The sequence below is a fragment of the Triticum urartu genome, chromosome 7 (genome assembly GCF_003073215.2).
Source record: "Triticum urartu cultivar G1812 chromosome 7, Tu2.1, whole genome shotgun sequence".
Taxonomy (NCBI): domain Eukaryota; kingdom Viridiplantae; phylum Streptophyta; class Magnoliopsida; order Poales; family Poaceae; genus Triticum; species Triticum urartu.
This window is the reverse complement of record NC_053028.1, coordinates 459,581,174-459,652,733: the sequence shown is the minus strand read 5'-3', so window position 1 is coordinate 459,652,733 and position 71,560 is coordinate 459,581,174. Positions and strand designations below refer to the sequence as shown.

General features: G+C 49.4%; 2 protein-coding genes across 5 annotated transcripts; one reads left to right on the top strand and one right to left on the bottom strand.

The window, feature by feature from the left end:
- The first annotated feature begins 23,049 nt into the window (after positions 1–23,049).
- LOC125519006 (putative 1-phosphatidylinositol-3-phosphate 5-kinase FAB1D) lies at positions 23,050–31,431 on the top strand. Of its 4 annotated transcripts, none has more exons than XM_048683892.1 (12): positions 23,050–23,257; positions 24,038–24,207; positions 24,729–25,436; positions 25,532–25,676; positions 25,774–26,121; positions 26,952–27,902; positions 28,028–28,350; positions 28,498–28,624; positions 28,708–28,872; positions 28,975–30,381; positions 30,465–30,725; positions 30,810–31,431. In XM_048683892.1, exons 2-12 carry the CDS (start codon positions 24,182–24,184, stop codon positions 31,164–31,166), a joined length of 4,818 nt encoding a protein of 1,605 aa, XP_048539849.1. In that variant the 5' UTR covers positions 23,050–23,257; positions 24,038–24,181; the 3' UTR covers positions 31,167–31,431. The 4 variants fall into 4 exon arrangements, with proteins under 4 accessions (XP_048539849.1, XP_048539847.1, XP_048539850.1 ...); XM_048683890.1 differs by lacking the exon at positions 23,050–23,257 and adding an exon at positions 23,469–23,949 and having other exon boundaries at positions 24,042–24,207; XM_048683893.1 differs by lacking the exon at positions 23,050–23,257 and adding an exon at positions 23,485–23,949.
- A 2,232-nt stretch (positions 31,432–33,663) lies between these two features.
- On the bottom strand, positions 33,664–36,838 carry LOC125519007. The gene is made up of 2 exons (XM_048683894.1): positions 35,147–36,838; positions 33,664–35,051 (listed from the first exon to the last, which is right to left on the bottom strand). Exons 1-2 carry the CDS (start codon positions 35,489–35,491, stop codon positions 34,452–34,454), a joined length of 945 nt encoding a protein of 314 aa, XP_048539851.1. The 5' UTR covers positions 35,492–36,838; the 3' UTR covers positions 33,664–34,451.
- Positions 36,839–71,560: the final 34,722 nt, after the last annotated feature.

Here is a 71,560-nt window from a genome sequence, read left to right as displayed (position 1 = left end):
GGTACGTTACTTGCCCGAGACTCGATCGTCGGTATCGCAATACCTCATTCAATCTCGTTACCGACAAGTCACTTTACTCGTACCATAATGCATGATCCCGTGATCAACCACTTGGTCACATTGAGCTCATTATGATGATGCATTACCGAGTGGGCCCATAGATACCTCTCCATCATAGGAAGTGACAAATCCCAGTCTCGATTCGTGCCAACCCAACAGACACTTTCGGAGATACCCGTAGTGTACCTTTATAGTCACCTAGTTACGTTGTGACGTTTGGCACACCCAAAGCACTCCTACGGTATCCGGGAGTTGCACAATCTCATGGTCTAAGGAAATGATACTTGACATTCGGAAAAGCTATAGCAAACGAACTACATGATCTTTGAGCTATCCTTAGGATTGGGTCTTGTCCATCACATCACTCTCCTAATGATGTGATCCTGTTATCAATGACATCTAATGTCCATAGTCAGGAAACCATGACTATCTTTTGATCAATGAGCTAGTCAACTAGAGGCTCACTAGGGACGTGTTGTGGTCTATGTATTCACACATGTATTACAATTTCCGAATAACACAATTATAGCATGAATAATAGACAATTATCATGAACAAAGAAATATAATAATAACCATGTTATTATTGCCTCTAGGGCATATTTCCAACAGTCTCCCACTTGCACTAGAGTCAATAGTCTAGTTACATTGTGATGAATCGAACACCCATGCAGTTCTGGTGTTGATCATGTTTTGCTCTAGGGAGAGGTTTAGTCAACGGATCTGCCACATTCAGGTCCGTATGTACTTTACAAATATCTATGTCTCCATTTTGAACACTTTCACGAATGGAGTTGAAGCGACGCTTGATATGCCTGGTCTTCCTGTGAAACCTGGGCTCCTTGGCAAGGGCAATAGCTCCAGTGTTGTCACAGAAGAGAGTCATCGGGCCCGACGCATTGGGTATGACTCCTAGGTCGGTAATGAACTCCTTCACCCAGATTGCCTCTTGTGCTGCCTCCGAGGCTGCCATGTACTCCGCTTCACATGTAGATCCCGCCACAACGCTTTGCTTGCAACTGCACCAGCTTACTACCCCACCATTCAAAATATACACGTATCCGGTTTGTGACTTAGAGTCATCTAGATCTGTGTCGAAGCTAGCATCGACGTGACCCTTTACGACGAGCTCTTCGACACCTCCATAAATGAGAAACATATCCTTAGTCCTCTTCAGGTACTTCAGGATATTCTTGACCGATGTCCAGTGTTCCATGCCGGGATTACTTTGGTACCTTCCTACCAAACTTACGGCAAGGTTTACATCAGGTCTGGTACACAACACAGCATACATGATAGACCCTATGGCCGAGGCATAGGGGACGACACTCATCTTTTCTCTATCTTCTGCCGTGGTCGGGCATTGAGCCGTGCTCAATCTCATACCTTGCAATACAGGCAAGAACCCCTTCTTTGACTGATCCATATTGAACTTCTTTAATATCTTGTCAAGGTACGTACTCTGTGAAAGACCAATGAGGCGTCTCGATCTATCTCTATAGATCTTGGTGCCTAATATGTAAGCAGCTTCTCCAAGATCCTTCATTGAAAAACACTTGTTCAAATAGGCCTTTATGCTTTCCAAGAATTCTATATCATTTCCCATCAACAATATGTCATCCTACAATATGAGAATTGCTACAGAGCTCCCACTCACTTTCTTGTAAATGCAGGCTTCTCCATAAGTCTGCGTAAACCCAAACGCTTTGATCATCTCATCAAAACGAATGTTCCAACTCCGAGATGCTTGCACCAGCCCATAAATCGAGCGTTGGAGCCTGCACACCTTGCCAGCATTCTTAGGATCGACAAAACCTTCCGGCTGCATCATATACAATTCTTCCTTAAGGAAACCATTAAGGAATGCCGTTTTGACGTCCATTTGCCATATCTCATAATCATAGAATGCGGCAATTGCTAACATGATTCGGACGGACTTCAGCTTCACTACGGGTGAGAAAGTCTCATCATAGTCAACCCCTTGAACTTGTCGATAACCCTTAGCGACAAGCCGAGCTTTATAGATGGTTACATTACCATCCGTGTCTGTCTTCTTCTTAAAGATCCATTTATTTTCTATGGCTCGCCGATCATCGGGCAAGTCAGTCAAAGTCCATACTTCGTTTTCATACATGGATCCTATCTCAGATTTCATGGCTTCCAGCCATTTGTCAGAATCTGGGCCCGCCATTGCTTCTTCATAGTTTGAAGGTTCACCGTTGTCTAACAACATGATTTCCAGGACAGGGTTGTCGTACCACTCTAGTGCGGAACGTGTCCTTGTGGACCTACGAAGTTCAGTAGCAACTTGATCTGAAGTTTCATGATCATCATCATTAACTTCCTCTCTAGTCGGTGCAGGCACCTCAGGAACATTTTCTTGAGCTGCGCCACTTACCGGTTCAAGAGGTAATACTTCATCGAGTTCTACTTTCCTCCCACTTATTTCTTTCAAGAGAAACTCTTTCTCTAGAAAGGATCCATTCTTGGCAACAAAGACCTTGCCTTCGGATTTGAGGTAGAAGGTATACCCAATAGTTTCTTTAGGGTATCCTATGAAGACGCATTTTTCCGACCTGGGTTCGAGCTTTTCAGGTTGAAGTTTCTTGACATAAGCATCGCATCCCCAAACTTTTAGAAACGACAGCTTAGGTTTCTTCCCAAACCATAATTCATACGGTGTCGTCTCAACGCATTTCGACGGAGCCCTATTTAAAGTGAATGCGGCAGTCTCTAAAGCATAGCCCCAAAATGACAGTGGTAAATCGGTAAGAGACATCATAGATCGCACCATATCCAATAGAGTGCGATTACGACGTTTGGACACACCATTACGCTGAGGTGTTCCAGGCGGTGTGAGTTGTGAAACTATTCCACATTTCCTTAAGTGTGTGCCAAATTCGTGACTCAAGTATTCTCCCCCACGATCTAATCGCAAGGACTTGATTTTCCTGTCACGTTGATTCTCGACCTCACTCTGAAATTCCTTGAACTTTTCAAAGGTCTCAGACTTGTGTTTCATTAAGTAGACATATCCATATCTACTCAAGTCATCAGTGAGGGTGAGAACATAACAATAGCCACCGCGAGCCTCAACACTCATTGGACCGCACACATCAGTATGTATGATTTCCAATAAGTTGGTTGCTCGCTGCATTGTTCCTGAGAACGGAGTCTTGGTCATTTTACCCATGAGGCATGGTTCGCATGTGTCAAATGATTCGTAATCAAGAGACTCCAAAAGTCCATCTGCATGGAGCTTCTTCATGCGTTTGACACCTATGTGACCAAGGCGGCAGTGCCACAAGTATGTGGGACTATCATTATCAACCTTACATCTTTTGGTATTCACACTATGAATATGTGTAACATTACGCTCGAGATTCATTAAGAATAAACCATTCACCAGCGGAGCATGACCATAAAACATATCTCTCATATAAATAGAACAACCATTATTCTCAGATTTAAATGAGTAGCCATCTCGAATTAAACGAGATCCTGATACAATGTTCATGCTCAAAGCTGGCACTAAATAACAATTATTGAGGTTTAAAACTAATCCCGTAGGTAAATGTAGAGGCAGCGTGCCGACGGCGATCACATCGACCTTGGAACCATTCCCGACGCGCATCGTCACCTCGTCCTTCGCCAGTCTCCGCTTATTCCGCAGCTCCTGCTTTGAGTTACAAATGTGAGCAACCGCACCGGTATCAAATACCCAGGAGCTACTACGAGTACTGGTAAGGTACACATCAATTACATGTATATGACATATACCTTTAGTGTTGTCGGCCTTCTTGTCCGCTAAGTATTTGGGGCAGTTCCGCTTCCAGTGACCACTTCCCTTGCAATAAAAACACTTAGTCTCAGGCTTGGGTCCATTCTTTGACTTCTTCCCGGCAGCTTGCTTACCGGGCGTGGCAACTCCCTTGCCGTCCTTCTTGAAGTTCTTTTTACCCTTACCTTTCTTGAACTTAGTGGTTTTATTCACCATCAACACTTGATGTTCCTTTTTGACTTCCACCTCCGCTGATTTCATCATTGAATATACCTTAGGAATGGTCTTTTCCATCCCCTGCATATTGAAGTTCATCACAAAGCTCTTGTAGCTCGGTGGAAGCGACTGAAGGATTCTGTCAATGACCACGTCATCTGGGAGATTAACTCCCAGCTGAGTCAAGCGGTTATGCAACCCAGACATTTTGAGTATGTGCTCACTGACAGAACTATTTTCCTCCATCTTACAACTGAATAACTTGTCGAAGACTTCATATCTCTCGACCCGGGCATGAGCTTGGAAAACCATTTTCAGCTCTTCGAACATCTCATATGCTCCATGTCTCTCAAAACGCTTTTGGAGCCCCGGTTCTAAGCTGTAAAGCATGCCGCACTGAACGAGGGAGTAATCATCGGCACGTGAATGCCAAGCGTTCATAACGTCTTGGTTCTCTGGGATGGGTGCGTCACCTAGCGGTGCTTCTAGGACATAATCTTTCTTAGCAGCTATGAGGATGATCCTTAGGTTCCGGACCCAGTCCATATAGTTGTTGTCATCATCTTTCAGCTTGGTTTTCTCTAGGAACGCGTTGAAGTTCAGGGCAACATTAGCGTGGGCCATTTGATCTACAAGACATAGTGTAAAGATTTTAGACTAAGTTCATGATAATTAAGTTCATCTAATCAAATTATTCAATGAACTCCCACTCAGATAGACATCCCTCTAGTCATCTAAGTGAAACATGATCCGAGTCAACTAGGCCGTGTCCGATCATCACGTGAGACGGACTAGTCAACATCGGTGAACATCTTCATGTTGATCGTATCTTCTATACGACTCATGCTCGACCTTTCGGTCTTCCGTGTTCCGAGTCCATGTATGTACATGCCAGGCTCGTCAAGTCAACCTAAGTGTATTGCGTGTGTAAATCTGGCTTACACCCGTTGTATTCGAATGTTAGAATCCATCACACCCGATCATCACATGGTGCTTTAAAACAACGAACCTTCGCAACGGTGCACGGTTAGGGGGAACACTTTCTTGAAATTATTACAAGGGATCATCTTATTTAAGCTACCGTCGTTCTAAGCAAATAAGATGCAAAACATGATAAACATCACATGCAATCAAATAGTGACATGATATGGCCAATATCATTTGCTCCTTTTGATCTCCATCTTCGGGGCTTCATGATCATCGTTGTCACCGGCATGACACCATGATCTCCATCATCGTGTCTTCTTGAAGTTGTCTCGTCATCTATTACTTCTACTACTATGGCTAACGCTTTAGCAATAAAGTAAAGTAATTACATGACGTTTATGTTGACACGCAGGTCATAAATAAATTAAGACAACTCCTATGGCTCCTGCCGGTTGTCATACTCATCGACATGCAAGTCGTGATTCCTATTACAAGCACATGATCAATCTCATACATCACATATATCATTCATCACATCCTTTTAGCCATATCACATCACATGACACATGCTGCAAAAACAAGTTCGACGTCCTCTGATTGTTGTTGCAAGTTTTTACGTGGCTGCTATAGGTTTCTAGAAAGAACGTTTCTTACCTATGCCAAAACCACAACATGATATGCCAATTTCTATTTACCCTTCATAAGGACCTTTTCGTCGAATCCGATCCGACTAAAGTGGGAGAGACAGACACTCGCTAGCCACCTTATGCAACTAGTGCATGTCAATCGGTGGAACCAGTCTCACGTAAGTGTATGTGTAAGGTCGGTCTGGGCCGCTTCATCCCACGATGCCTCCGAATCAAGATAAGACTAGTAACGGCAAGCAAATTGACAATATCCACGCCCACAACTGCTTTGTGTTCTACTCGTGCATAGAAACTACGCATAGACCTAGCTCATGATGCCACTTTTGGGGAACGTAGCAGAATTTTAAAATTTTCTACGCATCACCAAGATCAATCTATGGAGTCATCTAGCAACGAGGGAGAGGGGAGTGCATCTACATACCCTTGTAGATCGCGCGCGGAAGCGTTCAAGAGAACGAGGTTGATGGAGTCGTACTCGTCGTGATCCAAATCACCGATGACCTAGCACCGAACGGACGGCACCTCCGCGTTCAACACACGTACGGTTGGGAAGACGTCTCCTCCAACTTGATCCGGCAAGGGGGAAGGAGAGGTTGATGGAGATCCAGCAGCACGACGACGTGGTGGTGGAAGCAACGGTGATCTTGGCAGGGCTTCGCCAAGCTCAGGGAGAGGGAGGAGTGTCACGGGAGGGAGAGGGAGGCGCCAGGGGCTAGGGTGCGGCTGCCCTCCCTCCCCCCACTATATATAGGACCCCTAGGGGGGGCGCCGGCCCTAGGAGATGCAATCTCCAAGGGGGCGGCGGCCAAGGGGGGTGGAGTGCCCCCCAAGCCAAGTGGGGCGCCCCCACCCCTAGGGTTTCCAACCCTAGGCGCAGGGGAGGCCCATGGGGGGCGCACCAGCCCACTAGGGGCTGGTTCCCCTCCCACTTCAGCCCATGGGGCCCTCCGGGATAGGTGGCCCCACCCGGTGGACCCCGGGACCCTTCCGGTGGTCCCGATACAATACCGATTACCCCCGAAACTTTCCCGATGGCCGAAACTTAACTTCCTATATATAAATCTTCACCTCCGGACCATTCCGAAACTCCTCGTGACATCCGTGATCTCATCCGGGACTCCGAACAACTTTCGGGTTACCGTATACTAATATCTCAACAACCCTAGCATCACCGAACCTTAAGTGTGTAGACCCTATGGGTTCGGGAGACACGCAGACATGACCGAGACGACTCTTCGGTCAATAACCAACAGTGGGATCTGGGTACCCATGTTGGCTCCCACATGCTCCTCGATGATCTCATTGGATGAACCACGATATCGAGGATTCAATCAATCCCGTATACAATTCCCTTTGTCAATCGGTACGTTACTTGCCCGAGACTCGATCGTCGGTATCCCAATACCTCGTTCAATCTCGTTACCGGCAAGTCACTTTACTCGTACCGTAATGCATGATCCCGTGATCAACCACTTGGTCACATTGAGCTCATTATGATGATGCATTACCGAGTGGGCCCAGAGATACCTCTCCGTCATACGGAGTGACAAATCCCAGTCTCAATTCGTGCCAACCCAACAGACACTTTCGGAGATACCCGTAGTGTACCTTTATAGTCACCCAGTTACGTTGTGACGTTTGGCACACCCAAAGCACTCCTACGGTATCAGGGAGTTGCACAATCTCATGGTCTAAGGAAATGATACTTGACATTCGGAAAAGCTATAGCAAACGAACTACATGATCTTTGAGCTATGCTTAGGATTGGGTCTTGTCCATCACATCATTCTCCTAATGATGTGACCTCATTATCAATGACATCTAATGTCCATAGTCAGGAAACCATGACTATCTTTTGATCAATGAGCTAGTCAACTAGAGGCTCACTAGGGACATGTTCTGGTCTATGTATTCACACATGTATTACGATTGTCGGGTGGTAGGTGCGACATATGCCAACAGGTGGCTTATCATTGTGGGAGCCAGTAAGATGTCGCCGGTGCCTGGAAACGGGATGAGGCGAAGACATGCATGCCGGCGAATCTTACCCAGCTTCGGGGCTCTCCGTGGAGATAACACCCCTACTGCTGCTCTGCGGGGTCTCCGCATGGTCACTAGATGAACAAATAGCTACACGGTGCTCCTTGAGCTGTTTGGCGAGAGGAGGAAGAAGGGCACGACTTGCTCTCTTCTCCTCCCTATGTGGTGTCTGAAACTAGCAGGGATTCATCTCTTTTGCATGGATGCCCCGGGGGGTTTATATAGGCCTACCCCCCGGGGGTACAACGGTAATCCGGCTGGGCGCGGGGCCCAGCCGCCTGTGTCTATGCTCTCCGGCTTCTGCACCGGCTGCTGGGGCCCGCCGGCTAGTGGGTCCCACCGGCTGCCGGCTCCTTGGTTGACAGGCAGGCCCCACTGTCAGGGCCTTGTCGGCGGCTGGTTACTGTTGCTCAATCTTGGTGACGAGGGCTTCGCCGAGGTGGGCGTGGCTACAGTGCCGCCGTCCGGCGGGTGATCGCTGTAGCCTCACCGCGTCTTATCTCCTTAATGGGGCGTCTTCTTCGAGGGAGGTGGCAAGCCGGCTGTGGGGAGCTGGCTCTATCTTGGGCCGACTGGGGGAGGTCTGGCCGCCTTCGGGTGTCTCTCTGCCTGAAGGGGCCCACCGCCTGTGGGCCGTACTGGTAGCCCGTCGTGGATGACATCAGGGTCAACGTGGCAACAGTGCTGTGCCGGACGGGTCATGGCCACCCGCACGGCGCACTATGCCAGGCGTGCTCTGGGATTCGGGGGTGGCAGGCTTCACTGTAGCCACGCCCCGTCACATCGTCGTTATGTGGATGCAGACTTCGAGGGTATGATCTTGACCGCTTTATGGGAGCCGGCTTCTTGGAGTCGGCCTTCTCGCGGCCGGCTTCTCAGAGCTGGCCCTCCCGCGGCTTCTCTTCATGAGGGCTGAAGTTGGGCCGCCTTCCGATAGCCGTCCTGGAGACAGCCGGCAAGGAGGAGGCGGCCCTGTGTCTTGGATTCTTGAGGGCCGAATCGGCTCGTAATTTTTCAGAAGGGCCAGGGGGAGCCGGCTAGGCTACCCATGGTTATTTACTCCGACAGTAGTCCCCGAAGCTGATCGAGCTTTAAGGCTGGCAAAGGGACGAGAAGCTAGGTCAGCTTCCTATCCCGAGGGGCCGGCTTTGCTCGTGTGCGCCGTCTTCGGAAAAGCTCCGCTTCTCGTAGGCGCGAACGCGGGCCACGTGGCGAGGAAATCCTGCCAATGCACGCGCGCGACGGGATGCCGTCGCAGGCCTGGGACCGCCATTCGCAGGCCTCGGTCCGAGCACGGATCTTCTGCGGCCCATATGGACTGCTCGCCTTCCCGCGGCGGTTTTATTCTGCCATCAAGGCACAATAATCGCGGGACGTGGGGGAGTGGGCGCAGTTGATCCCCACGTTCCCCCACGCCGCGCCTCCTCGGCTCCGCCGTGCGTTCTATAAGTAGGAGGAGGAGGGGGAGCGGCAGAGGCTCGCGCGCTCTCCCTCACTCTGCCCCTTCTCGCCTTCCTTCTTCTTCTCTTCGCCGCAGCAACTCTTTGCCGCGCCGTTCCGCCGTCGCTTCGTCTTGCTCCCCGCCGCATCGCTCCCATGGCGCTGTCAAGCTCGTGGGACGGCTCCAACGTCCACGAGGACCACGTCGAGTTCCCCCGCCGAACGCGGCGTCTGCCCGGCGAGAACCTTGTGCAGGTTCGTCAAGCGCCGGCGAGGGAGATTTCGCCGGCACCGGAGGAGGGCGAGCGGGTGATCTTCCGCTCGCACTGCCTACGCGGCTTCGGCCTCCCGGCGAGCGGATTCCTTCGAGCCTTCCTCGAGTTCTACCACCTCCAGCCGCATCACCTCACGCCCAACGCGGTGATGCTGTTGTCGGCCTTCGTCACCCTGTGCGAGGGCTTTCTTGGAGTTCTCTCCACGCTCGAGCTCTGGGGGGAGTTCTTCCAAAGCAAGCTCGGCACCGTCGTCGCGGGCGTGCCCGCCCCCTGCGGAGCCTACATTGCCATGAGGCGGGCGAGCGAGAACAATCCATTCCCGCCCATTCCGTTGATCTAGTCGGTGAAGCTTTGGCAGAAGTCTTATTTCTACGTGAAGAACGTCGCCCAGCAAGGCGACTACGTCAACCTGCCGGATTACGTAGCCGGTCCGCCGGCTGGGAGGCAGCCTTCGTGGAGATACCGGGCCAGGTCGCTGTCTCAGGCCGGGAACGCAGCCGTCTCCCGGCTTCGGGTGATGATCCAGTCGGAGGGCCTGACCGGAGCCGACTTGGTGGCCGCCTTCATGGAGCGCCGGGTTCTTCCGCTCCAAGGCCGGCCTCACATGATCTGCCAAATGAGCAGCCGCTTCGACCCGTGCCGGCTGAGCACCAGGGAGATGCCTCACGCAGAGGTGTCTTACATGGTGAATTATGTCTCCAACTGCAAGCTCGCCGAGGATTGGCGATACGGCAAGGAGTCGTATTCCCGCGCCAACCCTCCGCCTGCCGTAAGTTCTTTCTTCTTTTCTTCCTTTTTTGTAGCCGGCCTCATGATAGCCGACTATTGATCAATTGGTTTGCCTTTTGCAGAACCCTCTTCTCCCGCCGACAGCCAGGGCCGCGGGGGTAGAGCGCCAACTCCTCCCCGACCGCAGTGGACGACGCCGACGATCCGGACCTGGGAGCGGCCGCCATGGAAGACGCCATCGTGGGGGAAGGCGACAAGGCCGGAGGCGCGGGACTCGGGGCCAGCTTCGAGGACTGGCCGGATGACGACAAGGTCGAAGTCGCCCCGCACCGCCAGCCGGCGCCCGATCATCAAGGCGCGGGCTCGTCTGCCGTGCCGGCTGCCCGTGGCGGCGCGCAAAAGCGCCGGGCCGCGTCGACCTTCTTCGGTAGCCGGCCGAAAAAATCCAAGGCCTCCATGGCGGCGACCAAGCGGGATGAGGTGGCCGCGAAGGCGGCCCGCTTCCGCAAGGCGGTGAAGCAGCCGCAGGCAATCTCTGCGTAAGTCGTCGAATGTCTTGCGTATATATTTTTTGTCTTCTTCATCTGAAACTCTTCCAAACCTTTCTTTTCTTGCCGGATAGGGCGCCGCTTTCTCTCGAGCGAGGTCCAGGCGGCTCCGTAGTCGGGCCGACTGGAGGGTCCTCAAGCTCCCGCCGCGTGGATCCCCGCGCCGACCTTAAGGAGGCCACGGAGCGGAACGCGCGGGAGGCGCGGGAGGCGGCGGAGCAAAGGACTACCCAGGCGACGAAGGAGCAGGACGACGCGGCGGCCAAGGCCCGGGCGAAGGCGGCAGCCGCGGAGACGGAGGCGGAGGCCTCGCACAACCGGCCTCCGCTGCTCGTTGTTCCCCTCCGCGTCGTGGCCCCCGACGTTCTCGTGCCCCCGTCGGAGGAGGTCGACCAAGGCCCGCCGGTGATGAGAGGTAGGAGGACCCCGTGATCTTCCTGGAGGGGGCGTCGCAGACGGCGCCGACTGGAGCGGGCCAAAGCGGCCAATCAGCTGCGGCGCCAAAGCAGCTGTCCAGGGGCGAGCCGGCGGCAGGGGCCGGCCTCGAGGTGCAGCCGGCATCGCGCCGACACGCAGGGGGTGGCGCCTCCGTGCCGGAACCACACCGAGCAGCGGGCGCCAGCCAGACGGCGGAGGCCCTGGAGGCGGCCCGCGCCAGTACGTCCGAGTGGACTCCCAGCGGGGGGACGGGCGAGCTGAACGCGGCGGCCCAGGAGGTCCGGAACCAGCTTCAAGCTCAGGCCGCCTCGCTGCAGCGATACACTCAAGAGTTTCTCTCGACGCGGGCCATCATCCGGGTGAGTCTTCTGGCCTTGGTTATTTTGTTCTTTCGATTTCTTCCGTGGGGGTGCGTCAGCGCACCCACTGGGTGTAGTCCCCGAGTTCCGAGCCGGCTGCTGCGCAGGCGGCCTGGAACTTACTAGGTTCTGACAACTTAACTTATCCTTGCTTACTGTATAATCTTCCAGGAGTATCATAACCTTCGCGCAGCCGCCTTCCACTCCCAGGCTCAGGAGCTGGGCCGGAGAACTAAGGACCTGACCAGCAGCCGGAGTGCGTGTTTTTCTCGTTCATCTCCTGTGGGGGCGCGTCAGCGCACCCACTGGGTGTAGTCCCCGAGATTCGGGCCGACTGCTGAGCAGCCGGGTCGGATCTTCCTTGACGACTTCACCTTATTTATTTCCTTTGTCTTCATGCTTGCAAGAGCCAATGCCGACTTGAGGGGGCAGCTCAGCGAGGCGCAGGCCGCCCTTCGCGCCAAGGAAACTGAGTACGACGCCTTGGTCCTGGAGCGTGACCGCCTGGCCAAGAAGCTGGCTGACCAGGAGGAGAGCCACAAGGCGGCCCTGAAGAAGGCGCAGGATAACGAAGCCGCCCTGAAGACCGAGTTCGAGACCGAAGCGGCGGGCTGGGCTGAGACCAGGCAAGCGCTGAATGAAGGCTTCGGCCGTATTGAGGATTTGATCGACGGTAAGCCGCCTTCCTCGCTCCTTGCATGCCCCTTGCCGCCTGATTTGTGTTCTGACTTGTGCTGCTTTTTATTCTCTGTGCAGACTACTTTCCCGGCTACTCCGTCTTCGCTGCCCAAACCATCGAGGCTCATCGCGAAGCGCGCCGTCAGGCGGGGGCCGACATCGCGCCAGACGCGAGTCGGACGCTTGAGGAGCAACTCTTGGCGGTCCAAGTGCGGCTGCAGCCGGCTCATCGTATGCTCCGCCGCCTCCAGCGCGCCGGGGCGCAGGTGTTGGCCGCCCTCTGGCCAAGCGAGACGATTCCCCGCACCCCGAGTCGGACCGCCGACTGGCTGGAAGTTGCGGTCGGCCGCTTCGAGGCTTGGAAAGCATCAGCGGCCCGGCTTGGAGCTGGGCGGGTGTTGGAGTTCGTCCGAGCTTGGTATCCGGGGCTGAACCTGGACCAGCTGCGCACCTGGCGGCTGGAGGCCGACGAAGAGCTGGAGGAGGTGCGGCCGGCTATCGCTCAGCGCGCTTCGACGATCGCCGAGTGTACTGACATCAGCTTCTTCGTTCCTGAAATCAATGACGACGGCGTTGCCCAGCCGGAGGAGTGGTTCGGGATGGACCCGGCAGCGGGTGAAGACTCGGCGGAGGAGATCGCCTCCAGCGGTGAAGGCGAAGACGACGAAGGAGAGGAAGGCGAAGACGTTGAGCCGACCGGTGAAGCGGCCAGCCAGCCTCAGCCTGATCGTGCCTCCAGCAACGAGGCGCGTGCTAGCGCGCCCTCTGCGGGAGGCGGTGATCATGCCGAGGTTCGCCAGCCGGCCACTCCTCCAGCCGGCACTGCCATCTCCACCGACCTGCCCGACTCGCTAGTCGCTCCCTTGGCTTAGTCTGCCGTCCTTGTTTTTTCCTGCTTGTTGCCTTTTGAACAACTTTATCAAACTTGCGCAGTTCCACCCACTGGGGGTGTATTCAAACTATATTGAATGCTGGCCTTTTGAAGGTCTTTTATGTAAATATTATTCTGTGTTTGATTTCCATTCATGTATGCTTTTTATCCTTAGGCTGTTTCCTTTGCCGCCTTCCCCTTCTGGGAAGGCAAGTACTCGAGGTTTCTTAGATTGTAGCGAGGTGAATGGAAGCCGGCCGGCTGGCTACTCTGGTAGCCGGTCGGCGATGGGAGAAAAACCGGCTTTTGTTATATTAGTCCGTTAGTCCCTAGCCGTTTTTCGTGTGGGCACCCGTTCCTGCCCCTAACTCTTGTCAGCCGGACAGCCAGTTCTTCGAACTGCGACTTTTGGCAAGAGAAGGCTTGGGAGCCGGCACACTACTTGTCTGACTGCGGGTAGGACTTCTAATATAACTCCAGGCGGCCAGTCCCCGGGCCGACTAGTCGAACCCGGTGCCGGACGGAAAAAAAGTGAATGTAATGACAAGGCCATAAGCATGATACTTTTCATTCATAGACAAAAGATGGCAGTCCCCGAGCTCTCCTCGGGGGGCCTATTGTCTCGAACTTAGTACAAAAGTTAGCGTGATACATACTGCATTTCAACTGTAAAACCTTCGGAGGAGGTTGGCGTTCCATGGTCGTTCCGACTCCTTGCCGGAGTCGTCTCTCTTTCGTGCCTTCGGCTTCTGCGCGTCGATCAGGTAGTAGGAGTCATTGCCTAAGGCTCTGCTGATGACGAAGGGGCCCTCCCAAGGGGCCGAGAGCTTGTGCTGGCCGGCTGTTCGCTGGATCAGTCGGAGCACAAGATCGCCCTCTTGGAAGGATCTTGGCTTGACCTTTCGGCTGTGGTAGCGGCGCAGGCCCTGCTGATAGATGGCGGACCGGCTGAGGGCTAACAGCCGGCCTTCTTCCAGCAGGTCAATGCCGTCTTCTCGTGCTTCCTTGGCCTTGGCTTCCGTGTACATGGTTACCCGAGGCGAGTCGAACTCGGTGTCAGTTGGGATGACCGCCTCGGCACCATATACGAGGAAGAAAGGAGTGAAGCCGGTTGACTTGTTTGGTGTAGTGCGCAGACTCCAGAGGACAGCCGGCAGCTCATCGAGCCAACAGCCGGCTGAACGCTCCAGTGGTACGATCAGTCGGGGCTTGATGCCGGAGAGGATGAGGCCGTTGGCTCGCTCGACCTGGCCGTTTGACTGCGGGTGGGCAACGGATGCTAGGTCCAACCGGATGCCTTGCGTCGCGCAGAAACGTGCCAAGGCTCCCTTGGCGAAATTCGTGCCATTGTCGGTGATGATGCTGTGTGGCACGCCATACCGAGTTGTTATATCTGCGATAAATGTCACGACAGTCGGCCCATTCAGCTTCTTGATCGGCTTTGCCTCAATCCATTTGGTGAATTTGTCCACGGCGACAAGCAGATGTGTCATGCCGCCGCGCGCCGTCTTGAATGGGCCCACCATGTCCAGTCCCCAAACGGCGAAGGGCCAAGTGAGGGGAATGGTCTTGAGTGCTGAAGCCGGCATGTGTTGCTTGGAGCTAAAGAGTTGGCACCCTTTGCAATGTTTAACTAACTTCTTGGCGTCATCCAAAGCAGTCGGCCAAAAGAAACCATGGCGGAAGGCTTTGGCGACGAGTGATCTTGAGGCGGCATGGTGGCCGCATTCTCCTTGGTGGATGTCTCTGAGGATTGCAATGCCCTTCTCTTGCTCAACGCATCGCTGGAGGACTCCAGTGACACTGCGCTTGACGAGTTCTCTGTTGACGATTGTGTATGCTCCGGCTCGGCGTTGGGCTTGTCTTGCCTCTACTTCGTCAGCCGGCAGATCTTGGTTTATTAGGAAGTTGAGGATGGATTGAGCCCATGACGGAGCTGCGACTTCTTCTATTGTCAAAACGGCTACCGCGACCAGGGCGGGCGGCCTGGGCGGTGAAATGCTGGAGTCGGCCGCCGCCTGTTGTGTTGGTGTAGTCTCCGGGCCGACTACCGCAGTCCCCGAGCCGGGTGAGGCAGTCCCCGGGTCGGGCGTAACTACAGAAGTCCCCGAGCCGCCTGCTGATACCCCCTAGCCAACTATCGAAGTCCCCAGGTCACCTGCTTGGTTCTTCGAGCCGGCTGCGTCGGGGTCAGGCGACACGAAGATGGAATCGGACTCTGGAGACAGCTTGATAGACGGCTTGAGGAGGCATTGTAGAGAGACACCGGTTGGTATTGCTTGCCGAGTGGAGCCTATTCGAGCCAGGGCATCAGCTGGCTCGTTGTCGGCTCGTGGTACGTGGAGGAACTCGCATCCTTCAAAATACCCACTGATCTGCTGAATGAGGAAGCGGTAGCTTGCCATATTTGCATCCTTGGCATCCCAGTCGCCGGATGATTGCTGGACCACCAAGTCCGAGTCGCCATAACATAGGATCCGGCGAATGCCGAGCTCTTTGGCAAGCCGGAGCCCGTGTATGAGCGCCTCGTACTCGGCCACGTTGTTGGAGGCGGCAAAGTGAATTTGCAGCATGTATCTGAGCTTGTCGCCTTTGGGAGAGGTGAGGATGACGCCGGCTCCCAAGCCGGTGCGCATCTTGGACCCATCGAAGTGCATACGCCAATGAGTGGAGTCGGGAGCCGGCGGTAGGTACTGGGTCTCGGCCCAGTCGACTAGGAAGTCGGCCAATGCTTGGGACTTGATGGCGGTGCGAGGCTGGTAGAAGATCGTATAGGGGGCCAGCTCGATGGCCCATTTCACCACCCGGCTGGATGCATCCCGGCTGCCTATGATCTCGGCCAGTGGGGCGGTGCATACAACCGTGATGGGATGCTCTTGGAAGTAGGGCTTCAGCTTCTTGGCGGCGAAGTACACGCCGTAGCACATCTTCTGGTAGTGCGGGTAGTTCTGCTTCGAGGTAGACAGCACCTCGCTCAAATAGTACACCGGCCTCTGGACCGGCTGGGCTCGGCCTTCTTCTGGGTGTTGGACTACGATGACGGTGCTGACCACCCGGCTGGTTGCGGCAATGTAGAGGAGCATGGGCTCTTTCTCAGTCGGTGCCGCCAGGACAGGCGGCGTGGCCAGCATCTTCTTCAACTCGTGAAAAGCTTGATCGGCTTGGTCATTCCACTCGAAGTGGTTGGTCTTCTTCATGAGGCGGTAGAGGGGAAGAGCTTTCTCTCCGAGCCGGCTGATGAAGCGGTTCAGGGAGGCCAAGCATCCGGTAAACTTCTGGACGTCTCGAAGTTTGGTGGGAATCGCCATTCTCTCAATGGCCTTGATCTTTACTGGGTTGCATTCGATGCCGCGTTCGAAGACCAGGAAGCCTAGGAGCTGGCCGGCTGGCACTCCGAACATGCATTTCTCGGGGTTAAGCTTGATTTGGAACCGGCGTAGGTTCTCAAATGTTTCCTTGAGGTCTTCCAGCAAGGTGCCGCGCTTCTCCGTCTTCACCACAATGTCGTCTACGTAGACGTGGGCATTTCTGCCGAGTTGCTTGAGGAGGCACTTCTGCATGCAACGCTGAAAAGTGGCACCGGCATTTCTCAAGCCGAATGTCATAGTCAGGTAGCAGAAGGCTCCGAATGGCGTGATGAAGGCGGTCTTCAGGCGGTCTGTCGGATCTAACTTTATCTGGTGATACCCTGAGTAAGCATCCAAGAAACTCAACAGCTCGCATCCGGCCGTGGAGTCTATCACTTGGTCAATCCTTAGCAGGGCAAAGGGATCTTTGGGGCAGGCCTTGTTGAGGCTCGTGTAGTCTATACACATGCGCCACTTGTTGTTCTTCTTTAGCACGAGGACCGGGTTGGCGAGCCACTCTGGAAAGAAAACTTCCATAATGAAGCCGGCTGCCAGAAGCCGGGCTATCTCCTCTCCCACAATCCTGCGTTTCTCCTCCGATAGTCGGCGGAGGGGTTGTTTGACTGGCTTTGCGTCTTCTCGGACGTATAGTTTGTGCTCGGCGAATTCCTTCGGAACGTCCGGCATGTCCTTGGGGGACCATGCAAAGATGTCCCGATTCTCACGGAGGAAATCGGCGAGCTCGCCTTCCTATTTGCCGTGTAGGTTTGCCCCGATGACAACAAACCTCTCTGGGTGCTCGGGGTCAAGAGGTATCTTCTTCGTCTCCTTGGCCGGCTGGAAAGATCCTTGAGCATCATGCTCCTTGGGATCAGGGGACAAGGCCGACTGCTTGCCGGCCATGGCCACGACTCGGTCCAACATCTTTCTTTCTTCGGCAATCACAAGGGACTCGGCCAGCCGGCTGCTAGCTGCTGCGCACTCAGAGGACTTCTTGTAATCGCCGGCTATGGTGATGACGCCTTTGGTGCTCGGAATCTTCATCTTGAGGTATGCATAGTGGGGAACTGCCATGAACTTGGCCAAGGCAGGTCGGCCAAGCAATGCATGGTAAGGGCTCTCCAGGTCCACCACTTCAAACCAGATCGCTTCCCGGCGGAAATGCTCCTTGTCCCCAAAAAGTACATCAATCTTGATCTTGCCAATGGGGGCGCAGGACAGGCCGGGTACGATGCCATGGAACACAGTCCGGGTAGGCATGAGTTGCTTCTCTTGACATTCAGCTTCTCCATGGTGTCACGGTACAGGATGTTGATGCTACTCCCGCTGTCTATCAGCACGTGGGAGAATCGGGCAGCGCGTCTATCCGTTGCAAGGGTGGTATCCAAAACCAACGCATAAGAGCCGGGAGATGGCATCACCTCTGGGTGGTCGGTCCGGCTCCAGCTGATAGGTTTTTCTGACCAATGCATGTGCTCGGCGGGGTTGGCAGCAACCATGCTGACTTCTTGGTGCTCTCGGTGCTTGCTGCGCCGGTCTTCGGGCTGACTTGTAAAGATGACATAGGCGGCATGCTCGTCGGGGAACTCGTCATGCACGGCTCCGACTGCGGGCCGAGCGGCCGGCGGCTGCGGAGCCGGAGGCGGCGGACCGGCAGGCGGAGGCGGTGAGAGCCCTTCGCCTTTAGAGATTCGGGTGAGCCAATGGCACTTCTGGGTCGTGTGGTTGGACGGCTTCGCGCCGCTGTGGAACTTGCACGGGGCGTCGAGAGTCTGCTTGTAGGAGAAGGCCGGCTGCCAAGCCGGCTTGCCGCCCCTCTGCCTCTTGGGTGCGGGCCGCGCTTCGGGCTGCTCGTCTTCGACTGTGGCCACCTGCCGACTGGTGGAGGGCGGCACCGGGCCCTTGCACTTGTGGTCGTTCTGGTGTGGGCGTCGGCCGGAGTCCCCAGCCGGCGTCTTGAGCGCCGGGTTGAGTATCTTTCCGGACATGTCTACCCGAAGTTCGGTCTTCATCGAGGAGTCGGCGGTGGCGTACTTGTCCGCTATGATCAGAAGCTCGTCGAGGGTAGTCGGCTCGTCGCAGAGGAGCTTGTGCTTGAGGAGGGTGCCTTCTCGGCACCCGGCAGTGAAGTATTCTATGGCTTGCACCTCGTGCATCCCTTCGCAAGAGTTGCGGAGCTCGGCCCAACGCGTGAGGTAGTCGCGAGTGGACTCGGCGGGGCCTTGTGCGCACAAGGAGAGCTGTCTGGGCTTGGGAGCCCGCTTGTAGGTGCTGGTGAAGTTGCGGACGAAGGCTTCTGTGAAGTCTAGCCAGCTGTTGATGCTGTATGGCTTGAGGCTGTTGAGCCAGGTCCGCGCCGTGCCCTGCAGCATGAGGGGCACGTACTTCACGGCAACGCGCCTGTTGCCGTTGGCTATGTTAACCGCCGTGGAGTAGTCGATCAACCAATCTTCCGGCTTCACGGAGCCGTTGTACTTAGGTGTGTCTCTTGGGAGCGAGAACTCTTTGGGGAAAGGCTCGTCGCGGATGCGGGGGCCGAAGCAAGGCGGGCTGACATTGCCTTCTTCTTCTAGCGCCAGGGATCGCGCCAGGCGGTCGATCCGATGGCGGGCGTCGTTCTCGCCGACTCCTTCACGGCGACCTAGCCGGCCGCTGAGAGTCGGATGTGCAACAGGCGGCGGGGTGGGATATCTCTCTCCACAGGGCCAGGGCGGAGGCGGGTTGCCCCGCCACTCCACGGCCCGGGGGTGGCCTTCTGCGTCTCGCTCGATGGAGATTCAGGTTCGGCTTCGGCTGGCAGCCGGTTCTTTCTCGCGTCGCGCGCGGGTTTTACCCGTAGTCGGCGTCCGGGACGTCGCGTCGTGATCTCGGCGCGGGGGAGGGCTTTCCACGCGGGCGTCGGCTTCGTGCCGCTGCGCGGCTGCGTCGATCAGCTACTGGATGCGTCGGGTCATGTGGGGGAGTTCTTCGGCCCCCGGTCCATCTAGCTCGTCTACGGCCGCCTGGGCGGCGCGCAGGTTCTCGAGTGGAGTAGCGTAGACTGGGCGGTCGACTCCTAGCGTATCGACGACGACAACGCCGCGCTGTCTGACAACGCCGGCCCGGCTAGGCCCGCCTGGGGGCGGCGTGCCAAAGGCGGCGCGGTCGGCCTCGCGTCGGTGGGCCTCAGTGAGGCGTCTCATGGAAACCAACTTCCGGCCCTCCGTGAGGAGGGCAAGGCGGCGAGCTTCCAGTGCTTCAGCGTCGGCATCGGCCGGGAGGGGAATGGACAAGTCATGGACCTCCGCGTGCGGGGCGTCGTGGGCGCTCTCGTCAGAAGCGCCGCCGTGGCCGATGACCATCACCTCGGTGGTGACAGCGTCGCAGCCATTGGCCCGGGGAAGCGGGTCGTTGTAGATCGCGACGTTGGTGGGGAACGCGTCGAGTGAGGCCGTGTCGGAGTCGACAGGCATCGGATCGGTGGAGCCAACCGACTCCAAGTCCACGGCAGGCTCGCCGGAGACGTGGAGCTGGCCGAGGAGGTTGACGAGGTGGTCGGTGCCCGCGTCGGAGGCGAGCTCGTCAGAGGTAAGAGTCTTGTCAAGGAGATCGGCGTGGCTGCTCGCCGCACAGATGTTGGTGACGCCTTGTAGCACGTCATGGCAAGCGCCATCGGGCGTGCCGGGCTGGCTACGCTCGCGGGGGAGGAAGAGGGTTCCTGTCCAGAACAGGTCTCCGAACGGCGGTGCACCTGGCCCCACGGTGGGCGCCAAATGTCGGGTGGTAGGTGCGACATATGCCAACGGGTGGCTTATCATTGTGGGAGCCAGTAAGACGTCGCCGGTGCCTGGAAACGGGATGAGGCAAAGACATGCACGCCGGCGAATCTTACCCAGCTTCGGGGCTCTCCGTGGAGATAACACCCCTACTGCTGCTCTGCGGGGTCTCCGCATGGTCACTAGATGAACAAGTAGCTACACGGTGCTCCTTGAGCTGTTTGGCAAGAGGAGGAAGAAGGGCACGGCTTGCTCTCTTCTCCTTCCTATGTGGTGTCTGAAACTAGCAGGGATTCATCTCTTTTGCATGGATGCCCCGAGGGGTTTATATAGGCCTACCCCCCGGGGGTACAATGGTAATCCGGCTGGGCGCGGGGCCCAGCCGTCTGTGTCTACGCTCTCCGGCTTCTGCGCCGACTGCTAGGGCCCGTCGGCTAGTGGGTCCCACCGGCTGCCGGCTCCTTGGTTGACAGGCAGGCCCCACTGTCAGGGCCTTGTCGACGGCTGGTTACTGTTGCTCAATCTTGGTGACGAGGGCTTCGCCGAGGTGGGCGTGGCTACAGTGCCGCCGTCCGGCGGGTGATCGTTGTAGCCTCACCGCGTCTTGTCTCCTTAATGGGGCGTCTTCTTCGAGGGAGGTGGCAAGCCGGCTGTGGGGAGCTGGCTCTATCTTGGGCCGACTGGGGGAGGTCTGGCCGCCTTCGGGTGTCTCTCTGCCCGAAGGGGCCCACCGCCCGTGGGCCGTACTGGTAGCCCGTCGTGGATGACATCAGGGTCAACGTGGCAACAGTGCTGCGTCGGACGGGTCATGGCCACCCGCACGGCGCACTGTGCCAGGCGTGCTCCGGGATTCGGGGGTGGCAGACTTCACTGTAGCCACGCCCCGTCACATCGTCGTTATGTGGATGCAGACTTCAAGGGTACGATCTTGACCGCTTTATGGGAGCCGGCTTCTTGGAGTCGGCCTTCTCGCGGCCGGCTTCTCGGAGCCGGCCCTCCCGCGGCTTCTCTTCATGAGGGCTGAAGTTGGGCCGCCTTCCGATAGCCGGCCTGGAGACAGCCGGCAAGGAGGAGGCGGCCCTGTGTCTGGATTCTTGAGGGCCGAATCGGCTCGTAATTTTTCAGAAGTGCCAGGGGGAGCCGGCTAGGCTACCTATGGTTATTTACTCCGACGACGATTTCCGGATAACACAATTATAGCATGAATAATAGACAATTATCATGAACAAAGAAATATAATAATAACCATTTATTATTGCCTCTAGGGCTTATTTCCAACATATATAATAGAGATAGCATCAAACAAGACACCATAGGACAACGGTCTTCAAGAACATCGTAATAGTCATACATCAACGTTGTCAAAACATCCACTGAAGGCCAAACAAGGGTTTTCACCCTATAGTGCATCTTGGTTCTCCCCTAACATGCATGAACCAATAGTGAATGGCTTGTCGTCAGAGGCTTAAAAATATATTCAAAGGCAAGATTTTTTTAGGAAGGTGATGATGCACGACTGTTGTTATTCTTGTTGTTGTTGCCATACCTAACCAATGAAGGTCGGATTGAGGCTTTCGCCCAGCAACTCGAAAATCCTTCATCACTCGACTCAACCAACAAAAGCTATATCTTCTCACTTATAGTTGTGTCATTGTTTGCCAAAGTCACGACGACCGGATCACATGCCACCTACTTACTTAGTCGGCGCCACCGCACCGACTCTTAATCATTATCCGAGCTAGTGACGTGTTGCACGCAACGTGTACTACCCTCGCCTTGGAGCGCACCGAAAAGCAGGTGAGCCCGCTAGTGTGAGAGCTCCAGTCCAAGACCGATATTCCTCCACACACAAAGTTATCCCAAAATCAGGCTTCAAGATGTGCTAGGTGGACCGAAAAATTATACCACGTCAAGCTACGTCGTGAAAGACAGTCCACCACGACCAACCTAACAAGATGTGGCGAGGAGCCCCACACGGCTGCATGCTACCCGAGCAGCTGCCAACAGTAGCGGCGTGGGAGAAGAGAGTGGAGGACGAGGCTAGTGGCGAAGACACACAAATCCTATAGATGTCGTGGCCGCGGCATCCCACGAGGGACGCTCTATTTTTCTCGCTTGACAAGACATGTGAATTCATGATTTACCCGTTATCAACACATATGATTGGTAAGCTAAACGTACCCATCTCAACTTAACGTCATGGATTATACAATAATAATATCATGACTTTGCACCATGGACATTTGTCAACGGAATAGCACGCAAAGCTCTTACTTGTTCTTGATGGGAAAGAAAAAAGACCAATGGATATTTGAATTCTTCTACAAAGGAAAGGGCCCGTGGTGAATGCCAAACTTTGGTGTTTATAAAAATGAAAAGTTAGCAGGATGAGACGAATGGCATGGTTTTGCCACCATATGCCAAAGACATACACGTCAATCTCACTGAATGGGTGTTTACGAGATGCGAAAGACCAATCTGAACAAACCATTATTCCTCACAAAATTAATTACAAAAACATTTTTTGGCAAATAAGAAAATAAAATACAGTCAGATGAATTTGCGTGTGAAGGCGGTTCCGTTTGTTGCCCGGGTCATCGTCAGGTCATGACCACTAGTGACCAAGGACCAACCAACCCAACCCAAGCCGTGTCGGCGCTATCTGTTGCGTTGCGTGCCACAACACATTAAACAGCAATGAAAAAAAATAATAATTATTAATAATTCTGCAAATAAAAAATAATACTTATAATATTAATTCTGAACTAAAATGCCAGTGAGTTGCATTTTTTCTACACATCTCATCTCGCGTTCTGCCGCCGAACGAACGGGAAGAAGAAGAAGTCCAGAGACGATACGAGTCGTGCAGGTAGCGTGGGGTCCAGCGCGAGGTGGAGGACAAGTATTTCTTTCGTGCGCTGCGGCCGTTCCCTCCCTCTCCCCTCTTCTCCCCCTCTACTTTTCTCTTCTCCCCTTTCCCGTGTAGTCGCCTTCCCTTCCTCGTTCGCCCGCCGTTCGCGACTCTTCTTCCACGCGCACGCGCGCAGGCCACCAGGCCAACTCCCGCTCGTCAATCCACCCGTCGGCCCGCGAGACCGCCCGACTCCGACCAACTGAACATCGCCGCGGAGCTCCGCCGCGCGCGCGGTAAGGCGGAGATCTCACTTCCCCTCTCCCTCTCCCCTTCTCTTGCGATTTCCTGGTGTTTTTGTTGTTGCTGCTGCTGTTGTTGTCGTATTCGTTGCTCATGGTGGCCGGATGAACTTGGAAGAGCATACCACACGCGTACGTACGTGCGTACGTAGCAAGTAGGTAGGCCGTGGGTATGGGTACAGGAGGAAGGAAGGAACGGGTTTCAAACTTTGAATTGGGGATTGGGATGTTTCTGTCGCGGCGCCTGACCCGGGGCCGTTGCTGACCTGGACCCACGCGCTTGGATATTTCCTTCTTCAATATCTGCCTTTTTTTGGGGGGTGTGGGGTTTGTTGTTCCAGTAGCGCCATCATAGGGGACGGACAGCCTGGCCTTTGGATTGATCGCCGCAATTGCTTCGATTTCAACTACCTCTTGTACCACTATCCCCTTCCTCCTTCTTCCTTCTCTTCTTTTGATTTGATAGTAGCAGTATAAGATTCAGCTTCAGTTTCCACACCCACTTCGGCGTCGACCGCGCGATCCGATTGGCGTTTCGCGCGATCCGAATCAAGCGCCGCTGGATTCTGGTGTCGCCGGTGTTCGATTCCGGCCTCCTCGTGAGCACCGATCGATGGATGCATTTCGTTTTTGGGCCTGACTCCTTCCCTGGGGATTGCTTTTAATTTCTGTCTCCATGTCGGTTGGTGGGTTTTGAATTGACCGAGTACTAGTGATTTCTTCTCTTTAATTAATTAATTAATGGTGTGATTGCTTGCTTGCTGAACTGGTCAGGTAGAGGCCATACACAACCAGCGCCCAAGAGATCTGAGGCCACCGCCTGCGTCAGGAGGAGGTAGAGGAGGAGGAGCAGCCAGGGCATGTGACGCCCCCCCCCCCCCCCCCCCCCCCCCCCCCCCCCCCCTCTCGTCGGTGGCCATGTGCCCGGACATGAATCCGCGAAGGTACTACTATTTCACTCCCAGGACTCGCCGATGCCATTGTTCTGAATAGCATCCCATTCCTAGTATGCACATGTTCAGATGCTCAGCTGGGGCTCTGTCTGAACACGGCCAACTGTGTAACCTCACATACACTTGGTTAGCCCTGTTTTAGATCATGGAAGAGAATTCTCGCCCCGTCTGAATATGCACGTGGCCCAACCTTGCTTAGCCTTTAATTCACCAGAGTCTTTTGTTCAACAACAAGCCACTTTAATTTTCCTGTTTCTCGTTTTGCACGCCTGAAATCCTGGTCCATTCGTCGACACTAACCTGACATCTGTGTTTGGGGTCATGCTCAAGGAAGATATCTTTGTTCATTTCTCCAGCCAGCTAAGCCCATAGATATTTAATTTTGATAACCTAGTTTGGTAGAGTAATGCCCTTGAGGCAAGGGAACTATCTCGCCAGGTATTTTATGTGTCTGCGTCTGCGTGCTTTTTAAATTCCGTTCTGAATCAGTCATCTTCTTTTGGTAATGACAGGGAGGTTGTATCAGAGGATTTAGATGGTAATCTTACCCCTCACCGCCTGCATGATGCTGATCATCTGGGACAGAATGGGACCAGGAATCCTTCCAAGTCTAGTAGCAATAATCTGTCCACAGACGACAATTTCTTCTCTGACACTTCATTGCACAAACATGAAGATGTGAGCAGTGATCCATCTGCCTCCTCTGTTGATGACCGCTCGGTTAGGTCTGGTGATGATTCTGATGGGGCTGAAAGTACCAATGGTAAAATCAACAATACAGACCTCCCAGGTTTTGAAAATGATAGCATCTGGATACCGCCTGAAGCAGCAGATAAGGGAGATGAGACTGATAGTGTTGCCGGAAACATTGCTTATGACGACGACGATGATGATTATGGTGATGGAATAAAGTGGGGCCAGTCAAGTTTCCCAGCCCCTGGCGAGGAACACGAGGACAGCCCCAATCCTAGGGATGAAAGAGAAAATGCAATGCTGGCAGCTATGAATGGGCAGCTCAAGATACTTGTCAGTCGGTTTCTGGCCTCTGCTGGTATCCCCTTTGGAAAAGGAGAGAGTACTGAGAGTTGGCTTGATATTGTGACCTCCCTGTCATGGGAAGCTGCACTTCTTATTAAACCTGATGCAAAAATCGGAAATGAAATGGACCCTGGATCTTACATCAAGGTCAAATGTGTAGCATCTGGTACTCGTTGGCAAAGGTGAAACATTTGTCAGCTATTTTTTTACTTAAAGACTATCTAATTTCTATTTGCGTGCTAGATTATAAACCTTCACCTTTTAACTTCGATTGCAGTGAGGTGATCAAGGGGTTAGTCTTCAAAAAGAACACAGCTCATAAGCACATGCCGACCAATTGTCACAATCCTAGGTTGCTTCTACTGAAAGGAGTACTTGGGCATTCTGATGTTGGTTTATCGTCGTTTAATTCAATGGATCAGGTTTGATATTGCATATATGTGCTTGTTGACAGTAAATTCAGTTCATCCTTTTTTGGTAGAAGATTGTGACCTTCTATTTTATGCCTTCAAAAATTAGGAAAAAGGCCAACTGGAGAGGACTATAAGTAAAGTGATGGAAATATGCAGTCCCAATGTTATAATGGTTGAGAAAACTGTTTCACGAGACATACAGGAGCTTCTACTAAAAGAAGGTTGTACACTGATTCTTGATATGAAGCTCAGCCGGTTGCAAAGAATTGCACGCTGCACAGGTTCTCCCATAATATCATTTCCAGAAGTTTTGGATCAACCGAAGCTGAAGCAGTGTGATTACTTCCATACTGAAAAATTCATTGAAGAGCATAACATTGCCAGTGAAGGTGGGAAGAGACTATCTAAAACATTAATGTTCTTGGAAGGTTTTCCCAGGCCATTGGGTTGCACGGTATGTCTACTTAGCTATTATTACCTGTATGGTTCATTTATACAATCTTTTCAGTTTCATTCTTCTTTATCCCCTAAGATTTATGTTACATCATTTCTTTTGTCCAAAAGCAAAATGAATAAACTATGCTAGTTTTTCTTATATATATTCTTCCTGAAATCTTCCTGATCAAGACATCCTTCTGTATCAATGTGGAACCAAAAAGCAAATGTTATTCTAGCTTACGGTTGATGTGTCTATTATGTTGACTGGTTATTAATTCTTAATAGTCGGTATGTATACTATGTAAAAACATGATCTCTATATCTTTTCAGTTATGAGGGAGAGAAACAGTGTCGGTATTTGTAATATCTTAAAACATGAGAAATGAGCTGCTCCTTGCTTATATTTCGGTAGGGCATGCCAAACATAGCGATAAAATGCTTGGTTATGCGCTTTTGGTATCGTTTTGCTTGCTAGTTTTCTTAGCTTTCAAGTCCCTTTTGATTTTTTTATTAGGGCTGCTAATTTTTGTTACATAGCTTTTTTGTTCCTGTTGTATCGTTTTGTAATATCTTAAAACAAATGTGTGTTTGACAAAAAAAACATAGCTGATAAAACTTGTCAGGGGGTAGGTACACTTGTGGTGCTTTACGATAACAATACTGTTTTGTTTGTGGTTATCTCCATAACAGTGTCATTTGTTTTTATCAATTATGAAGAGTAAATGTCAATTGATTGCATTCCATGCATACTAATCACAATCTACTGAATATATAGTAAGTGACAGTCCGATTAGTGTTCCATACACTGCTGAACGATCTGAGCGACAAATAGTTGTTTTCATCCAGATATTGCTACGGGGAGCAAACACCGAAGAATTGAAGAAAGTCAAGCAAGTCATGCACTACACGGTCTTTGCAGCATACCACTTGATCCTTGAAACGTCTTTCTTTGAAGATCAGCGGGTATTCTTAAATGATAAAAATACTTCACAAGATAATTATGCTTCTACTATGATGGGCCCACCAGCAATTGATTATGATACTTCTGTTCTGGGTGGTGCTATCCCTCCTTCGCATGATGATTCTCCAGCACTTAGATTATACCATGCCACTTGTAATATCTATGCTGATGGGAAGAAAGCTCTCAGTTATACAGACGTAGATGATCCAATTTTAGTCACAAACAGCTCTTTGGATGAACTGAGAGAAGGTGCAAATATCCCGTATAGCTCAACACCGCTCCTTCATACCGGAAGGTTACCATCACCGGTTTCAAGACCATTACGGGAATTTACTGGGAAGTTATTGCAAGAGACAACTGATAATCAAATAGAAGGCAGAGTTGAATCCAGGAATGGAATCGTTAGTAATGGATTTCATGTTGGGTCAAAGGTGGAAGAGTCTGCGGTTTCCAGTGAAAATTTAGATGACACAGAAGATATCTTGAAAGAAGAAAGGACTGGAGATGTAACAGAAGCAAGTTCTCATATGTGTGACAAACATGAGGAATCACCCATCGTAGCAGAAGATGGAGAACATCGCGGCACCACTATCATTAGTAAAGAGAACATCTCTAACAAAGATCAAGCCGATGATGCACTTGATTCTCATAGTATACTGGTTTTGACGTCTAGTCAATGCATCAAAAAGCAGGTCATATCTGATGACCAGAGCAGCCTGTCCCGTATAAACTACTACGGGAACTCTGATGACCAGAGCCGCCTGTCCCGTATAAACTACTATGGGAACTCTGATGTGTCCTTAGGACGATACTTGCAAGAAATTTTGCAGAATAAGGTACCAGCTTGTAACTTGTAATTTTGTTCAGTGTGTTCTTATTTACATTGAATATCATATTTTTGTGTTAGTAATGTAACTAATTTGGCTCAGATGATACTTGGCTTATAATGTTTTATTTGTAGCAGAAACCAAGTTGTTCCTCTTGTGAGGCTCACATATACTCTTATACTCATCAAAATGGAAATTTGACTGTTCGAACGAAGCATCTAGTGTCTCAACATAGTTTACCTGGCGAATCCGAAGGAAAAATATGGATGTGGACCAGATGCCTGAGGTGTGAACAACACGGGGTATCAAAATCGACCCCAAGAGTGCTAATATCATCTGAAGCGCGAAATCTCTCTTTTGGGAAATTTCTGGAACTCAGTTTTTCAAGCCACTCTGCAGCAAGAAGGTTATCCATATGTGGTCATTTGGTGAACAGGGACTGCCTGCGCTTTTTTGGGTATGCTAGATGTATTTTTCATGTCAAATATGTAATTTAAGTAGAGACATTCCTTTGCTGCCTTTAGCATAGCAATGCATCAGAAATGCATGTAACTATCTCTTGCCTATTTTGTTAATGGCAATTTCTATTTTTTACTGACTTCAGATTGGGCTCCAATGTTGCAATGTTCCGTTACTCATCGGTTCAAATTTACACTACCTGCAAACCACAGCCCACCCTCCACTTCGAAAACCCCAGCAGACAGAACTGGTTTGAAGAAGAAAGAAGACATGTATGTCTTATCCTCTACCATTACCGTTTGGTAGTTGTGTTTGGTGCATGCATAGTACTGATGTTTATGTTGCATCTTTTAAGGTTTTTGCTAGAGGTATGACGCTTTTCTCCGAGGTAGCAAGCTTGCTTCAACACTTGAAGAATCAATATCATGGCATGACTACAGCCAACTTCTGCACATTTCTACCTGTAACGAACTTTTCTGAACTCGAAGACTTGTTAATGAAAGACAAGGCCGATTTTGAGGTAAGCGTCCATGTCTACATTCCTGTTAGCCTATGAATTTGTTATGTAAACAAATTTGTTCTGTTTAATTATAATATTGGCTTTCATTGTATTGTCATGCAGGATTCACTAGTAAAGACTAACAATCCAAATGGGAGATCATCCTCATCTGTACATGAACTTCTTAATATAAATTGGTCTTATCAGGATATACTACTTGAACTTTATGCATGGGACCGTCGGCTCCATGAACTTCTTAAGTGTTTATCTGCTGGACAAGGAAATGTTGCTAACGGTAAGGATCCTATAAAGACCGTTGATAAGATCAATGAGGCCAGGTATGGGATTGACAAGCAAATCAGCGAATTGACGTGTGATAGAACTATGAAAGCTGGTGGGGCAACTGGTACCACTGAGTGCACAAGTAACAAAATTTGCGTCGACCATTATGAATCAAGTGAGAATGCAGCACCCATGCTCGATGATAGTCAGGGAGTTGGGAACTCTGAACTTTCTTGCTATGGAGGTAGTAAAGATGAAGGATCTCTCATTGGCACTAGTCAGGTAGAGGTAGACAGCATGGCCCAAATACAAAAAATGCCTTCTTTTGAAGTTTCAAGTGATACAAAGCCACAAGGCAATGGGATGCTGGCGCATCCAGTTTCCATGGAGCAGGAGCAGCATTCAAGCACTGTCCGGAAGTTCAGAAGTTCTGATTGGGATGAGAGGGAAAGATGGATTTGGAGTTCATTTCATGAGTCTCAACTGGCTTACAAGAAGAACATTCAATTAGGAAGTTTGGAGAAATTTGAACTTGTTAACCGTTATTCTCCATCTCATCTATCTCCCCTGTTTGTAAAACATGAAGAGGTAGACTCTCCTCAATTCACAGTTGGCCCGGGTGGTAATATTCTGTGTGTATTGGAGCATGAGGTTTCTAGCATAATAGCTCGTGCTCTTGCCATATCTGAGGAGCGTCGGCAGGATACCGCAGTCATGAATGAGGCAGATGATGCCAGGAGGGAGCATACTAAAACAATGGAGAAATCTTATAGCTTTCTATCTGAAAGTTCTATTGGCTCATCACCATGGTCATCTATAGATTCTGAAGCAAGCATTTCATCTTCTGTTTCGTCATATTCATCTGGCGACCTTTCTGGTTATGATACATCGCCTTTATTGTCCTTGGTACATCCAGAAATCCCTGTGAATGGAAAAGTATCTCTCAAAGGCAAATATTCAGTTACTAGTATATATGCTAATCAATTCTACATCCTTCGAAGAAAGTGCTGCCCATCTGAGCTTGCATATATTACTTCATTAAGCCGATGTAAGAAGTGGGATGCTCAAGGCGGAAAGAGTAAAGCTTTATTTGCGAAGACATTGGATGACAGGTTCATTATAAAGCAAATCAAGAAGACAGAATTTGAATCCTTCATAAAATTTGCCCCTGATTACTTCAAGCATGTTTACCATTCTTTAGACACTGGAAGCCAAACTTGCCTTGCCAAAATATTAGGAATCTATCAGGTAGTTTACTTCGACAACCAGAGTTCCGTTTCAATTTATTTTCTTCCATTTATTACTATTTTTCTAAAACTTTGCTGTTTCAGGTTAAGCAAATAAGGCATGGCAAAGAGATAAAGATGGATCTGATGGTGATGGAAAATCTTATGTTTGGGCACAATGTTTCACGGATTTATGATCTTAAAGGTGCTATGTTTTCACGACACATCACCAACTCAAATGACCCTGACACTGTTTACTTGGATCAGAACTTTGTGGAGGACATGAATGTATCTCCAATCTATATTGGTGGAAGAACAAAACATCTCTTGCAGCGCGCAATCTGGAATGACACATCTTTTCTCACTGTATGTATAATGCGCATCTTCCAGTTTAAGGTAATCATCATATTTTCATATTAATATGTCTTAACAGAATTATTGTACTTGCAGTCGGTTAACGTTATGGACTATTCTCTGCTTGTCGGAGTGGACAAAGAAAAGAATGAACTTGTGTTTGGCATTATTGATTATTTGAGGCAATATACTTGGGACAAGCAACTGGAGACATGGGCGAAGTCTTCTTTGGTACCAAAGAATGTTTTACCAACTGTAATTTCTCCCAAGGATTACAAGAAAAGGTTTAGAAAGTTCATGGGCAAGTACTTTCTCGCAGTTCCAGATACTTGGAGTCCTGAGAATTCTTCTGGGCCATACAAATCCTTTGGTCATAGCAATAGCAAGTTGGCAGAAGCCCACAATGGCGATAACCTGCTTCAGCATCCAATTGAGGCTGATGCAAAAATCTAGTTCCGTTCAGCTGAGGCATGTGCCTAATTCTGTCCGGACTCCTCTGACAGTTCTTTGAAGCCTATCTGTTTATTGTTGTTGTTGTTGTTATTGGCTAAGTTTCGCTTTGTAAAATGGTGTGCATATGAAGGTCTCACTATTGATCTTTCCAGAAGTTTGCAATTTTTAGGCAGATTGCTGGGGCAAGTGAAGTCCACAATACATGTACCTATACAAATGAAAATTGTGAATTTCACAATTATTATAGTGAAATTTACAAAATTTATATGACTATTTTTGGACCTATGAGACTGCAGCATTTCCTTCTTGCTAAATTAGTTCTTAGCGTCGGACGCAGTTCACTGTCTGAGGAGGACTTTCAACCTCTTTTAAAATTTCACCAGTTTGATTAGTATTCTTCCTTCATTACTCCACTATAATTGCCCTCCACTATAATTGCTAACATGGAAAGCAAAGGAGCAAGTTAAAGTGCCTCCTGATCTCAATGCACATCCTAAAGTGTAAATTTGGTTGTTAAATGGACATCGTCTATTTGCAGATTACCCCCAATCACTTTTTATTGCTGCACAACTTTGCAGATCTGCTGGATTGATGCATTTTGCTATCTATCTTTCACAAGTCAATTTTGAGTCATTAGAAGGGGTGAGATCATCGCTCACTTTTTTGTTCTGTATAGTCTGTTTCTCGAATTTTGTGGTAATTTTTATTTATGCCCAAGTCCCTTTTATGATAGCAAAGAGACAGTGCAATTTGTTTTTTGTTTGCTTTCAGGAAGTAGCTCACAGGAGAAGAAGCCAGTTGTCATTTGTTCTGGATCATGAGTAGCTGCCTAGTAATATACTCCCTTTGTAAAGAAATATATTTCTATACAGAGGCAGTACCTAATTTTGGTGGTTGTTTTATGTGCTAAACTTTTCTTCTATATTTGTCAAAAGAAATCTTTATAATGTTATAAAGCGGTTCACTGCTCCTAAAATTAACCTGTTAGTTCACCCCTTAAACCGCACTGATCAGGGCTGCACTAATGTAATGCTACATTTTGTTTTCTAGAATCGAATTCTGTTATTTAAATGGGTCAAGTAGGGAGAATTATCATGTTGGAGTTTAATTATACTGTTATTTTCCTTGCTCATATAACTGAACAACTGATCACAAAGAGCTTTGCGTGTGATGGCTAAAATTTACCAGCCAGTGTCTGCTTTTCATAGGTCTGAACACTGAACGTTGGCAAGAGGAGGTTCCTGTGATGAACATGCGAGACTTTGGTGAGTTAGTTCATATTAACCTTCCTGATTTGCTTCTTTTGCATTTTGCATTGGGTTATGACTTCTGGAGTCGATGCATGGGCAAAGTTTTATAATAAGCATCAATTCCTTTTCCAGCAGAGGCTACTTGTTGCAGAATCTATAGCTGTATCGAATTAAGTAGACCATAGCACATCTCTCCAGAAGTTAAGTGCACCACATGGAACTGGCTGCAATTTCCCTTCAGCTGTAATCTGCAGTAGGCCCAAATTTATCTCTGGTCATACATTTGCTGCCCTTAAGAATAGTGTAGTGAAAGGCAATTGTTTGTCATTCCATCATCAGTCAAGGAGGTAATAATCCACACGACTTTGGTTGGCACGTTCCCCTTTTCTACTTTTTCCTTTTGCAGGAGGGCATGCATACACTAGCAGTAAGAGTATGACCAGAGTAGGACTTTTAGAACATTTCAGAGTGGCTCATCATGATTGCATGTATGCAAGTCCTTTCGTCGGGGAGCATAGGATGTTGCAAAACGATTGCATGGACAAGGTCCTAATGTGTGTAATGATGTTCATCCTAGCATCACTGATCCATACTTTCACCTATTTTTTCGATCTTAAATCTGAACTTAGGAGTGCAATAAGGACCGAGTTTGGTATCATACATCTTTCGATTTGATATATCTGATACCATGCTTCAGTTCTGCGTTCTGCGATACTGTTTGTGTTCAAGAACAATGTCTGCAAATGCTACTCTTAGCCTCTGAAGTTCCCATTAGCTGCTGATTTTCTGTAAACAGCACCTATTCAGCATAGGTGTGAGTGTGATTGCTCTGCTCTTTAAACTCTGGTTTCAACTCTTTTCTGGAGTCATGAAACTCTTCCAGTAGCTGAAAAGCTAAATAGGAAGGTTGCATTAGATTTTTTCTCAGTTTATTTTTATTAGGCACTTGCTTTTTATAGAGAACGTAAACACATGCATTTGTGTAGCAGCTGATGGTGAATCAAATAAAATTTGAAGATAGATATAACTGTGACATGGCACTGATGTTTTCTTGGTTCTTTGCTGCAGATCCTACTTTAGCGAAAAGCGACTGGTGCCGCCATTTCGGTATAAGTGATTCGATTTGGTTGATTCATGGTCAGCTTTTCCCCAAAGTATGGAACATGGTTTACGCTGCTGCTTATCATAATTTCTCTACTGTATAACCCTGCAAAGCAGCTCAGATCAATCAATTTTGCATTGCAGCTGCTGCTCCTTTTCCTCGAACCGATGCCTCTTAAGTTCGGGGTGATCATCATGTTCGGATTCCAGAAGGTCACCCCATCATTGTGCAACCAAAACGATGACCGCTGTCGGAGATCATATTGAGAATCCTGCCTTGTTCATCTTCTCCATCGTGAGTAAAATAATCAGTCTATACACTGCCAATTGCCGCGGCAGCTAGTGGAGTGATCAATGATAAGGAAGGTGATTAGCCTAGCGCCAAAGAACAAAAAGAAGTTGCAAAAGATGACAAGCACAAGGGCTCATTCTAACGCACCCTATAGAACTCTCTTTTTGTCTCTGCCCAACAAGCTGCCCACATCTCCACAGCACTTTTCCAGTTCGAGAAAAGGGCAAAGAGCTGCTTTCCTTTTCCGATGTAGATTCTTCCTTTCACCATCAACTATTATATCACCAATTCATCCTCTAAGATCGATCCCCTAAAAATTACTGGACATATATTCTGATTCTGATTCTGACAAATAGATAGGCCTAAGCACCAACTGCCTGCCACTACCACTTGCTGCTCTGCTCTGCTTAGGAAGAATACAAGCATGATGATATTCCAGTGCAGGACATATGTATAGACACACTAGCTGCTATGATAGCTAGACTAGAGAGAGCAGCTAGATTAGATTACCCAACCACAAGAGAGAAGAACACCCACATTTTTTTTTGTTCTAATTTGTTAGCCTTGTTGTACTATCTACCATGCCCCGTTTGTTTCAGGCTTTCAGCTAGCTGCTGCAGAAGTACAGATTGTGAGCTTGGATCAGCGATGGCTGCACAGGTCCGACAGCATCTTCCTGCCTTCCACAATCTCATCAAAGAAGTCGTCCAGCTCGCCGACGACGCCCTCCGCCCCTGACCTCAGCATCCCGACCCATCCTTTGATGATCTCCACCCTCTCGGCGATCTCGCCAGGGTCGCCGTACCCAATGGCGACGACCCTGTCGAACTCTGTCTTGAGGCTCTCAATGCCGGCCCTGGCCTGCCGGAACTCGTACATCATGACGCCGGAGCCGGAGTGCTCGCCGGCGACCGCCTCCATCTCCTCGGCGACGCGCTGGCGCAGCCGCCCCATGGAGGAGACGTAGCCGGCGCCTGAGGTGCGGAATGGGTGCGCGCAGCAGGCGAGGTCCGGGAGGCAGGAGACGGTCCCTGAGACGAGGAGCATGAGGAGGAAGGAGCTGGCGTTGCGCAGCGCGTAGAGCACGCCCCGGAAGCCGTTGAAGGCGTTGAGCTTGAACTCCACCGGCGACCGGTCGTCGAGCAGCAGCGACGCCGGGTCGATCCTGGTCTCTGCGAGCGCCCGGTTCTCCTGCTCCAGCCCCACGGCCTGCCGCCGCGGCGCGTTGATCGCACGCATCACCTGCACGCATTTGGTGTGATCAATGGAGGCCAAAGCTATGGGCGTGAGCAACTGAGCATGCACGCATAGGAAGGCAGGACAGGAGAGGAGCGTACCTGGCGGGCGGTGTGGGGGTTGGGGTTGCAGAGCCAGTCGTCGAGGGCGGCGTCGATGCGTGCGGCGGAGGCGCAGTAGGTGTCAAGGGCGGAGGCGCCGGCCTTGACGACCTGGCAGGCCTCCCAGAGGCGGGAGGTCTCGTCCATGTACTCGTCGAGCCAGCTCTCCCCTGGTGGCAGGTGGAGGCGCTGCACGAGGTGGACGAGCTGCGAGTGCAGCGACCGGAGCAGCGCGGCCGCCTGCTGGAGGAAGGGCGCCGACATGAAGGCGGCGTCCGGCGACGAGGCCAGCGTGGCGTGGAGCGCGTCGAGGCCGTGGGCGATGGACGAGTAGAAGCCGTTCATGGCTGGTTCTGCCGCCGACTCAAGTTTGTGCGTGTGTGTGTTTGCTGGAACGGTGAGAGCAGAATGTGGTGGTGGTGGTGCATGGGAGATGGAGGCTGAGCTGGAGCAGAGGATCAGCCTATATATAGAGGAGCGGAGAGGAGGCGAGTGTGGTGGTGTATGAGGAAGCAATGATGGGGTGTCCGGCGGTCAGGGGGAAGGATGATTGGGGACTGGGCAGAGGGCCATCGCCATTGCCAAGACTGCTCTGCTCGCTTCTCTCTCGATGACCACCACTCTGCCTTCGCCTCGCCTCGCCACGAGAGAGGAGTACTACTAGTAGTACTAGCTAGCATGCATGGGAAAACGTACTCAGTCAGCTGGCCTATCAGCTACCCAGCCAAGCCAGTTTTGCCGTGAATCCCTCCACTCCGCTCCGTCCCTGTCTTGAGTTGTACGTACTCCTCCTTCCAGACTCAAGGGGGACCATTGCCATTTGCCCCAGGCGATTAATTACTTGCTGGTGCTAATCAAGGAAAAAAAATGCGCCAGCAGCAGTACTCAGCACTTGGGGCTGGCAGCTGGCATTGCTGCCTCTTTTCCCATATTCTGCAGCAGCCAAGCCATTGAATCCGGGTGGGGGGCCTGTGTGCCGGCCTCGGATGGGCGCACCATCAAGCAGCAGGGAAGCAAAGAGAAACACACGCTGCCCCTCCCCTGTCTGCCCCTCAACGGAGCCCCTCATCGTTTTTCTGGAAACCCACGTTATGTATGTTAGGTGCCCACATTACACTATCATATCACCACGTACAGAGTGCAGTGCATCACTCGCCATTGCACCCGGCCACGGAGTTAATGTGACATATGCTATATGGCAGTTGCAGCCAAATGTATTTACTACCAGTATGTAGTATTTTCGTTCTTTTCTTTTCTTTTCTTTTGTCTGTGTGGTGTGACTGGGTGGGTAGGAGTTGAAGAGCGGGAGCTGCTGCTTCTTCTAGACGTAGTACGCCTGGCATGCACTGCACCAATGTGTGTCACGCAGAGAAGCAGCAGAGGGGGAGGAGGACAAAGTTTCAAAGGCGGGCATGGAATCCGAGAGATTTGTCGAAAAGCCTTGCTAGTAGGATGTGCTGTACTTGGCCGTGGATCAATGGTTTGCTGGCTCGGCTCGCTGGAACGGGATGCCAATGGAATGGAATGATGGGTTTCCTTGTACCCGTACAAATCTCCCTCTGTCCTCGCTACAAGAACCCCATTTCCATGGCGTGGCCGCCTTTTGAGGCGTCTCCCTCTCACCCGGGCCTCCAACCCGGCCAGCAATCATGCCCAATATATGCCCGTGCCCGGCCTCCCCTCCTCTCCTCTCCCCGTTTCTCTAGGGCACATGTTGGGTCCTACGTGCCAGCATACACGCCCTCTATCAACTCCTTGAAAAGTTGGCGTTTGTTGGACAACCACCATCTACTGCTTTGACCCAACACGACAACAAATTCTAATGACAACATTATCAAAATTACTTTTCAGAAAAATCCACGAATGCATATCAACTTCGAACATCAAATTCAAAATTTACAAATATGTAAATAATAATCATACATACTCAACCCCTATGGTGACTTGAGAACAGCAAGAAACCCTAGCCGCTACCGCTAAGGTCATAACCCAGCAATGGGCCTCATTCCTGGAGAGGGTCGAGGTAGGGTACCCCCCCCCCCCCCCCCCACACACCCTCGCGCGGGTGGAGCCTAAACCCATCGGAGCAGCGATCCTAGTATTAACTATGGTGCCCCTAGGACATTATATACAAACTATAATACCACTAAATACTTTTCGAATACAAATCTCGTGTATGTTCCTCAAGTACCAATAAACATTTTAAATATAAAGATAATCAAAACACATTTTTTTTAAAAGGAGGATGTACCTCCGACCTCTGCATCTGGGCGATGCATGCAACCATTTTATTAATTATTCACAAAGTCCTTACAAAGGTAATACATCAGTAAATCTGAAGCCACCATCTTGGCAACACCTGCCGGCACTCATATCTCTGTGATGAAGGGGTGCCGAATGTCCGAGCCTAATACCAAACAGACATCGCATCAACACCTAACATCTAATGCCTGATGCCCCATCCAAGCCCCATCCAATGCCGGATGCCCGTGCCCGACCTCCCCTCCTCTCCTCCCCGTTTCTCTAGGGCACATGTTGGGTCCTACATGCCATCATATACTCCCTCTATCTACTCCTTGAAAAGTTGACGTTTGTTGGACAACCACCATCTACAACTTTGACCCAACACAACAACAAATTGTAATAACATTATCAAAAATATTCTTCAAGAAAAATGTACGAACGCATATCAACTTCAAACATCCAATTCAAAATTTACAAATATGTAAATAATCAAACACACTCGACAACTCTGGTGACTTGAGTGCCGCAAGAAACCCTAGTCGCTAGCGCCAAGACCCCCCCATGCTGTCGGCCTCAGCAATGGGCCTCATTCCTGCCCCCACTCCACCCTCGCTTCGTGGAGCCTGGCCCTGTCGGAGCGGCATGCCCCTAGGATATTACTGCCTCCGTCCTAGTTTATCGGTCCCCTTAGTATTTTATGCCAAATTTTGACTAATGATTTAATTAACATAATGTCAATGCATGTCAGAAAAAATATTATCATTGAAAATTATGTTCAAATACGAATCCAACAATATAGTTTTTGATGACATGCATTAACATTTTGTCGGTTAAATCTATGAACAAATTTTGGCACAAAATACGAAGATGACCAGTAAACCAGGATGGAGGTAGCACTAACAAATTGTAATATCACCAAATACTTTTAGAATCTATGTTCCCCAAGTATCCAATCTATCCCTAATTATAATAAATAAAGCACGGATTGACTCCGTGGGTTCACCGTCACAATACGTTTCTTGCTGTGAATTTACGCTTTCAGTTTTTTTCATCTATATTATTTTCGTTATCCGAGGTGGTACTATTTATAAGCCGCGTTACAGGCCATCCAAATTTTTGATTGTCGTAATTGTGGCCCAATTTAGCCGGGCCCGTTATGGCCCAACTCAGCCGGCCCACCTGATGTGTGAAAGGGCGCAAAAACTTATATGCGAATGACCGGGATCGAACCCACAACCTCATCACCCACTTATACAAGCTGCGACCAATTGAGCTAGAATACAGGTTGTGTCTTGTGGAAGGGTTCTATAGTTATGAAATAGATTCCACGTCGACTCCTTATATTCAACCACACCAGTTTATATACGTGGAAAACTTACATATACCTGAAGCTGGCTGCCGAATGATTCTTATCTAGGTGATGACAGAATGGACATATGCAGATTGCTACAAACTCAACAAGAGACGATGTTGCAATAAAAAACAAAGGCAAGACCCGGTTGAATAACTGTCCAATCGATTTGGAGTATTCATGTACGTGTACGTGCGTGCTTGTGTGTTCCGGGAACCGCAAAGATCAATCAGTCCTAGGCTGTAGTGTACGTGCAGAACCGGATCATATAGGAGATTGTGTACTCGCCGGTACTGCCATCGCTTAGTCGCCGTCCATTGCGACACACGATTATAGATACGGCAGGATGGGTGCATGGTGTGGCTGCACGCCTTCGAGATCGACAAGTAGCTCCTCGTTCGGAGGAGGGCAATCAGCGGCCTGCCCTATCTCCGTGTAGACGGCACATGGCAGTGCAAGGGAGAGCGGCCATGACCAGCGACAAGTTTGTCAATGAAAGACCGGACAAGACCTCCAAGAAGCACCGGCCAAGCCTTCCGTAATTAACTACAAATGCTGGTGCTCCTCTAATTTAGAGGACAACAATACTAAAATATTGTTGGAGCAATGGAATTCTAACTTGATCCTTTCATAGGCAAATTGTTTGTGCTGATTCGACTGCGTACTAAGAGTATATGTACAAACTAAATCTGTTAGTTTTTTATAGGTGAATTTATGTTTACATCAATACAAGGGAATTTGTATGTACGAAAGCTTCCTACACATTGTTCATGTTTTCAAACTTACTATCCACTTCTTAAACCTGCTTTGTCAGAGGTATCATTACTTTATATGCTCCGGGGCTTCTCTACTTGTAACATCCCGCATGTAACTTTCTCAATTTGTACTCCAACTCTTGCCGTTTTCGGCGTTAAGTTATTTTATTTTCTCGGGTTCGGGTCTTTGTCTCCGTGTGTTGTTGTTGTTGTTGTTGTTGTTGTTGTTGTTGTTGTTGTTGTTGTTGTTGTTGTTGTCATGCATCTCATATCATGTCATCATGTGCATTGCATTTGCATACGTGTTCGTCTCATGCATTCGAGCATTTTCCCGTTGTCCGTTTTGCATTCCGGCGTTTCGTTCTCTTCCGGTGGTCATTTCTACCTTTCTTTCGTGTGTGGGGATTAAACATTTCCGGATTGGACCGAGACTTTCCAAGCGGCCTTGGTTTACTACCGGTAGACCGCCTGTCAAGTTTCGTATCATTTGAACTTCGTTTGATACTCCAACGGTTAACCGAGGGACCGAAAAGGCCTCGTGTGTGTTGCAGCCCAACACCCCTCCAATTTGGCCCAAAACCCACCTAAGCCTTCTCCATCATCTAGATCGTTCGATCACGATTGCGTGGCCAAAAACCGCACCTCATTTGGACTCTCCTAGCTCCCTCTATGCCTATATAAAGGTCTTCCCCCGAAAATCTCGGATCCCTCCCAAAAACCCTAGATCCAAATCGCCTCCGCGCCGGCCGGACACGTCCGTCCGGGCCGGACGTTGTCCGCTCGCCGCCACCGTCCAACCACGCCGTGCCACGTGTCCCGGGCGGGCGCCCACATCGCCGCCGCCGCGCCGGCCCGCCCGAGCCCACGTCGGGCCCCCATGGCCCAGGGAAGCCGCGCCGCCCGCGCCCTTTCTCCTCTCGCGCCGGCGCCGCGCTCCGCCACCTCCGCCACTCCGGCCGCCGCCGCATCGCCTCGCCGCCGCCTAACCTCGCCGGAGCCGCCTCCCCGTGCCTCCCTGCCTCCCCTCCGACCGGATCCGGGCAGGGGCCGGCCCGATCCGGCCCTCCCTCGTTGACCCCGGCCGCCATCGCCTCGCCGGAGTGCGTGCGCCGCCGCCTCGGTTCGCGCGCCGAGGAACCCTAGATCTGGTGGTTCTTTTTTTTTCTAAGTCCCCGGAATTTTCTAGTCCATATGCTCCTGTTCATAGCCTTGTATCTCCGCATCCGTAACTCCGTTTTTGGCATATAGCATATCAAAATGTTCATCTCAGAGAGTACATCATTTCGTTCCATTGCATCATTTTCATTTGAGTTCATCTTGATGCCCGAAATGCTGTTAGAAGAGGGCTACTTGAGATAATTGTCAGATCTGCTACTCCATTTAGCTTTTTGTCATTTTTGCCATGATTATTGTGTGCATGTTATGCCCTGATGTTCTACATATGTTTTGTTAAGGGTTTTGTCATCTTTCAGAGATGCAACCCATGTATTTATGTGATGTGTGTGGTGACTAGCACAAGCTTGCAAAGTGGTGCACTTGCTAATTCTGTTTTCAGGGACTTAGCATTTCCACTAAGTCCTTGATCTGTTTATCTCATGTTGCCATATGTTCATGTTGTTTCCTAGTGATCCGTGCCTCTTTTGAGGATGATCAGTAAGGATGTTTTGTTAATCTTGTAGTGTTGTATCCATCCATGTCTTTGTTTGCAATTATGGAGCACCCTAGCTTGAGTCAATCGAGCTCTACTTTTGCTACTTTGTGAATCTGGGCAGATTGTCAACTTGTTTGTAATTTTGCCGATGATGTTGTAGTTGATCCGTGCATGCTATGCTATTGTTCTTGCCATGTCTAGCTTGCATTTTGTGTGTTCTTGATAGATGTATGCCTAGCTTATCATGACTTGCACCGTAGTGAGTGCATCGAGCTCGTAAACATGCCTACTTGATATCTGTTTTCAGCATGCTCCAGTTTTCACTGTCTGTAAACTGATTATGTTTTTGCCATGTTCACATGCTTGCAATTGTATTTTCTGATCCCTTTTGGCTCAAGGTCACTAAGGGACTTTTGTTAAGCTCTTTGAGTAGCTCCATACCATGCTTTACTTTGCCATGTTAAGTTCCTATACATGTAGTTTTGTTGCTCCGAAGAGTGCTACCTAATCTGAAATTCCAGACAAGTGTTAATTTCACTAAGTCTGAAATCTGTTTGCCATATGCATTTTTGCCATGCTTGTTTGAACCTGTTAATGGATGAATTGGCCGTAGCTCACTGCTAGACTCTTGTTAAGCATCTTGTATGCATCCCTGCCATGTATTTTGTTGTCATGTTTGGGTGCTGTAGCATGTTCATCTCATTGCATTTAGATGGCTACTTGCTGTAAATCGCAGATCGGTGTCATAGTTGAATCGCTTGCCATTTCCAAACCGTAACTCCGATTCCGACATTCTTTATATCATTGTCAAGCGATTTCATCTCATCTTTCCAGTGGCACACTTGGATTTCCAAGTGGAGGCCAGGTTCATGCATCCCTTGTCAAATCTTGCATATGCATCCCGCATCGCATCCCGCATAGCATATCATCATTGCATCATATTGTTTGAGCTTTTCACATGGTTGATCGTGTCCTTGTTGCTTGTTTGTCTTGTTTTGGGTAGAGCCGGAAGACGAGTTTGCTAACGAGGAGCCCGTTGAGTTTGCTTTCAAGGATCCAGTCAACTCTGACAACTGTGCAGGCAAGATGATCATACCCTCGAAATCACTACTATCTTTGCTATGCTAGTTTGCTCGCTCTTTTGCCATGCCATTGCTACGATGCCTACCACTTTCTTTCAAGCCTCCCAAATTGCCATGTCAAACCTCTAACCCACCATGTCCTAGCAAACCGTTGATTGGCTATGTTACCGCTTTGCTCAGCCCCTCTTATAGCATTGCTAGTTGCAGGTGAAGATTGGAGGCCGTTCGTTGTTGGAACTTTTATTTACTTGTTGGGATATCATTATATTGCCATGTTATCTTAATGCATCTATATACTTGGTAAAGGGTGGAAGGCTCGGCCTCTCGCCTAGTGTTTTGTTCCACTCTTGCCGCCCTAGTTTCTGTCATATCGGTGTTATGTTCCCGGATTTTGCGTTCCTTACGCGGTTGGGTTATAATGGGAACCCCTTGATAGTTTGCCTTGATTAAAGCTTTTCCAGCAATGCCCAACCTTGGTTTTACCATTTGCCACCTAGCCTATTTTTCCCTTTGGTTTCTGGAGCCCGAGGGTCATCTTATTTTAACCCCCCCCCGGGGCCAGTGCTCCTCTGAGTGTTGGTCCACCTGTCAGCTGCCGGTGGCCACCAGGGGCAACTCTGGGCTGGCCTACCCATACCTAAGACAATCTGAGTGTGCCCTGAGAAAGAGATATGTGCAGCTCCTATCGGGATTTGTCGGCACATTCGGGCGGTGTTGCTGGTCTTGTTTTAACCTGTCGAAGTGTCTTGAAGAACCGAGATACCGAGCCTGATCGAAACGTCTTGGGAGGAGGTCTATTCCTTCGTTGACCGTGAGAGCTTGTCATGGGCTAAGTTGGGACTCCCCTGCAGGGATTTGAACTTTCAAAAGCCGTGCCCGCGGTTATGGGCAGATGGGAATTTGTTAATGTCCGGTTGTAGATAACTTGAACCTTTACTTAATTAAAATGAATCAACCGAGTGTGTTACCGTGATGGCCTCTTCTCGGCGGATCCCGAGAAGTGGACACGGTGTTGGAGTAATGCTTGCGCAGGTTGTTCTCTAGTTTCTCGCTCGCTCTTTGCCTCCTCTTCTCGCTCTCTTTTGCGAACAGGATAGCCACCATATTTGCTAGTTGCTTGCTGCAGCTCCACACATATATTTACCTTGCCTTACCTATAAGCTTAGGTAGTCTTGTGTGACGCCCGGACAATCAAGCTACAGTAACCTCTGCTAATGATGCCACGTCACCACTCTTACTGTTGTAAATCTCACGATGGTTCAATCCCGTTCGAATTCAAAAATTCAAACTCAGGTCAAACGGTAAAGTTTTCAAACATTAAAATTAAAATGTTCTAGAGGTGGCAAATAATGCTTAGGTAATTATGGTGGAGGATCACATTTTTATAAAATAATTAAAAGCACTAAACTAAATAAAACAGTGGTTTATACAAATAATTAGATGTATTTTATAAATATTAAAACAATAAACTATTTTATTAGGTATGAGAAATTAATGTGGCAATAGAGTATTTATAAATACTAATTTAGGGGCTAATGGTATATTTTATAAAACTAAAAATAAATAAAACAAAAGAAACTACAAAAAAACAGAAACAAACAAAAAAAGGAAAAGAGAAAGGAAACCCCCCCAAACCCCCCTGGGCCATCTGGCCCAGTTAACCCACCTGGCCCATCCGGCCGGATCGGCCCGCCTCCCCCTGCCGCCTCCCTTCCCTGTTCCCCCGACCTGGGTCGGAACAGGGGCACGTCCCCGCCGCACCCTCTCGCCGGCGACGACGAGGGGATTAGGTCGCCACGCCGCGCCCCCTCGGTCTCTCCTCCCACTCGCCCCACTCTCCCCTCGGTCCCCGCGCCTTCCCCCTCAGATCCACCGCACCTCGCCCCCTCGTTCCCCACCGTAACCGAGCGCCACCGCCGCCATGGCTCCGGCCTAGCCACGGCCACCATGCCCACCTCGCCGCCCCACGGTGTCTCCAAGGGATGTCGTCGTCCGCTGCTTCGACTGGTGCAGCCCGTTGGAGACCGGAGCCACCGCAACGCCCCCGACGCCGCCGTCTTCCTCCTCTGCCCCGACAAGCTTCGCCGCCATTCTTCTTCATCTCCGGCGACGCCCCTGCAGCTACTAACCCATTCACCGGCCATCGTGCGTGCCGCTAGGTGAACTGCCTCCCCCCTCTGCCCTCTACCTCCCCTAGCTCGCGCTCTAGCTAGCTGCCGCCGTAGCACCCGAACGCCCCGCCGCGGATCTCGTCGCAGACGCGTTTCCGGTGACCAAATGGTCACGGGGCCGAGCCCTTTGTGCTCAGCGCGTCGCGCAGCTCCGCCCTAGCCTCCCCGTTAGCCCCGGAGCGCTCTGCCTCGCCGTCTTCGCCTCACGCCCGAACCACCTCGCCGCCGTCGAGCCCGTGGCGCTCGACTCCGGCCACCATAGCCTCCGCAGCCACCCCCATTCGCTCCACCGTCGTCTTGCCGTTCGAATGCGACCGGTCCCGCCCATTTTGGTGGCCTGCAGACGAAACCCGCCACTCACCCGAGCCCCGACGTCCGCCTCTCTGCTCGCCGGCGACAGCTCCAGCGACCTCGGGACAGACCACCACCACCTCTAGATGCGCGTCTTCGCGCTTGTTCGAACGGGCCCAGGCACGCGCGGATCCGTGCCCTGAGCACAAATTCCGGCGAACTCCGGCGGGTCGGCGCCGTGCTTTTGGTCGCCGGCGGCGAGAGCCGGCCCTGCTGACCTGGCACCGCGGGTCCCACCACCTGGGCCACTGACTGGTGGGCCCAGGGCCCCCTGTTGACCTGTTGACTGGGTCAACTGCTGACTGGGCCGCCCCTATCTCACTGACCTATAGGCCCCACTTCAATAAATGAAATAAATAAAAGGCATAATTGGTTAATTAAATAGTTTAGCTAATTAATACACTAATCTCTCACTGACTACTGGGCCCCACCCTTATTTAACCTGTTTAATTTGTCTAAAACCCCCCTGTTAGTACCCTGTCAATGACATGTGGGTCCCACTGGACCCACCTGTTTGGTTTGACTGGTCAACCGACCAATTGACCTGCTGACATCACTCTGATGTCATGCTGACGTCATCATTCACTGTTTTGGATAATGTTGGAATAAAATAAATAATTAAAATCAGAAAATGATTTAAATCTTTAGAAAATCATATCTTTCAATCCGAAACTCGGATGAAAATACTTTCTACATGAAAGTTGCTCAGAACGACGAGACGAACCCGGATACGCAGCCCGTTCGTCCGCCACGCATCCCTAGCATAGCGAACACGCAACTTTCCCCCTCCGGTTCATCTGTCCGAAAACGCGAAACGCCTGGGATACTTTCCCGGATGTTTCCCCCCCTTCACCGGTATCATCACATACCGCGTTAGGGCACCTCTAACGCCGTTACCTGTCATGTCATGCATCTCTATGCATATGCCTGCTTAAATATTTATTGTTTCTCCCCCCTCTTCTCTTGGTAGACATCGAGACCGACGCCGCTGCTACCCAGTACGACTACGGAGTTGACGACTCCTCTCTCTTGCCAGAGCAACCAGGCAAGCCCCCCCCTTGATCACCAGATATCGCCTACTCTCCTCTATACTGCTTGCATTAGAGTAGTGTAACATGTTACTGCTATCGTTATTCCTATCCTGATGCATAGCCTGTCCTTGCTACTACTGTTGATACCTTTACCTGCAATCCTACTTGCTTAGTATAGGATGCTAGTATTTCCATCTGTGGCCCTACATTCTTGTCCGTCTGCTGTGCTATACTATCAGGCCGTGATCACTCGGGAGGTGATCGCGGGTTTATACTATGTACTTTATACTTGATACATGTGGTGATTAAAGACGGATCGGCTCGTAGGAGCACCCGCGAGTGGATCTTTGAGGCGGAGCGACAGGGCAGGTTCAGACCACCTAGGAGAAAGGTGGGCCTGGCCCTGGTCGGCGTTCGCGGATACTTAACACGCTTAACGAGATCTGGGTATTTGATCTGAGTCTGGCCATTTGGTCTATACGCACTAACCATCTACGCGGGAGTAGTTATGGGTATCCCGGCGTCGTGGTATCAGCCGAAGCCTTCGTGACGTCAGTGACTGAGCGGCGCGCGCCGGATTGGAACGTAAGCCTGCTCTTGTATTAAGGGGGCTAGTTCTGCTTCCGGCCGCGTTCGCAACGTGCAGGTGTGCTAAGGGCGATGGGCCCAGACCCCTGTGCGCTTAGGTTTAGACCGGCGTGCTGACCTCTCTGTTGTGCCTAGGTGGGGCTGCGACGTGTTGATCTTTCGCGGCCGGTCATGACCCCGAAAAGTGTGTCCGGCCAAATGGGATCAAGCGTGTTGGGGTATGTGGTGCACCCCTGCAGGGAAGTTAATCTATTCGAATAGCCGTGATCTTCGGTAACAGGACGATTTGGAGTTGTACCTTGACCTTATGACAACTAGAATCAGATACTTAATAAAACACACCCTTCCAAGTGCCAGATACAACCGGTGGTCGCTCTCTCACAGGGCGACGAGGGGAGGATCATCGGTTAGGATTATGCTATGCGATGCTACTTGGAGGACTTCAGTCTACTCTCTTCTACATGCTGCAAGACGGAGGCTGCCAGAAGCGTAGTCTTCGAAAGGATTAGTTATCCCCCTCTTATTCTGGCATTCTGCAGTTCAGTCCACATATGACATCCTTACTCCATTTGATACCCATGCATATGTAGTGTAGCTCCTTGCTTGCGAGTACTTTGGATGAGTACTCACGGTTGCTTTCTCCCCCTTTTCCCCCTTTTCCTTTCATTCTGGTTGTCGCAACCAGATGCTGGAGTCCAGGAGCCAGACGCCACCTTCGACGACAACTCCTACTACACCGGAGGTGCCTACTACTACGTGATGCCCGCTGACGACGACCAGGAGTAGTTAGGAGGATCCCAGGCAGGAGGCCTGCGCCTCTTTCGATCTGTATCCCAGTTTGTGCTAGACTTCTTAAGGAAAACTTGTTTAACTTATGTCTGTACTCAGATATTGTCGCTTCCGCTGACTCGTCTATGATCGAGCTCTTGTATTCGAGCCCTCGAGGCCCCTGGCTTGTAATATGATGCTTGTATGACTTATTTTATTTGTAGAGTTGTGTTGTGATATCTTCCCGTGAGTCCCTGATCTTAATCATACATGTTTGCGTGTATGATTAGTGTACGATTAAATCGGGGGCGTCACAAGTTGGTATCAGAGCCGACTGCCTGTAGGAATTCCCCCTTCCACACTCCTTGGCCGAAGTCGAGTCTAGACATTGCAAAACGTTACTAACATGGCTGTGTGCCTTACGGGCCCACGTTGCCATCTGGATGGTATTAGGATCTTTTACTCCTCGATCCTTACTCTGGGACTCTGAGCTCTCTTCTATTCGGGTTAAATGAATTTTGCTAAATCTAACATTAGGATCTAGTTATCTCTTTCACCCGGAGAGCCCCTTATTACTGATGATCGTCTGCTGTACGTGAAGACCCTGAAGATACTCTTCGCTATTAACCCGAGAACTTGTGTTCATCGTGTTTGCAATTCCCCTTCCACCGTCAACCCTTATGGATAACTACTTGCAGTTGTTATTCGTACATTCATCCCCAGTTGGCCTTGTCATTACAAGATACCCCGTAATACTTGTCGTTGTTTCGATAATCCTTTGAGCTTACTGCCTTGCTGTTCCTTGTCACCTGAATACCCCTATGGATAATTCTCGCACTTATCGAGTATCCGCTCACCCCCCAGTTGTTCATGTGTTTCACAATGGTCTTCGAAATACTATTCGATCTTTCGAAAATCCTCAGCAGCTTATTGCTCTTGAAATTCTTTGCTTGCTTGCATTATGGTTAATCCCATAAGTATAGTAATCTTATTGGCATTCTTTGCCACCGTCATTTTGATCCTATTGATTCAACATGAGTGCGAATGCACGCAATCATCAGTCAGATCCTAGAATTCATCCTTCCGGCTCAGACGCCAGTTTAAACATGAGCTGGATCTCGACCAATCAATTGACCATCGATCGTACCCCTAAGGCTATTCAACTTATCCATCCCTGATCAGAGCATTGCTTCTGATCCCTTATCTTGGAATTGATAATTCCCTTTGCATTTGAGCCTTGAATTAGTCAGTTGTTTCTAAAGTCTGATCTCCTTGCATTGTTTCTCCCTCTGGTTGAGTACCGATGCTCACACCAGATCCCTTGAGGACCACCAGATCCTTTGTTGGATTTTAACCGACAGCGTCCTTCGTATTCAATAAGTCTGTGAGCCTTTCCTCGGATACATAATGCCTTTGGTAAATTGTATCCTCTGCTTTCTCAAGCATGCTCTACTATCGAGTTGGTGTTATTTATTCTTGAAATTTGTGGTATATACTCCTAAGATGCCCTGATGGGTTGAACCTATGCCTTCCCCAAACGGTATGAACCCGAAAGTTTTCGCGAGTCATACTCTTCTGTTGCTCCGCCAGATAGAATTTCTACACTACAGCCTCATCAAAAGCGAGAAGTAAAATGGAAGGTTATGCATTGAAGAAGTGGGAGTCGACCTTGAGCCCTTGCGTTCATGCCCATGGACCCAATGTGGAACTTTTCTTTGAAGCTTCTTGTAAATGATAATAATCCCCTTGTCATAAGTTCGTCGTGTATCTATGTTTGGTCCTTTACAATCATGGTTCCGACCATATTTTCTCCTTAATACCATTTCTCGGACAAGTTGAAGTACTTGTCTTGTGCAGATCATTGCACTTGTCCAACCTTTACTTTGACCTACCGTCGAGTATTACACCCTGGTATCTCGGGAATATCATGGGACATCATAACTTCTTATGGGTTCTTCATAAACTATTATCACTCGTCAGATCCAATTGTTCCTAGGTTCTGGGTTGTCGTCAACCGAGAACACCGAATAGTGAATCGAGTCCGCACTCTGATTCAATAACTCTTAAGTAAATGTTGTTGCTTACGAGTTAATAATCATTTAAGTCATTCCTAGCCTAATCGGCTATATCATCATTGTGCTAAATTTTAACTGTGCTACCTGGTCCTTCTTCACGGAGCACAATTCTCGAGGATGAGCTAAGCTTACGTCGATTTACCTCATCATATCACTTCTCCCTGAACAGCAAACTTGATTTCGAGTTTGTGTCATACCCATGGTTCCAATAACCATTCGCTTCATCATTCCTTTCACTTGATGTCATCGCCGATCGATTACATCTTCGTGGAGCCTCTCGACTAAATTTGTCGTGGTCATCAAACAACATTTTGATTCCTTCCAGAATATCAACCAAATGGATGATGACATGTAACCATCCTCGTCCCTCGATGATTTGTGTTATCACCGACAACATTATTGCCTTCCCTCCAACACAAACTTGTTCGTGTTTTGAGTTATACCTGGAGACCCGTGCTATCTAGCAATTATGCTGAGTATTACCATCCTTTATGTCAAGAATGTCGTGAGAATTTCACCACCTCCTAAGAATTCTTGGTATCATGATACTTCTCACCATCACCATTCTTTCTTGGTCCTCGTGTTGATTCCAACCGGGGTACCAACAAGTGAACGGTGTTGTTTGGATTCTGCCCTTCTAGCAACCTTATAGCTTTGAAGTTAATGGTCGGCCGTTCGTTCTTAGACTATTGATTATTGAATCACCATTCTGACATTGGTCATGCAACCCAACCCATATTTTGGGCGCACCTTTCAACCAATGTTTAATTGTGGATGTTTCCTCGAACCTACATCATTATATCATTGGATCTGACAAATGTTATCTCATTGTTCACCTACTTGTGGAAATCCATCCTTTTGGGAATCTTGAAGAATTGTCGCTGAGACCATCAGCCACCCCTCATTCTCGCCTTGGTTTAATGATGAGCTCTTGTTTCGGGACTCGCTTCCATAGTTCAATTCCCGAGAATCTTACAATGTCATCTCAACAATTTATGTTGCATTTTCTTCTCAGGCATCCTGAGCCTGACGTATCCTAACACCGATCAGATCTGAATCTCGGTCAGATATGATGGTTGGAACATTTATCCATGAGTTATAACACTGGTCTTTTATGACCCGGTAAAGTGATGGCATGCCCAGCACACCTGGCCGGATGACCTACTGTTATAGTTTCCTTTTTAGCAAAGTTATCCATTTTTCCATGAGGAAACTATAAGACTTATTCTATGAGTTGTTCCTGATGGATCCTTTGTGTAACCCGAAGTCTGACCTTTGCTTGAATACCATGTCAGCGCTATCTCAAAGCATGTCTATGGTACTCCGAATTTCGATAAGAACATTTGAAACACCATGCTAAATGTTTCTTGTTGAAATTACCCAAACACCGTTGTATGGGTAATGTCATGAAATTTCTCTCCTCTTATCTAAAGGGTTTTCTACTTTATATCCTGTCTTGGATATCATCCTCTGCTTGACTTTGGGAAGGATATACCCCTGATATATGTGTTTAAACACATTTTCCTTTCCGTTGTTTTGTTCAAACTTTCTTATAATCTACTTAACTGAGCAGTGGTAATTCCCTGCTTAGGTAAGCACCTCGTGGTACAACTCTGCCAGTAAGACCCTATTACTATAATTGATGACATTTCGGTAGCCACCGATGGACGAGAACTTTGCCCAATGGTCCACCTCGTTCAACGAGCAGGAAAATGGTTCTCTTCGTCCCTCGCCCTTGGTACCGACATTATTGCCAACATAAATGATAGGCTACCCTCTGACATGTCTTGCTATCACGACCGTGCAAAATATCAACGCTTTTCCTACTTTTAACCACATGGTGGGCCCATAACCCACAGTTACACAGGATCGAAACCTGACCCTCCTATACACCCCCGGTTTCCAAATTTAATTCCTCGCACTTGGCCTCGTATGTGATTCACGAGCCACCTTCCGAGAAATCATCAATTCTGGTATCGGACACAATACTTATTCCCATTGCTTTGAACCCCATTTCACGCCCTGTTTCAGGCATCAAGCGATTGCATGCCCGCTCGAAACTTCCCATGTTACCTCCTTACCTTGCTCTCGATATTTTCGTAAATTTCAATTCAAGAGTTACTTTTCACCACGTTCCCTAATGATTATCTACCGGATAAGCAACCATGCAGAATTCCATTCTTCCGGTATACCCATCCTTTACTCCTCTGTAAGTACGATGGAGTTCCCAAAGGAAGGACGACAGCTTCCTCATGATGCATGGGTGTAGAGAAATGAAGACATCAATGCTATGGATCAACCTCTTCAAGAAGGGCAACCAAGACCGAGAAGACACGTTAGAATTTCGTAACCAGAACTTCCCCCTACTCCCCTCTTAAATCTCAGGACGAGATTTCTTGTAGTGGAGGAGAATTGTGACGTCCGGATAATCAAGCTACAGTAACCTCTGCTAATGATGCCACGTCACCACTCTTACTGTTGTAAATCTCACGATGGTTCAATCCCGTTCGAATTCAAAAATTCAAAATCAGGTCAAACGGTAAAGTTTTCAAACATTAAAATTAAAATGTTCTAGAGGTGGCAAATAATGCTTAGGTAATTATGGTGGAGGATCACATTTTTATAAAATAATTAAAAGCACTAAACTAAATAAAATAGTGGCTTATACAAATAATTAGATGCATTTTATAAATATTAAAACAATAAACTATTTTATTAGGTATGAGAAATTAATGTGGCAATAGAGTATTTATAAATACTAATTTAGGGGCTAGTGGTATATTTTATAAAACTAAAAATAAATAAAACAAAAGAAACTACAAAAAACAGAAACAAACAAAAAAAAGGAAAAGAGAAAGGAAACCCCCCAAACCCCCCTGGGCCATCTGGCCCAGTTAACCCACCTGGCCCATCCGACCGGACCGGCCCGCCTCCCCCTGCCGCCTCCCTTCCCTGTTCCCCCGACCTGGGTCGGAACAGGGGCACGTCCCCGCCGCACCCTCTCGCCGGCGACGACGAGGGGATTAGGTCGCCACGCCGCGCCCCCTCGGTCTCTCCTCCCACTCGCCCCACTCTCCCCTCGGTCCCCGCGCCTTCCCCCTCAGATCCACCGCACCTCGCCCCCTCGTTCCCCACCGTAACCGAGCGCCACCGCCGCCATGGCTCCGGCCTAGCCACGGCCACCGTGCCCACCTCGCCGCCCCACGGTGTCTCCAAGGGACGCCGTCGTCCGCTGCTTCGACTGGTGCAGCCCGTTGGAGACCGGAGCCACCGCAACGCCCCCGACGCCGCCGTCTTCCTCCTCTACCCCGACAAGCTTCGCCGCCATTCTTCTTCATCTCCGGCGACGCCCCTGCAGCTACTAACCCATTCACCGGCCATCGTGCGTGCCGCTAGGTGAACTGCCTCCCCCCTCTGCCCTCTACCTCCCCTAGCTCGCGCTCTAGCTAGCTGCCGCCGTAGCACCCGAACGCCCCGCCGCGGATCTCGTCGCAGACGCGTTTCCGGTGACCAAATGGTCACGGGGCCGAGCCCTTTGTGCTCAGCGCGTCGCGCAGCTCCGCCCTAGCCTCCCCGTTAGCCCCGGAGCGCTCTGCCTCGCCGTCTTCGCCTCACGCCCGAACCACCTCGCCGCCGTCGAGCCCGTGGCGCTCGACTCCGGCCACCACAGCCTCTGCAGCCACCCCCATTCGCTCCGCTGTCGTCTTGCCGTTCGAATGCGACCGGTCCCGCCCATTTTGGTGGCCTGCAGACGAAACCCGCCACTCACCCGAGCCCCGACGTCCGCCTCTCTGCTCGCCGGCGACAGCTCCGGCGACCTCGGGACGAACCACCACCACTACTAGATGCGCGTCTTCGCGCTTGTTTGAATGGGCCCAGGCACGCGCGGATCCGTGCCCTGAGCACAAATTCTGGCGAACTCCGGCAGGTCGGCGCCATGCTTTTGGTCGCCGGCGGCGAGAGCCGGCCCTGCTGACCTGGCAACGCGGGTCCCACCACCTGGGCCACTGACTGGTGGGCCCAGGGCCCTGTTGACCTTTGACTGGGTCACTTGCTGACTTGGGCGCCCTATCTCACTGACCTATAAGGCCCCACTTCAATAAACGAAATAAATAAAAAGGAATAATTGGTTATTAAAATAGTTTAGCTAATTAACACTAAATCTCTCAACTTGACTACTGGCCCAACCCTTATTTAACCTGTTTAATTAGTCTAAACCCCCCTGTAGTACCCTGTCAATGACATGTGGTTCCCACTGGACCACCTGTTGGTTGACTGTCAAAACCGACCAATTGACCTGCTGGACATCACTCTGATGTCATGCTGACGTCATCCATTCACTGTTTTGGATAAATGTTGGAATAAAATAAATAATTAAACAGAAAATGATTTAAATCTTTAGAAAATCATATCTTTTAATCCGAAACTCGGAATGAAAATATTTTCTACATGAAAGTTGCTCAGAACGACGAGATGGACCCGGATACGCGGTCTGTTCGTCCTCCACGCATCCCTAGCATAGCGAACACGCAACTTTCCCCCTCCGTTTCATCTGTCCGAAAACGCGAAACACCGGGGATACTTTCCCGGATGTTTCCCCCTTTCACCGGTATCACCTCATACCGCGATAGAGCACCCCTAGCACCGATACTTGTCATGTCATGCAACTTCATGCATTTGTTTGCATTATATTTATTGTTTCTTCCCCCTCTTCTCTCGCTAGACATCGAGACCGACGCCGCTGCTACCCAGTACGACTACGGAGTTGACGACCCTTCTCTCTTGCCAGAGCAACCAGGCAAGCCCCCCCCCCCTTGATCACCAGATATCGCCTACTCTCCTCTATACTGCTTGCATTAGAGTAGTGTAGCATGTTACTGCTTTCGTTATTCCTATTCTGATGCATAGCCTGTCCTTGCTACTACTGTTGATACCTTTACCTGCAATCCTACTTGCTTAGTATAGGATGCTAGAATTTCCATCTGTGGCCCTACATTCTTGTCCGTCTGCTGTGCTATACTATCGGGCCGTGATCACTCGGGAGGTGATCGCGGGTTTATACTATGTACTTTATACTTGATACATGTGGTGATTAAAGACGGGTCGGCTCGTAGGAGCACCCGCGAGTGGATCTTCGAGGCAGAGCGACAGGGCAGGTTCAGACCACCTAGGAGAGAGGTGGGCCTGGCTCTGGTCGGCGCTCGCGGTTACTTAACACGCTTAACGAGATCTGGGTATTTGATCTGAGTTTGGCCATTTGGTCTATACGCACTAACCATCTACGCGGGAGTAGTTATGGGTATCCCGGCGTCGTGGTATCAGCCGAAGCCTTCGTGACGTCAGCGACTGAGTGGCGCCGCCGGATTGGAACGTAAGCCTGCTCTTGTATTAAGGGGGCTAGTTCTGCTTCCGGCCGCGTTCGCAACGTGCAGGTGTGCTAAGGGCGATGGGCCCAGACCCCTGTGCGCTTAGGTTTAGACCGGCGTGCTGACCTCTCTGTTGTGCCTAGGTGGGGCTGCGACGTGTTGATCTTTCGGCCGGGCATGACCCCGAAAAGTGTGTCCGGCCAAATGGGATCGAGCGTGTTGGGGTATGTGGTGCACCCCTGCAGGGAAGTTAATCTATTCGAATAGCCGTGATCTTCGGTAACAGGACGACTTGGAGTTGTACCTTGACCTTATGACAACTAGAACCGGATACTTAATAAAACACACCCTTCCAAGTGCCAGATACAACCGGTGATCGCTCTCTCACAGGGCGACGAGGGGAGGATCATCGGTTAGGATTATGCTATGCGATGCTACTTGGAGGACTTCAGTCTACTCTCTTCTACATGTTGCAAGACGGGAGGCTGCCAGAAGCGTAGTCTTCGAAAGGATTAGTTATCCCCCTCTTATTCTGGCATTCTGCAGTTCAGTCCACATATGACATCCTTACTCCATTTGATACCCATGCATATGTAGTGTAGCTCCTTGCTTGCGAGTACTTTGGATGAGTACTCACGGTTGCTTTCTCCCCCCTTTCCCCCTTTTCCTTTCATTCTGGTTGTCGCAACCAGATGCTGGAGTCCAGGAGCCAGACGCCACCTTCGACGACGACTCCTACTACACCGGAGGTGCCTACTACTACGTGATGCCCGCTGACGACGACCAGGAGTAGTTAGGAGGATCCCAGGCAGGAGGCCTGCGCCTCTTTCGATCTGTATCCCAGTTTGTGCTAGCCTTCTTAAGGCAAACTTGTTTAACTTATGTCTGTACTCAGATATTGTCGCTTCCGCTGACTCGTCTATGATCGAGCTCTTGTATTCGAGCCCTCGAGGCCCCTGGCTTGTAATATGATGCTTGTATGACTTATTTTATTTGTAGAGTTGTGTTGTGATATCTTCCCGTGAGTCCCTGATCTTAATCGTACACGTTTGCGTGTATGATTAGTGTACGATTAAATCGGGGGCGTCACATCTTGATCGCGAGGGTGCGAGATTGCTGAGTCCCTGTGGCTCACAGATTACTATTACACCAGATGCAGGGCCTGATGATTCCGCTCCAGGAGACGCGCTCGAGCTCAAGTGGGAGTTTGACGAGGACTCTCAACGTTACTATGTTTCCTTTCCTGATGATCAGTAGTGGTGCCCAGTTGGGAGTGATCGGGACCGTGTCGCTTGTTGGGTTATCTTTTATTTTGGCGCCGTAGTCGGGCCATGAGTGTTTGGATGATGTAATGTTATTTATGTACTTGATTGACGTGGCGAGTGTAAGCCAACTATGTTTTCTCCCCTTTATTATTCATATTACATGGGATGTTGTGAAGATTGCCTAACTTGCGACATATGCCTTCAATGCGATTATGTCTCTAAGTCATGCCTTGACACGTGGGAGCTATAGTCGCATCGAGGGTGTTGCACTACTCCACTACTAATTTAGTTGAATGCTGCTATATCCCTTGATTTGTATTCAACTTTTTTTCTGGGTTTAACTCTGCTACAAGCTTGCCCCCCAAACAAATGATGCATATGAATCAAGGAGAAGGAGAAATAAGCTATGCTCACAACTTCACTATTCAGGCATATTATCTCCTCTCGATCATTTCACTAACAAATAACAATAGAAGGAGATATTTCAGTTTGGTGTGCATAATCAGTGTTGAAGTACTAAAATATCAATGACCCGTTGCAACGCACGGGTCTTTTGCTAGTATCCAATAAACACTATAAATATAAAGATAATCAAAACGCACGAACATGTCTAAAACGTATGCTTTTTGAGAAACAATTATACAACCTTGGATCCAGGTCAAGGTTAGCGATTTGCCACCACCCTCCTCTCTTACAAGGTTAAGATTCCAATTGTATTGTACTTATGAAAGTTAGACTTAGGTTCACCTTCATAACTCCAACTGATGTTTCTGTGGCCAGCGACGAAGGCATATATTGCATGTTGTACAAAGTAAATTCAATGGTGGGTCGATGGAGTGGGGGTCACAATGTGGTGATAGGTTTTGTTAATGCCAATGCATGGTGAGCCATCAGAAACGGTGGACAAGTTCACTGGCCACGGATTCAACAGAGATGTGCTTGTGTTGGGAAGGAGAGGGAAACTGTAGACGGGTGTGACCACGCGTCGAGCATCGGCCATATGGTGGGTGTTTAATCCAGCGGCCCATATATAGCTAGGAGGTTTATGTAATTATAATATTTCTTGATGTGCCTATGAGTACCTTAGCTTCTTGACCAAACTTTCGGCCCCTAACTAAACGCAAATGCTCGTACTAGTATTTTGGTCCAGTTCCATTCAAACCTTAACTTTATTGGTACGTGCGGCGGACGTGGTGAACTGTGTAGAAAAATGGAGGGGAGGGGACGCTCGTGGGGTTTTGGGAGAAGGCGAGGGGGATGTGGATTTGGTTGGGGAAATCAAAGGGGATGTATGTTGTTTGCCGTAACCAAGACCAAAAGGTATTGTTGTTAACTAGGATCCATGTACGAGACGATCCATAAGCTTTGCCGTACGTTGAACGCTCCATGGCCTGCCTAGTGTATAACTAGGAATTAGGACATGCATGCATGATACTACTAGTTGGCATGTTATTATTTTATATGCTTGATGGGTGTCCGTGGTTGACCGGTAGGCTCCACGACACTCATGGCTGACCCGTGAATATTCTTCTTGTCCTCTCTGTTATGCTCATCTGCTCTCTCCAGTAATGAGTAATCATGGCGCACCAGCCAGCCCTACGTGTATAATCACCATCATGCTCTTCAGTTCATCACCTGAGTGCAACACAAATTAAGCATAACCAAAAAATAATAATCATAGAGTATGTAGAAGGAGGGACGTGCAGTGAATCATGCCACTTGATTAATTCTGGGACCCTATGCTACAAACAAATGAACCGAGCGCTTTTCCTTTTTCATTTTCATTGGTAGGATGCATGCATTTATGTTACTCTACCTACGGTGATTTGTCTTCTTCCATACTAGGCAACCTTACCGGCTGGACGTAACTTGGTTGTTTGCTCCGCAATGTAAGGATGGAGTCGTCAGTGATGGCACGTATGCATGTCTAGTCCAAATTAGCATCCATGTGGGCTGGCGGCAACATGAGAAGCAACGCTATTAATTTCTCGCGTATGCATGCCCAGTCCAAATTAGCATGCATGTACGTACTTGGCGACGAACACAAATTTTCTCTTATTTTTTGGTAGATAGATGGATTCAATTCAAACGTAGCTAGCAGTACTAGCTAGTACACTACTGTACAACAGTAGTACATCTCATGATCAAAGTTGTTGAGGAGTAGTACATTTTGTAGCTGGCTAGGTTATACTCCTAGGGGCGCTGTAGCTGCACGTACTAGTAGTGTAGCGCCTACTTGACCAAAAAGAAAAAATGCATGCATGCATGCTTGGACAGCAGCAGTCTACGTACAGTAGACAGCAAAGATGTTCTTCTGCAGGAGCAGCTGCAGCAGCAGCCATGCATAAGGCTGACAGATGGCATTATGGATTAGCTAGCTCTCGAGTCGAGTAATGATCCATGGACGGATGGTTTACTACAGGCCCGGCCGGCAGGGCAGCGCTCCCTTTTCCCTCCTGGGTTTGCGGACAAGTCGCCATGAGTAGCAGCAGCGGCAATCAAGATCGGTATATGCATGGCATGGCACTGGCAGCATCAAATTACAGGCTACGCGTGCACTAATTGATTCAGACAGACCGGCTGTATGCACGTCGTCGTCGATCCATCCATCCGTCGATCGATCGTGACTGTGTGCAGGAGGCAGGGGTCGATTGAGCGAGAGAGTGCATGTGATTTGACAAACAAATGATGCATCCAAACTCATGAGAAGCCTGGCCCTGCCTTGTTCCCCCTTTCCTCAGAAAGGAAATGCTTTTGCTTTCTTGGTAGATGAACATTGGAGAAAATTTCTCGAAAAAACACACATAGGAAAATGCGTGAAATTAAGTTCATTTCACTCTAGAGAGAGAGAGAGAGAGAGAGACCAAAACAAGCCCCTGACTCCCCTCCTCTCCCACCCCTCGCGATCTAGGGTTCAGCCGCCGCCGCCACCTTCGATCTCTGCATCACCCCTAAACTATTGCTGCTCCCCCCGGGCGATCTAGGGCGCGGCCACCGTCGCTGCCGGACTGTTGCTGGGCAAAGCCCGAGTGGGGTATGATGGCAGTGGCGGGGCTTTCCTCCGCGGTGGCTCTGGGGCGCGGCTGTGGCAGATCCCATGCTAGTCTCCGTGTGCTCTCATGCGGTGGCCAAGGTGAAGCAGTGTGGCTTCTATCACATCGACAACAACAAGTCTTGGTGACGTGGCGCGGGGTCTCGTTGATGGACATGCGTGGGATGGTGGCGACAGTGGCGGAGGCAGGAAAACTTAATCAAGGGGGCCAACTTGATGTTATGTCTTGTTGTGGAGGGCCAAAGCCAAAAAAATCATGATAATACACAGAATTAGTAGCAGGTAATCACTTGTGTAGCGGAAACTTCTGCTTGTTGGCCTGGGCCGGGGCCCCTGCTGGCACCCCCTGCCTCCGCCACTCGGTGGCGACGCCTGGCGTCGTGGTGGCGTCGACGGCAGTTGAACAATGCAAGGTCTATGTGTTGATCTTTCTTGAAGTTGAGACGATGAAAGATGACGACGGCAGATATTTTACAACGTGTGCATGTGATGCACGCTGAGGATATGCTAGACTGGTTGATGCTCTCGGCTCGCTGTCGATGGCTTGATGAGGCCATTAGATTAGATGGTGTACGTTAGTGTGAAGTCAGGGCACACCATTGAACTTGTAGGTGTAGCGCCATAGATCGTAAAAAAAGTTCGTTTTGAATTGATCCACGTATTTATCTTTTCAAACTCTCTTGAATAATTTAATAAAATTTGGTGTGCACATTGCTTGATGCAGATGCCTGGATAATCCTTCTTTATAAAATGAATCATAAGCACACAGCTGTCTAGAAAACATCCTAGCTAGCTAGGGAAGGGAGAGTAAAGGACAAACTACATATCACTCTGAATCGCGATGAGATGCTCATATCCAGAGTCATAATGTTGCACCGAATCTGAGGTAAAAAGAAAGGCTGAAAAGAGATCGATGCATGGCAAATAATGTGTGTGTGTTTGAGCTGTGATGGCGGCTAGCTAGGAGTAATCCATGCATGCATGATCGATCGAGTAGTAGCAGGTAGGCCTAGCTAGCTATAGCTAGTACTAGCTAGCTAGCAGTAGACAGCTAGTCAAGTGTGCTTGCTTCAGTTCGCCTCCTGTGCTGAATCGGAGCGGGCAGGCAGTGGCCCTAGACCTCAGCAAAGCGCCTCCTCTTCTCTCTCACTTTTTTCACCGCCGAGTTGTAAAGGGGCAAGACATGCATGGAAACTGCAAAGTTGCCTCGCTTTTACAAACCCAAACTTTTGGCAGGATCTCGTCTCCTTTCTTCCCTTCCCTTCCTCTCACCTCCGTCGACCCATCTCTGCTAGCAGCTAGCTAGCTCTTCTCTTGTGGCTTGTAGCTCCGCGGCTACGTTGGTTTCTTTCCGGAGACAAACAAGGAATACGCTTTATGTTGCCCAAAGGGGGAAACACAAATCAATTGCCACGGTTTTCTCCCTCTCTTTTCTCGTTGCTTCAGCTAGTTTCTGAACGCATTTTTCCCGCCAAGTTTTTCGATGCATGCACAGCTGTGGTTCCCTGTTTTTTCTATCGTCTGCGCCACGGATACATACAAGCAAGGAATCGTCTCTCCAAGTTCACAGTGGGAAATGAAGAGGAATTAACTTTGGGGCAGCTACAAGAAGAGAAAGAGGGAGGCCCCGGGCCCTGACATGGAATTGATGGTGTTTGTTTGATTCAATTGATCGTGGCCTATTTGGGGTGATTTCCCTTTTACGTCTGCCAAACTCCACAGTGCTATCTTTCAATGTAGATGTCCAGTCGCCTGAAAGGAACGGGGGAAATAAGGGCATTGATTGGATGCTATTACAGGCAGTGACGTGCTTACAGGAAAAATGATGATGTGCCCCCAAATCGGTCGACAATATCTCTCACCTTGAGACTGACCGGTGTTCCGAAATTTGAATAGATGATGGCTGTATTTTTTTGAAACGAGGTGAAGGACACTCTTTTTACTCATTATAAGAAGAGAGTGAGAACGGCCCATCTACTTACAGAAAAACTGGGCGAACCAAGTTAAACACCACTAATATAGACCGATTCATCATGGAACATGATGGGCATTGTTGGAGAGATGCGCAAGGCTAGAGTTTTTTTTTAACATCAGTACGGACACAAGCACTCATATATACGCGCATACACTCACCCTTATGAACGCACACCCTACCCCTATGAGCACCTCCGAAAGGCTAGAGTTGAGCTCATCCATCGTATGTCTTTTTTTGCGAAATCGTCCATCGTATGCTGGCCACCCTTCGCTTGTCATCATCGCCATGTGGACCGTGACACAGCAGCTCCAACTCCACAACAAACATGGTGGAGAGCCGACTACGAACCCTTGTTGTGACCCAACTGACTCTTGTGGTCATTGTTGTTTCCAAACAAGATGTAGCATCATAGTGCCGTGGAGGCCCGTGGTTTTTTTATAGAGAAAAGCCACGAAGGCCCGACATCAAATTGATGAAACCATCAACCGGCTAGGATATAATGATGTTGATTACATAGGCAAAAGCATGTAAAAAGAGCATTAATTGGATGCTATTACAAGCACTGATGTGCTTAGCAGAAAAATGATGATGTGCCCCCAATTGGCCGACAATATCTTTCACCTTGAGACTGGTGTTTCGAAATTTGAATACATGATGGATATTTTTTTTGAAACCAGGTAAAAGACACTCGTTTATCAATTAAAAAGAAATTGAGAACGATCCAGCTAATCACACAAAAATTTGGCGAACCGAGTTACAACACCTCTAAGGTACAGAGTATTGCAAAAAACACCACATTTGAAGTTTTGGACCGGATTTGCCACCACACTTCTTGCGCGCCCCTAAAATTCCACCATTATTCTTGTTAATTTTCTCAATAAAAGCAAATGACCGATTTGAGCGAGTTAATGGCGATTTTTGACAGGCCTGGCCTACCAGTCAGTGCCACGCCGGACTACTGAGATGGCGAGGGGGTTGAAAGCCATTAGCTAGCGCCGTAGTACAAAACAGATGGCATAGGTGGCATCTACTCCATTCGCTCGCTCCACTCGCTCACTCTCTGCTATGCCATCTCCCCTTGCTCTCGCCGCTGAGCCCGTCGCCGTCGCGAAGGAGGCACTGTCTCCTCACGGCCATTCAGTCATGTCGTCGTGAAAGGATGGAGAGGAGAGTAGTGACGATTACTTCGTCGGCATGGACATGGAGCTCTGGGTAAGTGCTATGCTTTGCACCGAGGGTTAGGGTTCATGTGTTCTTCTATTTGAGACCATCTTTAAGCACTTGAAGTTTTTGTGTGGTTAATATCTGTGCTGACAATGCAGGAGAACCCCGAAACCACTGTAGATACATATTTCTGTGGTAGAGCTATAGATCCAACCTTCAAATGCAAGCTTCACCAGGCCCCATGTTTGAAATATGTTGCATTTGAAGGCATCCTCGCCAGGAGGAGGTTCTATGGATGTGGGGTGCATGTTTGTGTTATCCAATTAGGGTTATTGTTAGTGGCAGTCAATGTTTGTTATTTCTGTGTGTTGATGAATGGTTGTTATTTCTGTGTGTTGATGAATGGTTGGTATTTCTGTGTGTTGATGAATGGTTGTTATTTCTGTCCGGAAATTCAGTTAAGTACTGATTGAACTGTTGTAGTATTGTATTTTTAGTGGATCAGTGGATTTGCAATGCTAGTATCTTGTAGTTTCAGATAAGTAAAACTGAACTTGACTGAACAAATGTCAGTGTCTATTTTATTCAAAGTCATTTAAGTTTTTGTGTTAAGAAAAACTTAAGCTGGCCCTAGTTAAGTGTTTATTTGATTGAATTATAGCTCTAGTTAAGTGTTGTTAGTATCATGTTCTATTTGATTAAGTTTTTTAAATTGAATCTTTGTTGTAACTGCTAGCGTGAGTGTGATATTTTATTTGCTTCAGTTATTTCAAACCGAACTTTTGTTGTTAGCTTTGAGTGTTTGTTAAATGCACTTAATCAAAATTTACGGTCTATTTGATCCAGTTATTGTTTTAGTTAGCTTATTTATTTAGTAACTACTTATGTAGGGTGGTGTTGATTGTGGAGTTGCTGAGTGGGTTAATGCCCCATGGCCTTCCATTTTGCAAAGATGCCCGGTGAAGATATGGGAGATGTTTCATGAGGAGAACCATGACAGGGTTATGGACCATAAGAAGGATCAAAAAGAGACTGCCAAGTTCAACAAGGAGTTGGATCAACTTGACAATTAGTACAAGCATCTGGTTGAGGATGTCACAAAGTTGTTTGACTGGCAGGACTAGAATTGCGAGAATAATAAGTGGATGACTGATGAAGAGCTCAATAAAACTGGACATCCACTTTCCCTTTCTGTGCCATAAACTATGATCCTATCTTTGCAATTACTATGGTAATGAAAATTTATAAGTATCCTGATATGATAATTCCACAGTGCTCTTCTAAACTAATAGACATCAGTAAAGCACAAACTCAAGCAATGTTTCTCATGAGCATCTGGCTTTGTCTCATCATACCACTAACTAGCCTTGGACCTCTTGGCTTGGCTCTTCCTTCCACAAGGAAGTGACAAAGATTCTAGGCCTGCCTCACCATCTAATTCACCAATGCCATAGTCTCCATGGAAATAACCTGAATCATATGATGGAATAAAATCAAGAAGTACCTCTGTCTCAACCTAATGACGGGATCTTGTAGTTGGACCTGCATTTCCTACTTTCTTAAATGTTTGAGGAAGTGTTATATTAGGATGCGTGCCTGAGTCCTCTACCTCTTGGCACATCTCTTCCACTTCCGTGTCTCCTTCAAAGTGAAACATAGGATCTTCTGTCTGCTTCCTCTTCTGCCTCAGCCTCTCAATAATCTCCCCCTCCTCAATTTCTCTCTCATGATCTTTTCGCATGTATTCACACCAGTTGAAATCAACAAACCCTTCATCATCAGAGGGGCCAAAGTACTCCTCTACTTTCTCTCTGCCCCTTGCCTTCTGCAAATTCATGCTCTCTTGTGTGTTTACATAAACAAAAACTTCACCTGGCTATGCACTATAGATAGGGATTTAATATAGCTCCTCACTGTTAGATTGGACAAAGGGGAACAATACCCCATCCTCATCGATTATGTTGGATTGCCCAACCTGGCCTGTTGGTACTTGTTCCTCCACAAAGTTTCCCCTATTCAAATCTCCTAGATTAGGCTCAGTAGCCTTAATTACAGTTATGTTGAGCACCTTTTGCTCATCATACTGGTCAAGTATCTCCTCTAGCATATCTTCACTGCCAATAACCTGTATACATGTTGCCCCCTTTCCCTCATCTTTCACATAGAACATGTAGTCGGCATAAGTATATCCCTCTCCAGTCTCCATCAGTGCTAACATGTTAATGAAAGTTATTTCTGACAGGAAAATGGTCCTTTCCAAGTTGACTCTCCCTTGAAAAAGGAACCTAATTTCACATATCTCACCATCCAAACTACAAAAATGAATTAGGAGAATCAGTAACTGATTGGATAGCTGTTATTTGATTCATTTTTAGATTATGTCATAGATTTAACTGTTTCAAATATCTATCCATCAATCTTTATTGTAAGTGTAACATAAATAGTTACTACATATTAAATATGGAGCTCTACATAATATTCAGGAAGCAGCTTAATCACCTAAATATATGCACTAGTAAAACACTGCAATAAACAAACACTAATATGCACTTTGAAAGCAATTTGTATGTTAATAAAACACTTCAATAACTCTAACATACCACATTCAAATAACACTAACAATCATATGCACAAACCCTAGCCATACACTCTAAATCCATAAGAATGGAGTAACCCGGACATTTCCTATGTCACAAACCCTATCCCTAATACTAAATCCATATGAATCCAATAACCCTAACTCTAAATCGGAAAAACCTAAAAATGACACAAAGCGAGCGAGGTGGAGGATGAAAACTTACTAGACGCCTCTGAGACCCGAAGACCACTAATGGCCGCCATCGCCAGAAGTCATTATCTTGCGGGACATGGTCACCGCCGCCCACCGCTCAATATCCCACTCTAGCGGTGAAGGGGCTCGCTATGTTGATAAGCTACGGATCCTGAGCCAGTTGTCCACCTCCGATGTAACATCCCAAAATTTCTAAATTTTGGAATGTTATATAAATAGATAGATTTGATTGATTGACTGAAAGTGAGTGAAATTTGAAACTTTTTGAAAGTTAAATGAGAGGGAATAAAAGGACTTTCCCAAACTTTCATTTTTGCATTTATGATCTCCGTGAATTCAAATTCTTTTCACCACAAAACCCTGGAGAGAAGATGACATGACTTCTTCCATTTATTTAAATGAAAAGGGTTTCGAAAAGATTTGAATTTCATTCGGAAATATTTCCAATTCATAAACTTCATGCAACTCGATGATTTTCACGAGAGAAGATAATATGACTTCTCCAAAATAATTGAAATATTGGAGGAAAAATATTAAGATCAAATATTTGTTTTTATTCGGATTTTATTGCAATTTTGTTTGCATTGGAAAAATTGCACGTTTTCAAAGTTGCATTTTAGGGCCAAGAAAATGTTTATCTCATACTAAATATTTCATTTAGACGGTGAAAATTTGTTTTGGCATTTTTAGAATTTTATTTTATTTTCTAGGATTTTTTTAGTTTCGGTGGAATTATTTTAAAAAAATTGTGCGCAGGGGCTAACTGGACCGAAGCCCAGCCGCCGGCCCGCCTCCCTCCCGCGCACCGTCTCCCTCCAGGAGACCAGCCGCGCCGCCGCCGATTCGAGGAGTCCGAGCCGAACTCCCCTTCCCCGCCGCCCCTTGACCCCTCACCAAGTCACCCCCTCCCCTTTCTCCTTTATATACCCAGGCCCCCACCGCCACCACCACCCACCACCGCCGTCGCAGCCACCGCCCACAGCCCGCCCGCGCCGCGCTGCCTTTGCCGCGCCTCGCCGCCGCGGCAGCCGCCGCCGCCGCTCCCGCGCCACGCCGCCGCCGCCTCGCCCCGCCGTCGCCGCCACGTCTCGCCGGACCAACGAGGTAGCCGTTGCCGCCGGTTTTTTAAAAGAAAACTGATCCGATTTTTTTAGAAAACCCTAGTTCGTTTTTTTCGGTTTGCCGGTTTTTCCCGATTCTTCTTTTTAGCGGACGTTCGTCCGTATGTTCGTTTTAGCGAACGGTTTTCGCTCGCTAGTTAGCCTGTTCGTCAGTTTTCTTTTATCGGATTTTTCCGCGATTATTTCTAATCGTGATTTCTGATCCGATTTTCGTTCTAGTTTATCTTTCGCTCGTTTGTCGGAATCAGGCGATTCAAGCGCCTAGATGATCGTCTCGAGACCCTCTTTCCGTTTAACCAACTTAAACAAGATTTTGCTACTGTAAAATTTGACCTAGGTCCAGATTAGTAAACAGATCTTGTTTCTTTTGCCGTTTGAGTTTCGTTGCTTCGTTTGATTTGATTCTTTTTGCAAACCGGAGTTCTTAAGTTGAACTTTCTAGTTAGATCTTCTTATTTGAGTTTTACCCGTGCTTCTTTACTTGATTGCTTATGTATGCTATTGTTTGTTTGTGATAGAATTCCCGGAGTGCGAAGCGTGTTATTTGGAGTCTCTAGGTTTCGCGGATCGTCAGCAAGGCAAGTAACACTTTGATCATACCCCCTTATCACCCAGTTTTTATGCATTAGTTCCAATCCTCAAACATTGCATGGTTAGGATGTGATTAACATGTGGGCTGGGAAGTAGTTGATGAGGCAGAACCTATTGCCCTGTTACATTCAAACCCTTGGGAGTTACTTATACGAATTGCTTATATTGCTATGCTATGCTCGTAGACGTGGTTTGGGCGAGTGAAATCCATGACAGATGTGAGATTATTAAATTAATGGTTCAACTTAAGATGGCAACTTAAATACACATCTGGGTGGATTGAGGCACCTGGAGTACCCAGTGTTGCCTGTATTTTTGGAAATCCCGGGGTTCCGTGTGATTTTCCTATGGACCGCCACCCAGGCTCAAAGGGAACTGAGATTATTCATGCTAGAAACTTCCATGTGCAGCCACAAGCTATTATGGGCTCTAGCATAGTTGAGTAAGTTACGTGAAGCTCTTGAAGAGGTGGATCAGCAGGTAGTGGGTTGTAGGTTTGGTATGATCTGCCCGGAGTAGAGAGTTAATGTTTCTCGCACTGCATGATGTTTGAGAAACAGATGACCGAGACACAGTCTTTCAGAAATGTGGTGTCAAATCCGGTCCAACACTTCAAATGTGGTGGTGTTTTGCAATTCACTCCTAAGGAACATGATGGGCTTAGTCGGAGAGATGCTGCCAGGCTTGAGTTGAGCCGGTCCATCATAGGGTTAGCCACCCTTCACTTATCATCATCGTCACATGGACCCTGACACAGCTGTTGGGGAACGTAGTAATTTCAAAAAAATTCCTACGCACACACAGGATCATGGTGACGCATAGCAACGAGAGGGGAGAGTGTGTCCACGTACCCTCGTAGACCGAATGCGGAAGCGTTAGCACAACGCGGTTAATGTAGTCGTACGTCTTCACGATCCGACTGATCCAGGTACCGAACGCACGGCACCTCCGAGTTCAGCACATGTTCAGCTCGATGATGTCCCACGAACTCCGATCCAGTAGAGCTTCACGGGAGAGTTTTGTCAGCATGACGGTGTGATGACGGTGATGATGATGCTACCGACGTAGGGCTTCGCGTAAGCACCGTTACGATATAATCGAGGTGGATTATGGTGGAGGGGGCACCACACACGGCTGGAATAGATCAATAGATCAACTTGTGTGTTCTAGGGTGCCCCCTGCCCCTGTATATAAAGGATGGAGGAGGGGAGGCCGGCCAGCCCCTAGGGTGCGCCAGAAGTGTGGAGTCCTACTAGGACTCCCTAGTCCTACTAGGACTCCCTAGTCCTACTAGGATTCCTCCTCCCATATGGAATAGGAAAAGGGGAAGGGAAAAGGAGAAGGAAGGAAGGGGGCGCCCCCCTTCCCTAGTCCAATTCGGACCAGACAATGGGGAGGGGTGCGGCCACCTTTTGAGGCCTTTCTCTCCTTTCCCGTATGGCCCATTAAGGCCCAATACGAATTCCCGTAACTCTCCGGTACTCCGAAAAATACCCGAATCACTCGAAACTTTTCCGATGTCCGAATATAGTCGTCCAATATATCGATCTTTACGTCTCGACCATTTAGAGACTCCTCGTCATGTCCCCGATCTCATCCGGGACTCCAAACTACCTTCGTTACATCAAATCACATAACTCATAATACAAATCGTCACCGAACGTTAAGCGTGCGGACCCTACGGGTTCGAGAACCATGTAGACATGACCGAGACACATCTTCGGTCAATAACCAATAGCGGAACCTGGATGCTCATATTGGCTTCTACATATTCTACGAAGATCTTTATCGGTCAAACTACATAACAACATACATTGTTCCCATTGTCATCGGTATGTTACTTGCCCGAGATTCGATCGTCGGTATCTCAATACCTAGTTCAATCTCATTACCGGTAAGTCTCTTTACTCGTTCCGTAATGCATCATCCCGCAACTAACTCATTAGTTACAATGCTTGCAAGGCTTATAGTGATGTGCATTACCGAGAGGGCCCAGAGATACCTCTCCGACAATCGGAGTGACAAATCCTAATCTCGAAATACGCCAACTCAACAAGTACCTTTGAAGACACCTGTAGAGCACCTTTATAATCACCCAGTTACGTTATGATGTTTGGTAACACACAAAGTGTTCCTCCGGTAAATGGGAGTTGCATAATCTCATAGTCATAGGAACATGTATAAGTCATGAAGAAAGCAATAGCAACGTACACTAGAAAAAAAGACACATCCGTGACATTTTGGGCCGAATGAATTTTTTTCTGTCATACATATGACACTTCTATGACGATAATTGTGACAAAACCTGGTATCATCATAGATGTGGTGGGATCCTACTTCTATGACAAAAAATCATGACATAAAATGGGCTTTTCGTCCTGGGCGGGCCGGAGACGCAGTTGCGTGACATCCTTTGGGCCGTCCATGACGGAAAAACTATGGTAGAAGCAAGGGCAAGGAAAATTTCGGGGAGTTCCCGGTTACGGTGGGAGGTCGGGGGCCGAGCGATGCGCGTTTCTCTCGTACACGTGCGCACGTGTGTGCGAGGCGTTGGCTCTAACTGAACCCGAGCGAGGCATTGGGCTCTACTGAACCCGAGCGATTACACTGCAGGCTACGCGTTACTGAACCCGAGCGATCGATCGATGGCTGTTAACTGAACCCGATCGAGCGATTCCTTCGCTACTGCTGCTAACTAAAGCTGATCGATGTTGCCTCTGGATGAACAGTGAGTGTTGTGGGGGGGGGGGTTGGATGAACAGTTCCCGATGGGGGTGGATGAACAGGACCCCGTGGTGTTGCCTCTGGATGAACAGGACCCCGATCGATCGAGCCGGTTGGGGCTGGATGAACAGGACCCTGTGGAGGGCTGGATGAACAGGACCACCCCGTGGAGGGCAGGATGAACAATAGATGGTGGAGGGCAGGATGAACAGTAGCCCGTGGAGGGGTGGCTGAACAGGAGTCCGTGGAGAGGGCTGGTTGAACAGTAGCCGGTGGAGTAGCGCACGGTGGAGGCTGGATGAATAGGAGCCCGTGGATGAACAGTCGCAGGTGGAGGCTGGAGGAGGTCGACGGTGGATGAACAGTAGCTCGTGGAGGCTGGAGGGGGTCGACGGTGGAGATGAACAGTATCCTGCGGAGTCCCGTTTTGCGGTACGCCACACCCCTCCCGATGAACAGGACCCCCGTTTCGACCGTAGGAGGTCCGTTTCGTCCGTTTTGCGGTACGCCACACCCCTCCCGATAAATAGGACCCCTGTTTCAACCGTAGGAGGTCCGTTTCCTCCGTTTTGCGGTATATGCCATACCCCTCTCGATCAACAGGACCCCATTCCGAATGTAGGAGGTCTGTTTCCTCTGTTGTGCGATACGCCAGGCCTCGTTTCCATCGCCTGTTCCGTCCAAGCCCTCCCGATGAACATGACCACGCATTCCGTTTTGACCCAGCCGGTTGGTTCCCACGCGTTCCGTTGCCTCCCGATGAACACGAGCATTCCGTTGCCTCCCGATGAACACGATGCATTTCGTTGCCTCCCCATGAACACGACGACGACGCTGTTTCTCCGTTTCGAGCCAGCCATGTCCACGAGCCCTCGCCGTACGTATGCGCGAGTAGGCGTTCGAGACCCCACCCGTATGTACACATACGTGGCCGTATGTTCTTTCTTGCACCCTGGCCACCTCTACTACGACACGTGCGCGCCTCTACATCAGCAGTATATATGTAAGTACACGTTCGCGACCAGAATGACAACGCTACGTACGCTTCGACCAGGTGGGTCCCGACTGTCAGGCACTTCCTTGCGTGCGAAGATGTAGCTGGTGGGTCCCAGCAGTCAGGGGGGCGAAATACGGTGGCCCGTCCGGTGGGTCCCTGCTGTCAGGTGGAGGAATAATTATTTTGGACGTAATAAGGAGGCACTTCCTTGCTGCGGCCGTGGACCCAGCTGTCAGCCTCTCCACATACAATCCACGTCCGATGGAAGCCGTTCCTTGACCACGTTGACCACGCCGCGCCGAGAGCACCAGGGCGGTGGACGACGGCGAGGCCTAGGAAGGGGACGACGCGGAGCCGGGGAAGACGCGACAGTGGATGCCCACGCGTAGAGTAGTACGAGGGCATTGGTTCGCTGCGGTGTGAGGCTGCCGTCGCCGCATAGTAACAGGGGGTGTGGGTGAGTGGGATGGCCTGGCCAGTGGTGGGAGTAGTAGGGGGTGGTGAGGCCTCCGCCGCATCGCAGCCGGCCACGGGAGGCAGGAGCACGAGGCACGACCGGCGCTGGTTTGGGCGGCTGGAACAAGAAGAACAGAGGTTGAATAAGCACTACGGCCGTTGGATGGACATCGTACGATCACTGGAGCTAGAATCATGCATATTGACTAAGTTGACAAAGCCCTCCATCCCCGTCAACTTAGTAGGCCCACAAGTCAGCCTGCCACTATACTGGGTCCCAGCTAACAGGGGGAGTATTCATTTTTTTTGTGCGTAATAAGGAGGCACTTCCTTGCGTGCGAAGATATAGCTGGTCGGTCCGAGCTGTCAGTGGCGGTAACGTTTTTTTCGCGAAATACAGAGGCCCTTTCGGTGGGTCCCTGATGTCAAGTGGAGGAATCATTATTTTGCGTGTAATAAGGAGGCATTTCCTTGCGCGTGGCCGTGGACCCAGCTGTCGGCCTCTCCACATACAGTCCACTTCAGATGCATGTCGGACGTTGACCACGTTGACCAGGCCGCGCCGAGAGCACCAGGGCGGTGGAGGACGGCGAGGCCTAGGAAGGGAACGACACGGAGGCAGGGAAGACTCAGCAGTTGTTTCCCACGTGGAGGGGAGTACGATTGTACGAGGGTTTACTGGTTCATCTGCTGTCGCCGGAGAATAACATCAGGTGTGGGTGAGTAGAGGGTTGGCTAGGCCAGCAATGGGAGTACGGTTGGGCGGTGAGGCCTGCGCGGCAGCACAGCCGGCTGCGGGAAGGAAGGGAGCAGACAGTCTCGCCGGTGCTTGTTTGAGCGGCTGG

Excerpts from the sequence above, each read along its gene's own strand:
- LOC125519006 (XM_048683890.1), top strand. Across the intron at positions 24,208-24,728 it reads CCGGACATGAATCCGCGAAG|GGAGGTTGTATCAGAGGATT; the intron begins GTACTACTATTT and ends TGGTAATGACAG. Across the intron at positions 26,122-26,951 it reads CCAGGCCATTGGGTTGCACG|ATATTGCTACGGGGAGCAAA; the intron begins GTATGTCTACTT and ends GTTTTCATCCAG.
- LOC125519007 (XM_048683894.1), bottom strand. The coding sequence starts at position 35,491 with ATGAACGGCTTCTACTCGTCCATCGCCCACGGCCTCGACGCGCTCCAC. Across the intron at positions 35,052-35,146 it reads ACCCCCACACCGCCCGCCAG|GTGATGCGTGCGATCAACGC; the intron begins GTACGCTCCTCT and ends AAATGCGTGCAG.